The following is a 72089-nucleotide window of genomic DNA, read 5'->3' as shown; positions in this document are numbered from 1 at the left end:
GCTTTATCGTAATTATTACAAAATATTCTTTAATTACGTACTCCCCCCCAGTAGCAGAGCGATATATCTTCAGAGATACAACGATGTAAACCGGGTTTCGATTCCCGTGATGAGCAGATCACAGATAGCCTATAGTGTAGCTTTGTGCTTAAATACAAACAATTAGTTGCATACTTAAAAAATATTATGCATATGCAGTTTAAAACTTTAAACCATAATTGCCTGAGATTATGTTCCTTATTTTATGTCTGTTGAAACACTTCAAAATATGAGAATTATTCCGAATAATACCTGGAAATGTACTATATTTTATGATGTTACAGATTACTTAGAACCCGTTAACATTCATATTTATATGAGATAGATTGAAAGACGTCTCTATTGAAATCAAATTAAACTTTCTGTTTCATAAACCGAAAAAGTGTGATTTTTATTTTAAAATATAACAACGTAAACTTTTAAACTAACAAATTCTGATCTTATTCGTTATCGGATCATCTACAGGTAAAAGTTGCATTCACAAATGTTACTATGGTTCGAAACATTGAAATCTTTAAAACCTAGGTTTCCCTACAGTAAAAATTGTTATTATTGCATTTCTTAATTAGTCATTCAGTCCAGTACGTTTCGCATTAAACATTATTGACTGGTTTTGTCTTTTCAAAATATAATGTTTTTTTAGAGCAGAAATATATTAATTCGTTGTGTATTATAACACAGTCAGTTTTTTAGCTCCGATCAAACAGAACTTTTGTTTTACCATTGTACAAACTTAAACCGCTGATTGGTTTGGATTTTTATAACAACTCTTATGATTTGAACAAATGTGTAAAATACAACCACTTCTCCTGGAATATTCACATAATGTACATAACAGTTATCTACGTTCGCTGTCCCAATTACTATATATTCTTATATATACACACACAAGAGGTAAGGTAGGTATTGGTATTTTTAGAAAGTTTATCATTACTCTTATAACGCATTTACGGTTACAAAGTGTTAACGCAATTTTGCAGTAATGGGACGCGAACCATAGGTCGTTGAAGACCTTTAGATTCATTGTTTAGCTTGCTACTCACTAGACCGCGTCCGTCACGCAGCTCTTTGGAATGATACTACATAATACGTTGTGTTCATGATATGATTGATGTCATTCTCGTGAACATTCTTTACATTCCGCACACGCTCTCATCTTTCTTGCCTCATATTTATCAACGTTTTTAAAGTAGGAACATTTGTCTTGTCGCCAGCAGGGCAGTGGCAAGCGAGCAAAAGACATGCCGAACCAGAATTTTAGAAAACTCGATGGCAATCTGAGTGAAGTTCAGTCGTTCCATTTTCATTTATTTCGAGTTAATGCCAAGTAAGTGTGTGACATTAATCATAGTTAACATTCAAAACAATATATGTATATTTACGGCTGTAAGCTGTAAGACTCTTACAGGATATCTAATGACACATATCCTTTTCTCCATTATGGACTTGCTGTTTAAAAAAAAAGAAATACTGCCAGTTCTAAAACACCAATAACTAGTCAATTGAAGTGCCGATTAAATTACTGCTTCTAATGGACTCATGCCTCCCGAACCTTTGCTCATTATTCGAAAATAATCACTGCTTTCAACCCAACCCCACTAACTACTCACACTGATATTTTCAAAGTACATGAATAGGGACCAAACTTTCACGTCAAGTGCACGTGCAGCGCTTGGAGAAAATTATATTCAGACATTTCTCAAAGGGATTATGGATGCTGGGAAAAATCATTAGCAACGAAACCAGTTATACGAGCTAATTACAGAATGGTAATTATGGGATAAGGAAAGAAAGTTTCCCGTTGTAAGAAAGTAGCTCTCACTAATGTAGGCCGATCTCGATGATAATGCTAGCAAAGAATCATTTATTTTGAATTACTTAAAACTATCATCGAAACTGGCAAATGTTCTTCGGAAGAAAATAACTTCAATGTTCAAGAATTATAACATAAAACTATTTTTATGTATCCTAAGTTACCTTTTTCAACTTTCTAGAAAAGTGTACTCACTGGTGTTTTAATGGTACCCAGATTCAACCTGTATCACTAATTAAAGGAATATCACTGTCCCATTTTGTTCTTTAAGCTAAACGAGGATAATTCTCACATTACCATGTAAATTTTTACATTTTAAAATGTTCATACGAGTATGGTAGAAAAGAAGAGAAGTTAGAACCAAGAAATAATTCAAAAAATAATCATGTACACAGATCATGGTCCAAATAACTGAGAAGATACTTGAACTTAAACCTACTGGTCATCAGTTTTATTGGCCAATAACATCTTTATGCTGAATCAAATAGGAGGTCAAAAATATTTAAAACAGTGGATAGTCACCACCTATCGTTTTAGGTTTGGTTTGGTTTGTTTTGAATTTCGCGCAATGCTACACGAGGGCTATCTGCGCTAGCCGTCCCTAATTTAGCAGTGTAAGACTAGAGGTAAGGCAGCTAGTCATTACCACCCACCGCCAACTCTTAGTGTGGTTGACCGTAACATTATAACGCCCACACAGTTGAAAGGATGAGCATGTTTGTTGTGACGAAGATTCAAACACGCGACTCTTGGTTTACGAGTCAAGTGCCTTAACCACCTGGCCATGCCGAGCCTAGCGTTTTAGGACTGAAGTTTAAGTGAATACTCCCACAGGGCTTGTAGTTATTGTATGTAAAATACATACATATATTTATTTATATATATATTAAGCACTCAAGCTAACTCGAATGAATATTTAGCTGTGTTTTTTACAGACAAGCAACAACCTCGGTGTCAGGTTTATTTTCAGAAAGTATTATACACACGTTTCAACACTGCATTATTTATCTGAAAAAAATGAAATTTATAAACTTTAAGAAGTTTGAAGGAAAGTACGATTTATTTATAATGTTGCAAAATTCTAAGCTTTTACTTTGTTAGCACTACACTTTCAACACAAAAATAAAGATTGCAGTGAAAATTAGAACTTTCCCAAGATAACCTTTACTCAGTGATTGCTAAAATATATTTCATTCTTAACTTTAACTCTGAATAACATAGAAATAAGACTAGTCATGAACTTACGAGTTTATTTTCTCTTTATTCCAGCGTCACTTATGAAATGAAATAGATATGTATAATCTTGGAGGAAACTTCACTTGCCAACGATACATAATGATTCTAAACGTCTCCATTTTCAAATAAAGATACCATATGTTATTAAGTTGAACAAACTAAGACTCTGTCAACAACATCTAACTTTCGCAATATGAATAGTTATCCATTTTAATTTATTATAATTATTAATTTCTAACATAGTTGTAAAGCAAGGTATCAATAACTTATAATTTACTACATTAAATAAATCTGTCAACAAAATATTATTAATTTCAAACAATTACGTTTCAATTATATGTATTTTATTAGAGCTTTAAAAGTGGTTTAAATTCGTTTGTTTTTCCAAATAGCAATCCTTATACTCGACTTATAAGCCAAGGGTCGTGCGTTCGAATCCCCACAATTTTTCTTACTAGGTAAGTTAAGAAATACTAAATTGAGGAAACGTGACCTCCTTTTTTATTCCTACTGTTGATTGTTCCAGATTTAATGAACAAGTTGGAAAGATATTTTATTGTAACTAGAATGAATAACAGCATAAATGTAAAGAGGAGGCCAAGTGCCCTCAATTTTTTTGTTGTTTAACATACCAACTTTTTCATTACAACTTTTCAGGATTTGCCCTATTATATGACTTGGCTTTCTTTTATACGTCCCTCGGTTTGAAACCATTAAGTTTGCAGGCTTGCGATGCTAGAATCCGAAGCTCGATTCACCGCGGTGAACAAAGCAGAGAATCCAAAATGATATTTCTATAGAATAAACAAACAAACCTTTTGTTGCCACATCCTTATATGAATGTCCGCTTCATTCTAATACTTTGATAAAATGTTTTAACATTTTGTTTTGATTACTGTTTTTACAGACATGACTTCGAATAAAAGAAAACGTATTATTCGTTTTATACGTACACCCACCCACACACACACATCACAATTTGATTGTTTTCTATTCTTTTATGCCATGCGTTATATAATTTCAGAAAACTTTAAAATAACATATCGAAACTGGAGTGAGACTTGAGATCAAACAATCAAATGTCGCTGAAACATTGAAACATTTACACTGAATGTCCACTTTCTCACATTAGCCATTCCCTCTTTTATATTTTTTTATACATTTATTTGTGTCCATATGGGCTGTGGGATGCATTAACCATTAAAAAGATATGGTTTTGTTTCAAATATTAGCTACGCTACCAGTGTCAAACTGACTGCATTTCCTAATTCAATACTTCAATGTAACCCATTTTATCCAAAAGTCCAACAGTGCTTATCCAATTCTTCTAATAACTTTACTAGACTCGTTGACGTTCCTCGAGGTATCTTCTATCTATAAATTAACAAACTTTGTCCATTTATGAGTTCTATTAAGCAAACAATAGTGGTTTCTTGCCTGTTTAGAATGTTGTGTGATTTTCATTTTTCATACAGAATAACCATATTCCGTTATGGGTGTTCGTATTCCGTTATTACTATGTTTGTTTATTTAGTAATACTATTTTTAAACAGCATTATTTTTATTTTTATTAAAATCAAAACGTACTGCTTTAGTCGATTGTGCCTTTAACACTGGAATATAACAAGAAAATAAACGACAAATACAGTCATACATTTTACCATTTTTTCAAAGTTTATTTTTCTTACTTCATAACATGAATAAAACATTTTAAGTTGATAGCTTATATTAAGTACGATTTGAACCACTTATATCAGGGAAAATTTTCATTTAAGTACAACCTCTAAAATGTTTATGTCATTCAATCGTTTTAAATACACTTCTTGCCCATAAGACTTTGAATCATCAGATTTAATTTGTGGAAAGGAATTTACTATTACAATTATCAAACCATTTTCATAAAAATTATTCAAATATGTGTTACATTGTAGTTCAGATTAATTTTCTACTTGGATAATTTTGTTTCCTGCTAGTCCTCTTTTATCTATTATTTGTTTTGCCTTTTCAACAAGGAGTAAAAAACAATACTTATATGATTTTTTAACTATTTATTTATCTTTATTTTAAACAGATGTTAAACTGTTACTCTCAACAGAAGTTAAGATTGTTAGATATGCTAAGAAACAAAAATAATGGCGTTTCACAAGATCTTCATAGCGCATGAAGTACACGTACACACTACCCCCCCCCGAATCCTTGTAAAGACAGTGAAATAAATGTTGCGAGAATGCACGAATATATTTTCTAGTTTATTTAACTGTCAGCAATGTGTAGCTTTCCTACTATCAAAATGTTTAACTTATATTGGCTTTTATTTGCTAGTTAGACTTACACATTGTTAATCTTCTTGATACAATATTATTATTAAAATTACCTTGTGGTTTCGCATGGCCAAGTAGTTATGCTGTTCTGTGGATCAAAATGTTTATGGTTTGATCCTGTGATGTGTTGCTGAACACACTTTGCACTTTCAAGTGAGGGCATTTTATAAAAGTGACAATCAATCGTGTTATTTGGTTTAGACTCTAAACTTTAGAGTATTCATGCAGACGAGCGTATTGAACGTCAGAAGTTTCAGAACTAGACATTTTCTACGTGTTCCATAAGGTGCCGTTCAAGTTGAAACTGACAAATACCCAAAATATAAGTAAAATTAATAGGAAATAAAAAGACGGCATGTCTAATAGATGAATGATAATATAAGGATGGTTTCTGTGAAATAAAAAGTCCTATAAGCAGATAAATTTAATACACTTTATTTTCTGTGTATTAGTATTCTGAGAATTTTGCTAATAAATTGTTTGGTAAATTAGGATAAATATTTCAACGGAAAGAAACTTTTAAGTAATTGTATACGTGCAACCAGTCGGGTTATGTTTATCGACCTTCTGAGAACGATGCTCTTGCTCTTATCTTTCCTTTCCCTACCCCTCAGGTAGCTCACTGGTAAGTCTGGGGGTTTATTTTACTAAAACTCGATTTCGAATTTTCATACCCGTGGTGCGCCGAGCCCATATAGTCCAGTTATACTTAACTACCCTTAACAACAAATAAGCAGTTTCTTTTTACCAAACAAAAATCAGACAGGATGATTCATGTCGGAATGTAGATTCACCAACTTCGAATCCTTTACTCAAACATACTCATATTTTTATTTGCTTTTTTCTAGTTACGTGTCTTTGAGGTTTGAATAAAGATTGGCGAACCAAGGAGAGAAGTTAATTAATGGTTCATTTTACCATGTTTAGCGTGAAAACTATAACTTAGTTACGAACAGGTTGTTTTGAAGACGGAAGCTCACATATATTGTATCATATTTCAAAACGTGATATTATATTTGTCTCTCATTAGCGTGTAGACTGGCGAAACAAAATTTATACGTACGAACCAGCTATAAAAGCATGCTATTTCTTTACATATTTTAAACATAGCAGTTTTATTTTATATAATAACGTTCTGACATAAGTATTGTTATTTATACGTTCCACATTAAAAGCTATGTTGCAAGAGAGATTGTTTTGAGACAAGCAATCAGATTTTTGTATGTGTTCTAACTAGATAATACTGGTCTAATGTAAAGTGTAGTATCTTTTCTCTTTTAATTTTTGTTTCTGAGAAACGCGTTTTATTTCTAAATAGAGTTGGATAAAATTAAAACTGAAATTGGATAATCTACTATTATGTGAATAATTGTTTATAAAAAATAGTTCTGTTTCTTGTCATCCAATAGATGGAAGTTTTTATTAGTACTCAAGCTATTGAATGAAATTCCTAGGTTATGTATGTCACGATACTGGAGCTACCTCTGTATAAATGATATTCTTATGAGGTTGAAATATTCAACGTGTTTCAAAATTAAAACATTTCGCCTGTTAGTTTATACAAATACATTTCACATATTTTTTAATATTTCAAAATAAATAGTGCCCATGTGCACGTATAATTATTAAGTCAAACGAGTTAATAACATACAGGAATAACACCTTTCACTATCAGCGTCGGCTTGTTCAATTTCCACATTCCGTGCAAGAGAATTTACTTTGGATATATTGTTTCGTTACTAGTATAAAGAATAACATGTTCCCCCAGTGGCTCAGCGGTATGTCTGCGGACTTACAATGCTAAAAATCGGATTTCGATACCTGTGGTGGGCAGAGAACCCATTGTGTAGCTTTGTGCTTTATTCAAAACAACAACAATGGCATTAGTAGGCGTAATCTTTGGCGTGGGTGTGCAAATACTTAGTATTTTATTTTTAATATAAGTTCAATAATTTTTGACAAACTTGAAAGTTTAGTTTTTTTTCATTCTTTATTATGACTGTTTTCAAAGAAGTAACGGACATTTGAAGATTTCCAATTCGGTTGGTTAGCTAATCTCGTAGAGTGCTCTTTTTTTACTATCCCTGCCGAGCAAATTTCGTTGATAGGATAAATGTTTTCAGCTTTACAGCACTTACATTTTATTTCTAATCAAACCTTGTTTACCATCAGAGCAGATCCTGTTTGATTTATTGTATCACGCCCTTTGTTTTTTTCATTCCAGCATTAAATGGAAGGTTAGCTCAGAGAAGGCATTACTGTATAAAATAGTTAGAAGAAAATCAGAACTGGCCGAATGAGTTAACGTTAGAATATATCATTATCCACATCGACAAATAGAACTTTTCTTTCTCACATAAATCAGAAAGATTGATGGTTGCTTCTTTTTCTCTTGATTGGCAACAAATACCTTTGAACGATTTCTAAGGAAAAAGCTGAGTTTGAGAAATCACAAGTACAAGTGTCTAGAATTGTGAGAATACACTGTTGTTGGTTAGTTTGAAGAACCTAGTTTTGAAACATGGTAGAAGAATCATTGGAAGTCCTAGAAAAAATATAACTGTCACTTTGTTCAAATCTTGGTGTATTTTGCTTTATTTTTCTTAACATTTTCAATTGATGGCATTGAACGACTGTGCTATGATTTTCTATAAACTGAATTACCGTAATATAACGTTTAACGACGTTGTTTCTTCTTATTTAATAAACATTTAGGAGTTTCAAATAATTGTCTAAGATTAAAAATCTAATTCATATTCCACTTCTTTATTTGTTGTCAAGCCCAAAATTTCACAATGTATCGAAACTTAGTTCTGACGTATAAGCCCACAGTCCTCGGGACATTATGGTCAGATATTTTGCGATAAGAAATTTGGAAAAAAAATCATGTTGTGTGAATAGGAAAAGTAATGCAGAAAGTAATTGCCTCTCTTTTGAAACTTAAGATTTAACTGTTCGTGTTTTGACATCACGCATCTTGTAGAGAAAAACTGTCAATCTTATGAGACTTTCATATGTTGCATCTGGTGAATAATGAACTGTCCATTTTTTGAAATAGGCGGGGCGTAATCTTTTGATTAGTGTGCCGAACTTTAAATATGAGCTCCGTGGTTCGAATTCAGATGTCTCAAAAAACGCGCTCTGCATTTTGGTACAGTAAATGCATTATAAGAGTGAAGGTAAAATCAGAGAAGCCTAAGTATTGAAAGTGGGTGTTATGGGCTTACTGCCTTTCTTTAATCAATCAGCTCAAAATTAGGAGGGATAGGTATCTTATCTTACATTTTGGTAATGAAACGAAAAAATGAGTAAAATAAATCGATATTTCATTGAGAGTATCAGACTCAAGTGCAAAAGCTACTAAATTAATTGTCTGTTATGCAATTATGAATCTAATCCCAAGAGTACTGTATCCTCTTTTGTTCATAAAATACATATTTTTGTTAAACTAATAAAGAAGACACAGTTCATTTTTAAGAACTATAACCCACTAAAGTTTAATATTATGAAAGTCTGTTATAAACATACGTTGCTTTATAATACTTCAAGGGAGAAATTAATGAGTGAAACCAAATTACATGCGCAAATTACTGGAAATTTTAACTACAAGGCTATTATAGACATTGAAATCTTGCGTGATAACGACTCCGTTTTAAAACTCGAGAGTTATGTCTTCTTGAATAGAAAGTAAAAAATCGTAAAAATCTTGAACAACTTGTTAACTAATTTTAAAAGTATCGTGTTTATGAGTCCTTGTCAGACTTGATAAGGTTTCTATGTAAGTCAAAGTGGTATTACTGGTATTTACAAATATAGATACTAATGAAACCACACCAAACATCATCTCGTAAATATAACGAAGAAGTGCTAGCATTTCAAAAGGAATATAAACATTAAAACATTCCTGATTCCCATAAGTTGTTTTTCAAAGTACACAACTGGAAATGCAGCTGAGAACAGTAACTAGTAAAACTAGAAACAATATTAACTTATGACACTATCAACCTAATAACTGAAGACAATGATCGATAATGTGACTTAAATGTAAAACTTTAGAAATAAAAAAGAATCTTTATTAAGTGCATATGATGAAAATATGACCATCAGATATCAATGGTTATCATAACCATCTAAGTCTAATTATTAATTATCTAATATAATTTTAACCTACTGCACAAGGGTGTCTAAAATTGCTTCCAAAGAATCCATGTGCAATAAATTATATGAGTATGTTTCTCGTATTTAAGATAAAACAATCGTCTTAATCAGTAAACGTGGTTCTTATACATAGGATTTTTTTTAATACAAAGCTTAAATTTTTCTATTAAATTAGTGAGAGAGCATGAGGGAAAAATAACTGGTGTCTATGTATTTTGCAAGTAAAGAAATACCTCACCTTATTTAAGGTTAATTTCTCTAGTAGTACTGGTTATAATATACCTCTGATGATTATTATATACTGCTGCTTAGTATATAGGTTTATAAATCTCCTAAATGATGATACCTCGAGATATATAATTATGAAATTGATTTATAACGTCGTTCATACTGAAAGTACCTATCTGCTTATTCAAACACTACAGGTTTCAGTTTTCTTGTCTATTGATATGTATGTATTTTTAGTCTTCTTTAATTTATAAGTTAGGCTATAGTTCTGATCTACAACACTGACGTTTAATCAGACACAACTAATAATAAAGTTTACGTTTTGTTAAATGCTTTGTACAGGCATTACATACTATGATTTAATTTTTGTAACTGATACACCCTTTTTATGGTTTGTACGCCTTTTACAAGTCGGCAAAAAATTATTATAATTTAACTTCTCATAAGGTATTAATATTAGGCCTATTTCATTTAGTAAGTACTACATTCTTTTATCCAGTCTCTTATGGATTTTCAAGAATTAGAAAATGTATAATAAAAGTTTGTCGTATACCAGTCGTCCTGAAGAGCTCTGGAGTGAATAAAACTAACATATGTGTTTCTCAGAATGGCTGCAAACTGTCTTTGTTAACCTGAAGATGTTCAAGGAAGGCCGAAAGGTTGTTCTCTACTTATCAATAAAAGTGTTAATTCCCATACGAGACTTTCTGAGATACATTTTTATTTCAAATGTGTTTCTCGTCACCAAGAAAAACTGATATATGCTTTTGTTGTTATTATTGTTCATTTCTTTGTTGTTAAGTGTAAAAATAACCATTTAACTATCTGTGCTTATCCCCAATACCTAGATCCGGTTTTTAGTTTTATAAGACCTCAGACTTACCGTTCAGCCACGAGGGGATCCTGATTAATACAGTTTTCCAGTCGCACATGTCATGGCTGTTCGAAAGTCCTTTAAACCCTGTTCTAAGTTCAAGATTTTATTTAATTCAGATTTTTTTAGGTATTGATTTTAATATAAAACACATAACCCTAAAATTATAATATTGCAACTATTCTTGCATCAGGTCTCCTGATAATTCTAGTTTAATTTTTTTTTAAAAGATGGAGATTAAACATTAAGTTAATTAATAATGTAATATTTTCTGATGCATTACCTGAAACTATGTTAATATGTAATTAAGTTTCAAGGTTGCAAAAATTGATTTATCAGGAAATAACTTGCATAATGTCATTTTTAATTTTTTTCTATAGAAATAGAGCATGAGATCGAGCAAAAAAGCAATAAGTTCTCGTTCCATGAACATGTTATCTTGAACATCTTTCAACATAAATTTCCCATAACCTAAAAGTTATGGTATTTTAATTTATATAGTCGATTATTACGAAGTGTTGGATAGACATCATTATAAACATTCAATTCTTGGAACAGTAAAACAGCTTAAGGTTCGTTATTTATTATAACGCATAAATTTGACAATGAAAAGTATCGTGCTTGCTTATACTTACGACAGTTCTAAGTTATTAAAATCCTGACAAGCTGCTGTAATACGTTTTCAACAGTTTATGGTATTAATTTACTTTATCTTGTTGTTATAACTTGATTAACTTTAGTTTTGTTTTTCTGTGTACTTTTGTTTAAGGCTGCATGGAAAATAAAACTAAATACTGCTGTTTTATTATTCTTAGAAAGTAACTAACAAGAAATAAAACTAAGCTAAAATGTCTAGACTAGGACTACTTTTTAAAAGTAATCTTATTCCTGATAAGATGAAAAAACTGTATATTGCAGCTGTTTTAACCCATTTGTCCACGAAACTTTCATAAGGATAGGTAGCCTTATATTTTTGAAGTGATTCAAGTGTTATTTCACATCAACGTCTTGATGACGTAAGTAGAAACTGTCTGAAAGTGTGTCCAATTGCATGTAGAAAGGCTTCAATTTCTATGAAAGATTCAAACGGCATAGACGTGCTTATTCATCATATATTGCTTTTGACGACTATTTCCTATTATCGATGAAGAACGAAGCTGATATACATCAGTGCTTAAGGAACGTAGACAAAAAAACACTCACTCTATGTGAGATGTTCATTATAGTTGATATTTTTTGCACTTTCACATTATACATCAGTCTTTTCACAGTAAATTTTACTGATGTTGATTGTGACTTCTAAGTTTTTTTCTTACATCCAGCAGCTAGGTAATTACTATTTACGAGTCATAAACTAATATTGAATTCAAATGCTCAGCAGAATAGTCAGTTCTCAAAATACAGTTTGTTTTGAAAATAGGTATTTATGCACATAGTATATACTTATACCGTATTTATAATTTTACCAGTTATTCTAAGTAGAATGGTATTATTGACTCACGGCTGTAGAGAGCTTGTATGTAGTGAATCAGTGAACGTGACAAAATATACATTTTCTTACTACTTAGCTCATTCATAATGCAAAATTACACAGTATTAAAAATTCTGTGTAAATTAATTATTCTAGACTTCTAAAGTTTTACGTTTGGCTTAAGAAGAGTGTGGAAAGTTATAGCAAAACTCCAATGAGGAAGGAACGTCTGTTGTGTTTAGTAGCAACGCAAGTGCAGTCAGTTAGATAGAAATCATTATAAGTGGAATAGGCTTGAATTCAAATGAGCATTATCCAGATATTATTCCAACCCACTTCCAGCAGCTGTTACATAAGAGAACGTAAGTTGGGAGTAAACGGGAATTAATGTAAAACTACTTCTCTAAAATATTTATTGAAGATTTACGTTCACACTGCCTGGCGATTAGAGCGCTCGACTCGCATGCTCACCTTTCCATCCTTAGCGAACGGTATAATATGAAGGTCAATCCCATTCTTTGTCGGTAAAAGGATAGACCAAGAGATGGCTGTGGGTGATGATGACTAGCTATCTTATCTCTGGTCCTTCACTGCTAAATTAGGGATAGCTAGCGCAGATAGCCCTCTTGTAGCTTTGCCCAAAATTCAAAACAAACCGAACGAACTGTTTGTACTGAAGATGCCTATTGGTTAGGAAGTTAAGTATTTGTTCCAAAATCACACAAAATCATTGCTGAATATACAAGACTGTTCAGTTTAAAAGTTGTTTCATTTCATTAGTAATTGTATATCTAATTATTATTTAAATTTCGTAACAAGAGTGTTAAAAGTTAATTTTGAAAACAATAGTCGTGATAAGTTTTATTAGGCAACCCAGTACGAGTCATGTATTGTATATGTAGTTTGTTGTACCAGGGTTTCGTAATATTGTTGACATCATCTTACTCGAGCTTTAAGTTTTGTCGTCGTGTGTAATATTACTGTCATTAGGTGGCTAGCTATTTCTATTTTTTTTCTTTCGCGTATTATAAATACATTCAGATTCAAGATGGTGAAAAAAAACGCAAAATTAAGTTAGTGAAAAGTTTTGCGTGATTGTTAGTTTAGCCTTAACGGGTAACATCTAAAATGAGTTCACAGTTTAAAAGAGATAAAGGAAAATCATTTGTCTGGTCAAAAAGTGTTCTGAAGTAATTAAACCCACTTGTGAAGACTTTGATAAACATGAGATAATTGTTTAAAATTCTGGATACAACTATGGTAATCCACAGGATAACGTAAATGAATTTACTACAAATTCTATAGCAAGAAACAGAATAGAGAAAAATAATTCGTCTTTTCAATTGAGCCAGTCTGTGTGACTTTGACAAGAAAATTTAATTATTAAAAGTTCTAGATATCACTGTGATATCCTATAGTGTAAATAATTTTTGCACATACGCTTGATTTGTTTTGAATATAATATTTTAAAATAAGTGGATTGTGTGCTGTCACTTTATTGTCCGAATTTATCGCCAACAAGTCACAGTTAGCGACTAAAAACATTTCGGTCCCATAAGCTTTAACAGTTATGGAATGTATTTGCAGTTATTTGCGTAGCATAAACAAAGTGGACTGCAATCAAAGACGTTCAGGTTACATGTCAAGCAGGATCGCAGCGGAGAAACATTACAGAGTTTGATCATCATGCTCTTAACAAGTGATATAAAAAGGCTGATACTTTTTTATGATGATTATGTATTCATTACCACCATGTATTGTACTGGACAAAAATACATTTGCATAAAAACCAGCGAAAATGGTTCTCCTGAGAAAAAAATATAAAATGCTTTGATAAAAAAAGCACATACGAAATTTATATTTTAACACTAACAAATACTAACTTAATTTTTTTTTTGTTCGTTAATATATCAGCAATGACTTTCAGCAAAATATTCGCAATCTATTTACTCCATTTTACAAATTCAGCTGTATTTATAAAGATATTTTCTATTTTAATTTAGATTGTCTGATTTTTACGACATAACTAAACTGTTCATTATTTTGTCTCAAAAAAGCATTCAAATAATTGGCTGTGACTGCCCTCTCTCTAATGTATATCATTCCAAAATTTGGATAATTAAATTCAAAAACTTTTCTGAGTCACTATTATAAAAAGAGATCAAAGCAACTTATTTTATCTGTTTTGATATCTCCGAAACTTTCCTTGTAATCCAAACGTGTAAGTTGTGGAAAACTTATAACTATGAATTCTAATCCTGCTAATTGTTCGTTTTGTTTTTTAATTTCGCGCAAAGCTACTCGAGAGCTATCTGCGCTAGCCGTCCCTAATTTAATCTAAAGGTCGAGGGTTATAATCCCCGTCGCTCCAAACATGCTCGCTCTTCCAGCCGTAGGGACGTTATAATGTACCATCAATCCCATTATTCGTTGGTAAAAGAGCAGCTCAAGAGTTGATGGTGGGTGGTGATGACTAGTTGCCTTCTCTCTAGTCTTACACTACTAAATTAGGGACGGCTAGCGCAGATAGCTCTCGTGCAGCTTTGCGCGAAATTCAAAAACAAACAACACTGGATGGTAATTTCCCACCCCATTACTTAACAACAAAATACTTTCAAATATAATATCAATGACCACAATTACTGAAAGTAAAAACATTATCTTAGCACTGAGTAAACCTATAATCTTTGATAAATTAATACTAATTACTGAGATCTTAAACATATAATTATTTACGATATTCATTTGTGTGTGTGTGTGTGAAGATGTACACAATTCTAAAAACGCTTCAGAAGTTGATGAAATAATTTTAACTTGATTTTTTTACCATATTCTTCTTAATTATTTCAAATGAACTGCATGCAAAAAACACATCTTATATCTATCTTTTATGTGCTTCAAATCACCGCCCAAGGAACCCTCGTTTAACACCAGCACTCATTAACTCCGTTGGACCTGTTACAGCCAAAACATCCATTCTAAACGATATTGCGTATTTTATATTTTACTCTTCAATTCTGTAATTGTTTGTTTTGAATTTCGCACAAAGCTACTCGAGGGCTATCTGCGCTAATTTAGCAGTGTAAGACTAGAGGGAAGGCAGCTAGTCATCACCACCCACCGCTAACTCTTGGGCTACTCTTTTACCAACGAATAATGGGATTGACAGTCACATTATAACGCCCCCACGGCTGAAAGGGCGAGCATGTTTGGTGCGACCGGGATTCGAACCCGCGACCCTCGGATTACAAGTCGAACGCTTTAACATGCTTGGCCATGCCCTAATCCTGCTAATCATTTAAGAGTAGTCAAGTAAATGATGAATTCTTCTGACTGTTTGCATTCTCTCTGATTGAGGATAGCTATACATAAACCTTGAGGTGTCTTAGGTGGATGCTAAATGTGGTTTGTTTTGAATTTCACGAAAAGCTACACGAGGGTTATCTGCGCTACCTGTCTCTCATTTAACAGTGAGATACTTGATGGAAGGCAGGTAGGTATCACCACCCATCACCAACTCTTGGACTATTCTTTCACCAACGAAATGGAAATGACCAAAATATTATAACGACCCCCACGGCTAAGAAAGCGTGCAAGTTTGCTAGGAAGGGGATTCGAGCCTTTGACCCTCAGATTTCTATGCTGAGTTAAGCCATTAAGTATCACATAAATGATGTTCTGGTCGGAAAATAAACACTAATAACAAAATGTTATATTTCTGAGATTGAAACGATTAAGTATGACACTATTGAACACACCTCTGAAAGAAATACTGTCACATCATAAAAATAATAATTAAATATAATTGAAGTGAAATTAAAAAAATAAATAAAACATATTTTCTGAACTGTTGAAGTGACGACAACAGATTTAATGTTTAACTTGTTTTACTCTTTAAAATAAGTTTTCTTACAGTGTTAAATAACTCACTCATCGAAACATCACTGTGGTAGGAAACAAAAAAATAATTTTACAATAAAAATTATTTTGCAAGGGTTAAATCAATATAACTATACATATATGATTCGGAGCATGTTTTTTGTTCTTTTGATTTTCAGAAGAAAACAAACAGGACAACAGCAGAAAAACAATAAAACAAGTTATGTCAACTACAGCAATAAAATTCTTTAGTTTTACATCCCTTAGGGAAAACATGACCAGTATGTGCTAACTGATAGTTTCTACGAGGTAAATTTGTTAACTTTTGTTAAATACAACAGAATTATAACTATTTTGTTAAGTTTCCATTGGCAAACATTTTATTGTTCTACACAAATTATTCTACCTGCTATAGATGATAATAAAGTATTTTGCCTTAAGCTTCAACAGTGTGTGAAGATAAGAGTGAAACATGAACTGTTGTTGCTTTCTAAGCTTAAGCCGAACTCAGTGGGGTGTCTGTGCTTTGTCCACCAAAGGAATCAAAGATCCAACTGTAACGTTATAAGTTCTTAAGCTCACCGCTAACTCGCAGTGGGATTAGTAGACAAATATATACAAATTCTTAATATTATAGAACTATCTTTATAATAAGCAGAATTATTATTTTTTCCTATTGTAAATTATCCATTGATGGCAATCTCTTATTAAGAAATAGAATCGGCCGTAGCCTGGTAGATACAGTTCCAGGTTTCGGACTATAGGTTCAAACTTTGTATAATAATGCTGCTGAACATACTTCTAACTTTCAGGTGTAGGTATATTAACAGAGCGATAATATCCTATAGTATTGTTCAAAGCCGGACAACGCCCACGTGGCTGCAAATACTGCAGATCACCTGCCTTTTCTGGGGTATTAGTTCAAAATGAGGGTTAGCTATACCTGAACATTAAATAATTCTGACCTGGTAGTTCAGTCCATGTACTCATAATCCGACGTTCAGATTGAAAATCACGAAGCTAAAATCAGTTTTTTCATGATGCCATTTTAATTATGAACAAGATTCGTCACGTGAGGTACTAGCCTTCCGTTGAATTTAATGATTATTTTTATACCATTATCGTAGTAATTAATTCTAGTTGTTTTTCCCAATCTAATTGTAGTAGCCAGTAAAAGTTATTTTGTTCTATATAATAATCCTTTTACTGTATTATATTATACATTAAATATGGTTGTTCCACTCAAAGAAACAATTTTTATATCAGCCATTAAAAGATAGCAGTTTAACTCAATAAAATAAATCATTGTTTTGGGGTTGTTTTTTTCTATAAAAGTCCCTCGAGGTTTAACGGTAAGTTTCCGTACGTACAATGATGAAGTCTGTGGTTTGATTCCGCATGGTATATAGATCGAAGCTTTGCGCTAAAAGTAATATACAACAGTTACAACTTCCTCTATGAGAGAAATTAAAAATGACAGCTAGTCTTTACAAATAGTCATTTCTTTCAATCAAAATATGTTTTCCCAAAGATATTATCTAGTCTATAAGAATTGTAGTTTCATAGAATAGAATGACGCATTGTATCAGCTATTAAAGACAGTCACTCCATTAAGTAAAATATTTATTACTCCTTACAGTATAGTATCCATGGAAGGAGAAATCTGTTAGAAATGATAAATTCATACTATAGAATGATTCTTCTTCAAGAAGTTTATTAATCACCAACAATGGTAAAGTCAAGCAAATGGAATGGTTCTTTGTAATAAGGTACGCTAACCATTAAAGAAGTATTTCTACTTAACTGAATAATTCCTCTTTTCTATTAAACATCATCCATAACTATTGGAGACAATTATATCAATCAAAAACGATTATTTTTATACAGTATGTCACATACTAAAAATGGTACAAGCCACTGTAAATATTAGTTGTTGTTTTTTTCTAACTGATTGTTAACTAACTGTTAAGGATAGTTGCTTCAATCATTTGAATTATTTTCTGTTTCTTAAGGTAAATTTAATCATTGAAGATGTTCGTTTCTCAAAAATGGATAACTATTTTTTCCATTGTCTCTAAGGAGTCTGTTCCATCTAATAAAGAAATTATTTTCCTACAGTTAATTTGCTTTTAAAGATGGTCACTAGTTCGCCAGCCATTAAGAACAGCTGTTTCAATCAACTGGATTATTCTATTTTCCTATAGCATACCAGACCTTAAAAATGATTAGCAATCACTGAAAGCAATTTTTTCTATTCAATAAGCCCTTTATTTGTTTCTCTACAAAATTACACAATGAGCTATGTTCTCTGTATTTGTCGTAAAGACAGAGCCCCAGACGTTAACATTATAAGTGCTGAATCTTACTTCTGGGCTATTGGTTGACTTTCAGTATACCAATCACTGAAGATTATCACAATCGTTTAAAGATAACGACTTAAGTTAATGTAGTAGTACTTTACCCCACTTTGTTCCATCCATTAAATGTAATCACTGATCATTGTACATGATAAAGTGATTATTCTATTTATATTTTACCAGCAATTAATGATAATCAGTATACCCAATATTTTTGCCTGCATACTAACTATTAAAGACATTAATTTCAACCAAACATTATTTTTCTTACTAAATACCAACCATTGAAGATGGTAGTTAACCGTCAAAGGATGCCATTTCAATCAGCATAATTATTCTTGTCAGTACAATATAGAAGACGTTAATAAATGAAATTCTTCAACAGAATAAATGTTCTCTCCTGAAATGCTTATTCAACCATTTAAAACAGCAGTTATCTGTAAAGAGTGACAGATTTAATACAAATAATGATAATTTTTCCTAGCTGCATTAGCCATTAAAACTGGGCATTTTACTTTAAGAATAGTTGTTCCTCTGAACAAAATAATTATGCTTCCCCTCACTATCCTAACCATTAAGAATGATCCCTTCACTCAATATTTTTATTCTGCAGCATTCGAGACATTAAGACAGTCGCTAGTCATTTAGACAACTATAGTTACTTGATTTTGCGACATCATATTAATCATTAAATGTGATCGTTAACTTTTAAGGACAGTAGTCTTAACAAACTGAATCATGCAGTTAAGTTTCTACGGTACACGAATCATTAAAATAAGGAGTTCATTTACCAGAAAGTGTATTTAGATTCAAGTATGCCAACTGTTGATCACACACTTTTCAGCCAATGGTATTATGATTTTTTCTTCACTATAACAACCTGTAAATATGGTATTTTTTTAAATAGAATAATTATTTTTACTGCAGTATCTTACACACTTAACATGTTCATTAGTTATAAAAGATGGTTATTTTTATCACTGTCTGAATGTTTCTTCCTACAGTACACCAAAATATAGAACAGGCGTTTTACCGAAAAGAATATATTTTCTCCTAACAGGATAATGTTGCTTAAAATTAATCGCTTCATTCAATAAAATTATTATTTTATCCCTCAATTTACTAACCATTACGGAAATTCAGTACAAATCAAGTATGGTTATTTGAATCAGTATTTTAACTCTTCTTGCCTAAAGATGGATGATTTATTCAATAGAATTAATCTGTTTCTTACAGTATTCTAGATGTTAAAGATGTTCCTAACAATTGACAAAGATTGAAAAAGGTTGTTAAAATTTATGGAAAATGTTTTAACAGATAGAATAATAATGATTTTTAATTTTTTATATACTAGACATTTATAATGATCATTTGATATTGAAAACAGTCGTTTTGTTCGTTAATTTTTACACTATATTAATTATTATAAATGATTATTTTATTTAATAAAACTTTAGTTTTCTTATAAATATTAACTTCTGAAAAAGGTTCCGTCGTTTCAGCCAATTAAAGTTTTCTTGTAGTACGTTGACTATTAGAGATAATGATTTTGCTTCGTAAAATGTTTAATTTTTATATTCTTCCTATTAAGGATCAGGATTGTCGTTTCGGTTATTGGTATCCTATTTCGCAGCAGAATACGGACTATTGCCGTTTCAGGCGTTAAATTAGATCCCCAAAATTTTCTTCTCTGTGTTTTAGAATAACAAAGAGCAATGAAGTGTGATAGAATACTGTCTGAAAACAATACTGGACAACGAAAACGTGTTCTTTATCTAATCAGCATTCATTAAAATGTGTTCTTGATATTCATATTTTTTAATATGTGAAAATATACATGGGAAGTTAATCCACTGCCACTTGTTACATTTTATTTCTTTTAAATGAAAATCGTAAGGAAAACACTCACAAAATACATTTTTGATGCAAAATGTATTGTAGTAACATAACATCTTTCTACCAATGATATTTTACAGATTTTGCCTAGTAATGACTATTACTACAGTTGAAGAATATTTTCCGTCATTCCCACTTTATGTCTTTACAGTATCACAATTATAGACATTGTCTAACTATGAAGTACCTGGTCAATGTGTCACAAACTTTGAATTATTAAAATCCTTCTGTCCGCTTACAACGTGAACCCTTGAAAAATTCATATATTGAAGATTATAGTTTCGATATAAAATTTTATAATTTAGAACTGTATTAAAGTCCTTGCGTTGCTTTAATTCTCCTTTATGCAATACAATCTTTAAAAAAAAAAACTGAAAATATTTCTAGAACATTTTTAAAATTATTGATGAAATAAACAAATGTGCTTCTTCAGGTTAGTACGGTAAATTTGAAATCCAATAAAAACTGAATTTTTGCCTCGAACAAAATAGAATAACTTGAAATAATGAACAGCTTAAGTTTTACTGAAGAGATACCATTTTAATTTTTGTGAGCTTAACAAAACTTTTAAACCACACTCTTCGTAGAACATTTATAACTATGTAAGAGCATCGATGTAAAATTAGCATAAATACAGAACTTGCTGAACTTTTTCATAAATGGATCTTTCAAGATGCTTGAAATCTTGATTATCTCTTCAAATTAAAGCTATGATCGTAGCTTGAAGAACCAATATTCGTAAACAAAGTGCTTTTTATATTCGTAGACACTTTTTACTTTCTTAATTTTTCTCCCCGTTTTAATGAATTTCGAAAGTTGAAGGTTTTTCTTTTGTCGTTTACCCATATCGTTTTCGAAAGATGAGACAACTGTTATCGTAACTGATGCTACATCACTCTCTTCCGAAATGAAACATGAGATGAAATCACTTTGTCTTATATAAATAGAAGTTTCATATTTCGAAAAAACTAAAATATGATTTCTATCAGCGTGCACTTGTATAGATTAGCGTAAAGATTGTGTCGTATTGAAGTTCACTGTTAAACGCTACACTGTTATCAAATTTACTATACCGTTCATGAGAAGAATAGTTAAACACAGAAATAGTCGAAATAATGGAAATATTGACAAACAAAGAGATAAGTATATAATAAAATTGTGAAATTTCGAACCTACCTTTAAAAAATAGAAATTCTTACTCTGCTATCTCAGATACGTAAATTTATCAATGAGCATTTTTAACTTTAATTATGAAATTTGTTCATAAATAAAGAAATTCCTCATTTTATACCACGATCCTAAATTATAGCTTCAAAGAAATAAAAACCTAATTTTCAAGCTGTAACTACAACATTTTTAGTTTCTTATGACGCATTTTTAAAACGTAATTCTGTTTTTCAAACTATAGTTTGTTTTAAAACTTGTTCAATAAATGAACAGATTTTTTTATTTTCAAGTTGCCGTCATCAACTTCGTATTCAAATGAATGAAGTATTTTTCTTCATCGTATAATCTTAGCCTTCGTTTCTAATTGGGTAGGTTGCTGTTTTCAAGTAGTAATCCTAAAGATTGACTCTTTCAACACATGTTTATAGACTGCTTCGAAACTATTCCCTACCCTAAACTTTGTCCCCAACTAGAAAGATTCAATAATCCCTATCTTTGCTCTCACTGCAAATAAAAGTGATTCGTTGTTCAAGCCGTGCATGATTAAAAGTTACTAAATCTTCTACAGTGAATAAATTAACTGGTATATAATTGTAGTTGAATTAATTTCAAGAAAACATGTTTTTTCTACATGTACCGAAAGTATCCCAAATTCATTTTTATCAAACACATTTTCTTATGTCCACCAAGGACCTAGTACCATTTACCTGGAAGAGCTATGTACCAAGTGCCTGATGAAATAACATAATTAAGTTTTAAGTTATTTATTCGCCTATAGAATCTTTTCAATAACTGTGAGTACTTTGTCTGGATGTTTGAGATGCCATAAACTGTTTACAGTTATTTTCATCGAATGGTCACGATGAACCTGATGCAGCTTAGATATTCGATTTTATGATAACAAAACATATTTAGTAATGTATTTTATTATTGTTGTCTTAATGTTTTAACTGGCTTGGAAAACTAAGCATAAAGTGTGGTTAGAAGTAACAATAAAATAAACATCTTTAAAAATAAGTTTTCATACGAAAATAAAGAACTATATAGAAAGTACTAAATCTTTAAAACATTACTATGATGAATAATGAACACAGAGGAAAAGTTATGTAAATACATTTAATCATATTCTAGACAACTGTTCCACATATTTATTAAAAATACGAACACTCAATTCAAACAACGTAGCGCTTCCTTACTGAGTTTTAAATAATTAATACAAATCATTATTTAACTTAAGTGGCTTACAAAAAGGAAAAACAAATGGTGTTCATCAGCTGAGCCTTTCAAAAAAATAAGAGTAATATTCTATAGAAAAGCAATAAGAAAAACTTTGTTTTATTTGAAACTTAATTAAATACGCGTTGTCTTGAAAGAGAATTAATGGAATGTATTTTTAATAAGTGGATATGTACTTTCAAAAAAAGCTGCAATCATTTTTTTCAACGTATTGGAAAATTAACGTTCATCCATACTTTAACTGACTAAACTCTCATATTTTCATATCTTATTTTAGGATTTATTTACTCTTTCTTTCATTAAGCCATGTAAATTTATCATCCAAATGAAGACCAGATTTACTTATTCTAATTTACAAATACAATATATTTATATATTCCTTTAGTCCATGAACTGTCGCTTAAGCCATGAAGTATTCTTCTTTAATCTGCTGTTATATTTCTTCGTTGATGAAAAATAACCTTCCTCTTGGCATTCACCGCGTGCCTTATGATATGACAAACACATCGAGGCAGACGATGAACACGGAGAGTCAGACAAGTATTCCAGTGATGATAACTTATCAGAGGGACGCTTAAGAAGATGATGATTGGACATGCCTAGCAAGGTGTCATCTCATGACTCCAGCATTTGTAATTACCTGACGGCATAAAATAATACATTTCAGAAACGGCAAGCAAAGTTATGACGTATCAAAAATTTAAAACAAATGCACATGCTTGTATTGCCTTGATAAGAAATTTCAAGAAGCCAAACAGCAATAAAAACTGACCAACTAGAAACTGCTGATGATATTTTAGCATAAAGAAATTTAAATAAAAGAGTAGATAAAACAAATACAGAAACACCAACATGAGGAAAGGAAGTTTACCACAACGAGCTTGACAAGGTTAGATAGTTTGTTTATTACAAGAATTAAATAAAAAAGGGGAAAAATGTATACTAAATTGTCCTTTCAAGCTCAATAAACTTTTAATATATTTTCCTTTAAATTTATTTTTCTAACCTTAAAATAAAATTACTGGTGAGGTGTTTTATTTTACTATTTCGATCTCTGCCTTTTTAAATATTCTTAAATCAAATTCCTCTATATTCCTAGAGATCGCAAAATCTTGTTACCTTTAGTTATGCATCTCATTAAAAATTAATGTATTCAAAAAAAAATCTGCAGAGCACTATTCTGGGTTAGAAGCTAGCTCCTGTTAGATACATACTGTAGCCATAACGTAAATAGCACATTGTATAATTTTGAGCTTAAACAGAATCAAAAGTTAAGATATCTGGCTTATCCTTGTCTAAGAAGCAACTTTTATTGTCGTGTGTGAAGCCAGGTATTTGTGCCACATCCATTTCAAGCCAGATAAACTCGAGTCAGTTTAATATATTTTGTAACAAGCATGAAAATTCATTGCCTCTTTTGAAAATTTTCAAAGTGATCTAAAGTTTGTAATTGCAAAAGGAAAAAGAAGAAAATAACTTGCATTTCCACGTCACTCATGTATTTTATAAAATCAAAAAATGCTTAATACATTCACCTAATTATTGCTTTGTGCTATTAATTGGCATACGGACAATTTAAACAGCAAACATGTAATATATTTTTAGAAAATACAACAATTATGCTTTTGAAGTTAAAGCATACAGTATGAATCTCCCCACATACAAAGCAAGAGCAATTATAAACAGCGTGAATAACGTGAACATAAAACATCATTCTAAGGGCAGTTAATCAAAGAAGGAGTTGTAGCTGAACCAACGTTTTGAATATGCATTTAGGTACTTCCATTAGAGAAAAAAACCCTCAAAGTATATAACCAATTTATAAGTTGTTATATCCATAGAACTGAAACTGACATCAGTCCTTCACATTAAATTGCACTTCTAGGTAAGGAATAACATGTTTTAAAATTTGTTAACCATGTAAAATGTAAGCGTTAGAATGTTAAAAAGTATCCAAGACATCTCGAGAAATGAATAAGAAGAAATATTTAAACATGGTTAATACTCCAAAATTATGTATTAATGTTCCAAACAAACATATTTTAAAACAACAGCAACTTAGTCCTGACTCAATTGGAAACAGTTTAAAATTTGGTATAACACATTTTAGGTCTTCAGACTAGCAGCTCCCTGCTTGGACGGCGGTAAGTCTTCAGATTTACAACGCTAATGTAAGAGAACTGATTCCTCTCGGTGGACACAGCAGACAGCCCGATGTGACTTTTCCATAAGAAAACACATATACGACCCGGCATGGTCAGATGGTTAAGGCACTCGACTCGTAATCCGAGGGTCGCGGGTTCGAATCCCCGTCACACCAAATATATTCGCCCTTTCAGCCGTGGGGGAGTTATGAAGTGACGGTCATTCCCATTATTTGTTTGTAAAAGAGTAGCCCAAGAATAGGCGGTGGGTAGTGATGACTAGGCGCCTTCCCTCTTGTCTTACACTGCTAAATTAGGGACGGCTAGCGCAGATAGCCCTCGTGTATCTTTGTGCGAAATTCAAAAAACAAACTAAACACATATACACCCAGACTAGAAGATTATACACAGTTACCTAATTAGGTTTTGTTAAATGCATAAGACATAGCACACGGTCAGTTAATTAGGCTAAATTATATGATATATATAAAATTTCTTTTACGGAAATTAATAGATATTCGTATATGTTATTTAAGTATATGTTACAAACTGCCATATGTATATGAATGACTCTAGAACACTTCATGTATTTCGGTTTCTTTTTTTGCAGAAATCGCTTTTCAATTCTTCACAAACAGGGGACTCAGCAGATAGCCAATGTGATTTTGCTATAAAACACACACACACACTTCCCAGAGAAAATAACGTAACTTTTATCTCAAACGTTATGCCCGTTGTTTCCGTGTTTTTTTTGTAACATTCACTAATTTTATATACGCCGTAAAACTCGTGTATAATAGCTTGTTTTGAGATCAGTACAGCGTGCATTCTGCAGAAATCAAGCCGAGTAGCTTAATGGCTGAAGTGAAAAACAACAAATGCAGAGCTAATTAAAAAGCATAACGCAATCGTTTTGGTTGGTGCACAGTTTTTATGTTGAATTCTATACAACTTGCATACCTATACTACGTAGCACAACCATTCATTTAAATAGGTTTGTTTGATTTGTTGGTTTGTTTTGAATTTCGCGAAAGCTACACGAGGGCTATCTGCGCTAGCCGTCCCTAATTTAGCAGTGTAAGACTACAGGAAAGGCAGCTAGTCATCACCACCCACCAACAACTCTTGGGCTACTATTTTACCAACGAATAGTGGGATTAACCGTCACATTATAACGCCCCCACGGCTGAAAGGGCGAGCAATGATGGTGTAACGGTGATTCGAACCCGCGTCCCTCGGATTACGAGTCGAGTGCCTTAAACACCTTACAATGTCGGGACATATTTAAATCGGCACTATTTTGAAAAAATAACAAAAAACACATGTATATAGCTACAAAAATTTATAGTTTTACAGTTCAGACATCTTTATATTTGGGGAGAATAAATTATGCTATTTTGAAGTAACACAGCGTTTGTGTTTATTTACAAAACTACCTATTAAAGAGTATTTATATATATAACTAATCTTTAAATAGGTGTCTTCAATATTGTAATGGTTATATGTTCACAACATATTACAACCTTCGAGTTTTATTTCAGTTTATTTCATTTAAAATCTATGAAACACACCAAGTGTATTTGATTTTTAAACTTTGTTACTTTAATAACTTTTCAAATTTATTTTAATGTACCTGAAAAAAAATAATGCTCTTGTCCTTTCTTGATTTCTTCAATGTGACAAATATTTTGATTTAGATGCTGTTTGATAAACATTTGTTTTTACTATTCTTTTACCTTCATAAATATCTGTTGTTTCACAAATAATGTAAACAGGAATTACAGAAAAAAGAACGTTTGCACTTTTATGAGCACTCATTCCTTTAGAGACCTTCTTAATGTTCGAAAGCCACTATAATAGAAAAGAAATATTTCAAGAGTAAGAATCAGCCAATATCTGATAAAACTGTATTTTCTTATCTAAAGTACCAAGATAATCCTGTTATAATATCTATCAACATAGTTTGATAAATATATAAATTTAGATAGCAAAAGGGGGAAACAGTAGGTTAATATTTAGTACTTTTATTGTTGTCGGTTTTTTTTTTCATTTCTTTCCGTCATAGGTTCCGGATTTGATCACTTTTGAGGATAGTATTTAGGTTGGGGCTGGAAGGAAGTGAGGAAGTTAACTACATCAGTCAAATATCAGTTCTTAATGCAGATGAGACAAACTTAAAATAAATTCATTTTCTGCTTTTAGAAAAATAAAAAATGATGGTCACTTATGCAATGTTCACTATAAAGAAATTTTGTTCAACGTATTCCACCAAATTTGTACTTAGTTTTGGCTGTATATTAAAATTATCTATATGTATAATCTTCACTAGTTCTACAAAACTGTCTTAATTACATTATCATGATTTTTACCTTTTTAATACATATTGACAATATATATATATGTTCCTAATTGTTTTTAAATCTGTTGAGGAGAGAAGCTAATTTCTAAAAATATTCTCTCGTAAACCTCTGATTACCCTTTTGTAAAAGTAATCGCTGATCTTTGTTTTCAGTCAAACATAATATGGAGAAACAACAATTAATTAAATCATTTTGATATTTCTGCTACTAATAAACATTACGAGTGTTTCTTACTTATTATTATGTATTAATCATTTCAACAAGTTCGCAAAAAAAATACTTTACAAGAGTAACTCATACAAAACATGAAACACTAACAGTATAATTATTTCGTTGTTTTGTTCATTCGGATTTTAGTAGTCACGAATTACTATTAATTTAGAGAAAGCATGCACTACAGACACGAGAAAAAAAATTAGCAAGAACTAACTAAACCCAAAGCAACGTTAAATTACAGTTTTGAGGTACGGATAGGTGAAAAAATACTGCTGGTTAAAACACTGATAATCAGGCTGTTTAGAATCACGAATAAACAGAAATATCGTGATTCTTTAATACTTACTTCTGTTATCTGAACAACAGCGTTCTTACACGAGATTCGTTGAAGAGCAAGTCGTTGGACGAGATGCACGCATACGTAAACGCGTTCAGCTTAGCAAGATGAAAGTCCACAAGCGTCGGATGACGGAAAGATACTGTCGGCAGAGATGGAGCTTTAGTCATTGTTGAACACAGAAATACATGCGCAGTGGCAGTAAAGTGGGACAAAAAAAAGGAAACGAAAGGTCCGAAGGAGGAAGCGAACAATAACTAATAGTAGGGGAGAGACTGGGACGCCAACTTTGAGAGGTGGGGTGATAAGGGGAGTTAAAACTGGATCAACACCCTACCAGTAACTTCCCAAGGGAACCTACGTCATGGTTTTTTGGTCACGACCTTCTGATGCATTGTTATCTACACAAGATATGACTGCCCTTTATCACTGGGGCACGCGCCCTGTGATTAAGACGTGCGCGCACCACGAGCTTTGTTGTGTTATTTTCCGAGGACCGACCACACTCTCACATCCCCCAAGCAAAAGAAAAGTAATAGCGTATGGTCGACGCGTGCGGTAAGAGGGAAAAAAAAAATTACACCACATCAGCACTGACCTGAATTTATAAACGTTTTCAAGTTTAGCAAACAAAAAATAAACAACATAATGCGAAAACCTTGATGTCCCAATAGTAGAATATAAAGAACCGGAAGGAACTCTTCAGATATAGATTAAAAAAGAGTTGTTCAGTAAAAGTAAAATAAACTCAAAATAATTAGAATTCTCTATTCTTGCTTCTACGCTGTAACCAACAGATGCTTTCAGTCCCGGCAACATTTCTAACTCTTGGGATCGAATATAATTTTTTACCGTTAGATAAGCTACAAGCTGATTGTCTGTTTTAAATCATGGCTATGTGCATTGACCAAACACCGTATAAAAGGAACACGCTCGTTTTAAAGGCCCCACAGCCGTCGAGGTAACAATGTACCAGACAGCAGCTGCTAGACCTCTGCTGCTAAACACACGCGCAAGAGGTGTAGGAGGTATTATGTCGTATAAATGTGCGTTATGATATAGGTTCATAATAACAAACTAGGGTTCTAGACTTAGGCTCTGAAAGAGGCTTCCACTTCCAAGAGTGAAAACTCCACGATCCATTTTAAATTGGTAAAGTCCATATATACTCTTGGTCCATTTAAGTTTCTAATAGGTCTTCCTTGTCTTAACAATAGTTGGAATCCTAACACGTGAACAAACCGATATAGTCAAATAGACAGAACAGATGGTCACGAGCTGCACAGCTGCACAGGAATACGTGATGTCGCGCCTGACAACTGTAAGGCAAACAAAAATTAACTGGGTGTTAAGCAGCGGCCCCGCCATGGTCCTATAAAAGCATACGTTATAGATTGTTTTAATGGGTCATATAGAGTAATACGTGTTAAATACTTCTGTACTTAATAAAGTATATACTTTTATTATTCCAAAACTAAAAATAGTTATTAATAATAAACGGATATTCAAATTTTGGAAATACGGTCGTATACTGAGAGACTGAATTTATTTTAATATTACATTTATGCCCCTCGCTAGTACAGCGGTAAGTCTACTGACTTACAACGCTAAAATCAGGAGTTCTATTCCTCTCGGTGAGCTCAGCAGATAGTCCGATCTGCCTTTTCTATAATAAAAAACATACACAAACACACACATTATAATTATTTTGTACGTTTTTTCTTACAATTGGTATAGGGGGCATTCGCCTGACAATCTTTTATTTCTAATAATTAATGGTTTAAGAAAACATGGTTAGTTATTTCGAAGTAATACTCAGAAAGAAATGATCATGTTTATCATCAAATTTATGAGATGAAATTAGAGTATCATCATTCAACCGTTTTCTACCGTATAACATTTTACATAGTTGGATCCTTTAAAGTTGATTCATAATATACAACGCTAAAAACCTGGTTTCGATACCCGTGGTGGGAAGAGCACAAATAGCCCATTGTGTAGCTTTGTGTTTAATTTAAAACAACAACAACAAAGATTCATAATAAATTCACTAAATGTTTCAAAACAGTAAAAAAAAACAACCGACATAATAATAAATATTCAAGTCACCAGTTACGACTTTCAACTTATCCCAGTGCAACCTTCCTAAGCTTACCAACGCGGATGTAATTCAATGAATGAGATTTTCGGTTAAAATACAGTTTCGTAAAGGACAAAAATGTATTTGAATTTAAATGGAATACATGCAAATAATATTTGTATTTACCAAGACACTTTACGGACATTATTTCTCTTTAAAATTTTTAGTAGCAATTATTACAAATGTTCATAATAATACTAGATTCGAACTGAATCGTACACTGGGACAGTTGCGAGTGAAGCCCTTTTGATAGTCTGGATCCCGCCGTTGCTTCGTTTTTTAATATACTGAATAACTGCGTAGCTGTTATTATGTTTAATATACTAGTGATCTGGATTTCCATGTGAAGGAAGATTTTTAGCGAAATAATAATCCGTTACATCCAACTTAGGCCAAATGTTTAGTATGTTAGTATGAGCCTACTGTTATACCAGGTACGTGTCAATCTGTTTGTGTTTTATGAGACTCATGCTAAGCCAGTTGTTTTGATTGTTGGTAATCTAAATCTACCATTGTACTTACTAATCAATGTGTTGTTGTTTTGTAATATTTCTTCTAGACCGGGTGGTTATTCTAATGATGTTTATGTTAAGCTAGATGTATAATTACCGATAATTATTATTGTAAATATCGGTATCAGCTCAATAACGTTTTGTTTCGATGCTCTAACAACAATTTTTAACTTTTTTTAAATACACTAAATTCTGTTACAAACAATTTTTGTGAAAATTACGAATTTCAGCAATCTATTTGAAATTAGTGGACAAATTTGATTTTGTGAAGTTACCACAAGGTTATGGTCATATTTAGGCTACACTTCAGGACATTTATAGAAAACATAATTTGTATCAGCTGTTCAAAACACTTCAACACCGTGTTGGTAATGTTACATTTACATCTTCATGAATTTTTAGAAGTGACCTGTTAAATTCAAGTTACTTGAGAAAATATGCTTATATCACAGAAGATAAACATGACAACCTAAAATACCAGAATTAATTAAAGTTTATAACGTGTTATATCACTTTAAAAGTTATATGTACTTAAGAAAAACTTTAACATATACCTAGAATATTGTGCATGTTTATGTTATCTACAGATACATCACATGTACATCTAAACCCTAAATATAACATCTTGAATATCTTAACCAAGCATAAACATGTAAAGGAATCATGAGGATGTTGTGGTAAACGATAAAGTTACAAAAAAGTTTTAACGTGTTTGCTTCTTTAAAATTTCATTAATTTTATCGCACAATTTTAGAATTTATTCACACATTTAGAGTGTTATCATTTTATCGAAAGTATGGTGTTTAGAGCTTTGATACCGATTTTTGTTGATTCTTCTGAAGGTTTATGAACCAGTTCGAGAAAAATGCTTTGCGACTGGAACGAATTCTTGCAGTCAGCCATACATTTTGTGTTACATAGAGATAAGTTTTTTTACCGAAAGCAAGTTGTTCAGCTTTTTACCAAGGATTAGGCCGAAGGGAAACACCAGGAAACGGTTCAAGTCTAGGAGACAGAAGAGGGGAGGGGAACAGGGAGCAGGTGTGACGCACTTCCGTTTGTCTGGCTGATATAAAGCAAAGGGTTAAAAGCCTTTCAGTTAGGATATTCATGAGTGAACCGGGACTTTCATTGAAACGATTCCTTTCTTTTTCACGCCAGCTACACACTCCCAATTTTAAATGTAGATCAGACGCAATGAAGTGTAACCGCACGTGTATGGTAGGACTGAAGACAATCCCTACCTTCTGGCACCCTAATCTTCTCTGCTGCTTGTTCGTTTAAAAATTGGGAAATTAACACCCCAATAGTAACATCTGTTTTGAACTGATATTTCTCTCTTATTGATAATGTTGTGTAGTATTCGCTTTCGAATTCGCAATTTATTTTGCAAAACACTATTCCTAATATATCTATTAAGAAACGTATTCAAAAATTTCCATTCAGCAAAGCTGAAATGGATGTTTTCTACAAGCTTCCAATTAAACTTTGTTCATTAGTATATTTGTACTTTATAGAACCCAAATATGACAGCATAGTTAGATTAAATAAAAACACTTAGATTTAATTCTAATCTTTTTTTTTTCTTTTTTTTCTGATGGATCTTAGTGACTTATAAATGTAGTAACAGCAGTGACATAAATGTATTCTTTTGTATTAAACATTAAAAGTACAGCTTGAGCATAGCTGCACAAATTACTTCTTACTACAAATTTATTTTATTGAATCTATATTCTGAAGTTCTACAAACGATCAACTATATATTATTTTTCTATGATTTTATTTAACTTTTACCTAGTCATGAGAGTTGCTTCGAAACTGTTTTTCCTTGCTCTGTGAACACCGGTTATCCGTTTCATTACGAGCTTCACAGACGAATTTGCAAAACGCTTGTCTGTCCGCATATGCAAAATAACACCATGTTTTGTGTCAATTGTCTTCTTTTCTTACATCTAAGACAGAGCTGAGAGAAATAATATTTCCAACCTTCAAAGAAACATGATAGTCGGCCCCCATCTGTCCGGAAGCTCACAGATGTTTCTTGGAAGGGCTTTTTAAAGACATCTGTTATCACAGTATTTCAATATTGGCAATCAGAATGGAACACAAAATGTGGCTACCTACCTCTAGTCTGAGGAAACATCATTAGATAAGCTTTGAAATCAACTTAAGTGAAACTGCATCCCAGTTGATAAATTTCTTCAACGTTGATTAGGTTAGGTTTCATCTACCTCCAAACTTGAAGTGCGGGGATGTTTATAAAAAGTGTCACATGAAATAAAAAAAAAACTAAAAACTATTGTTTCACGCGAAAAGTAATTACTGCAGTGTTTAAGTGTTAAGTACGGGAAGGTTAATGACTTGATAACTATGAAGAGTTCCGAAGTTTAGAAACACAACTGCCTTGAATATCAAACTAAACTTGCCCTTCGCAAATCATACGGTTTTGAGGCTCATTTCAATGGATTGTGAACGCGATACTTAGGACAAATATCTAAATAAAATAGCACGGAATGATTATGAGACAATACAAAATTAATTTCAGTTATAATATGTTATGACAGGTATGTAGCAAAATGCGAGATCTTCTTCAGTATTCATATTATTTTTCAACACGTTGGAAATGCTTCTCACTTGAACTCTAGTTAATTAGAAATGGTTTCCGAGAAAGCTGCTCTAAAATAAAATACCGTCCATAGATAATCAATATGAAATGTTCAACTAGATCAATATCAATAATTAGATACATCTTTTGAAGAAAGAAAATTTGAAGGTTGAATCATTTCGAAGATTTCACTTTTTAATCAAGCTTAAATATATATCACAAACTTTCATTTCCGGTTAATATAAATTTTAATAGTAACCGTAATTCGATTTCATTAATGATTAGGTGTTAAGTATTTTTCATAAATAATATTGATTTCTCCCACGATTTCGAGAACTTAGTTGGAACAGAACAACGTTACATTAATGTTTTTAAGAATTCAAAACAAAAAACGTGATACTAATCAAGAAAAAGACAAGGGAGTTACTGCAACTTTAAACAACTAGGATAAGAAAAGGGATAATTTTACACGTAAAAAACATAATATTTTCAACATTATCGGTGCACACAAAACAACCACGACACAGACCTTTCGGTTTCAAGTGTGGGGAAAGCATCCAATCAGCAGCTTCCAGCGTCACAAGGGCTTTTTTGTTCGACTTTGAATCGGATAACGGTATTGAGTGTCAACCTCATAATGCACTGCGGCTGAAAATGTGGATCGTGTTCAGAGAAATCACGTCGCGAACCTCGGACCTTCGGACCAAAAAACTGGCACGCTAATCAGTAGATTACGCTTACAATCTTCGACTGTAAAACTCTCACAGCAGTGTGGATACTTTAGAACTTTCTTGAGCTTCAACTTCCTTTTTCAATTATTATAGTCATTATTATGTTATAAAATAATCAACCATACCAAATCTGGTATGAAATTATTTTATCGATGCATTTTCTTGAAACAATAGAAAATTCATAAATGTGTCAATCATATCTTTTACTTTATATTTTGCTCAGTGAAGCAAGAAATAAGAGCAGCATTGTATTAAAATCCACCCAGTGAGTGACAAGAAATAACAACTATCAAAATCATTCAATATTGTTCCTTCTTTATTGTGCATATGGTCTAAAGGTCCATTTTATGCTTTTCAGTTATGTTTTGTAGTTTCATTTTGGTTTTTCTAGTACTTCAGTGAAAGCTCTAAACCAACAGGGGTATACAGCCCAAATTCAAGCACCCAAATATAACGCGAAAAATAAAACTATAAGATATTACTAAAGAAATTCATAGTGACTCAAATTAACAACAAAAAGTTGCTAATGTTGTTTTCTTATTGCAGAGATACTCAATGAACTATCAATGATCAATCCACAGTGGATAATTCAACTCTAGATTTAAGTGTTGCATGTCCGTAAACTTACCGCTTATCAGTCGGAGGACACAAAGAACAATCCTAACAGCTAAGATTGAAAAAATGCAAATTTACTGCTAAATTAGAAAGTAGTTGATATTCCAAAGAGAACTTTTTTAAATATATATTTCCGATTAACAACGTTCCGGCAATTAAAATCATCAAATAAATTCAAGCAGCTGACGTTATTGCTACAAAGTCTAGTAGCTGCGATTAATGAAAATATTTCGAGCAATTACACAAGATTTCGAGAAGGTAAAATTATGAAAGGAAATTCAAGTAACTTCAACTAACAACAAAAAATTAAGCAGTTGAAATTAACGACAAAAATCAAGCCGTTGAAAGTAATAATAAAAATTGAAACAGCAAATAACAACAAAATTTCAAACAGTTAAATTTAGCAAGAAAAACTAAAGTAGTTAGAGTTAACAAAACTTCAAAGAGTTTAGATATTTTTGAGTGAAAGCTGGTAGTAATAACGTAACTTAAATTGGTTAGTTCACCGAAAGAATTGCAAATGCTTTGAAGTCAGCAATGACAAAAGCCATAGTAACTAAATCTGGCCAGTCTAGCAGCTGAGACTGAAGAGACAAAATTCCAAATGGTAAGATTAACAACCCTGTGCTTATGTAATTGAAGATTACCAGAAGGTACATTAAACTAAAGAAAGAAAAATATTTCTTGAAGCTGAAAGTAACAAACGTCTAGCGCCTGACATTGATATAGTAGAGTCAAACAGCTCAGGTTAGCACCTAAAGTTTAAGCAAATGATATGCACGAAATATTTTTATGGCACTTGACAAAAAACAAATTCCTATTTTCTCGTGTATACTAAGCTAAGTATACTTTTAATTTTCAAACCAGTATACATTTAGTTGAATAAGTACATACATTTATGCAGAACAAATTTTATATTTATAATTATTACGCATGTATGTCTTGCGCTTTGTCTTTTTTTTTTTTAGTATAACGTTAATTAGTAATCACCGCACTTAAAATATTACGGTATTGAGTGAAAGGTTGTTTCGTATACTAACTATTTTTAAGTATCTCTCATTTTGAATTAGAAATTGGCAACTTAAAAGGAATGTAAAATATAAAAAGAACATGAAGTGTCGTTGTTTTCATCATAAATTTAAGACCTGTCAATTTCTAATGCTTCTTCGGCTTTAGGCGTTTAAACCGTAACATTAATTAGTGTTTTGGACTAACTCTTCACCTGATTAACGTAAAATACAGAAAATACACTGCAGTAACATGTGGACTAGGTTTAATGAAAATGTTTTGTTTTTGGTGAATTTACTCGAGAGCTATCTGTGCTAGCCGTCCCTAATTTTAAAATGATAGACTTGAAAAAAAGAAGCAAGTCAACTTCACTTATCGTCAACTCTTGGGCTACTCTTTACCAATGAATAGTAGGCTTGATCTTTACATTATAACACCCAGCGGCTGAAAAGACGAGAACGTATAGTGATGGGATTCGTTCCCACCACCCGCAGATTGCGTCATCAGACCGTGCTATGTTCCTTTTAATAAAGAAGAAAAACATCTTTCTTGACCCCTCACGAAAACATAAAAATTACCAAGATACATTATAATCCTATTAGTGAAGTTCTGCTATTCATGTTTGCAAAGAAACATTTCCATTATATGCAACAATAATTATACAAACTCTATATTACTTACTTAAATTTCCACATGACACAAACATTACGAAAATCCATGAACTTATGAATGCTGGCAACCTATCTCGAAAGTTACTTAAGTCTTGTTAAGTTTCTCGAGATACGCATGACATCACGACGCTCTTTCATGAATGTGATGTAGAAATGTGCAAATAAACATTACATTTCTATTTTACACGTGAAACTAGGTTGTAAAGAAAATAATAGTATCGCTAACCACTGCACGACGACGTATAAAATAATTCTAAAAATTCGATTGTACGACAATTTTTAATTATTATTTTATTGTCTTAGTAATTGCAAAACAAATTTCAAGACCTTTACGTCTACCAACTGCTAAATAATTACCTATATTAAACAATATTGTTTTATATTAATACTACTGCAGTAACTGGGAGGGTTGGTTTAACATTACTGTGCATGTGTTGGCATTTAAATTAAGATATATATATATTTTAGGATATAGTTGTAGATACATTATAGTTTTAATATATCAAACCTAAAAAAACACACCTGCAAAATAGTTTTTGGTTATCACATATTTCTAGTAAAATATTTTATCCACATGTTAAATGTGACAATGTTGTACGTTTTTAGAAAGTTTTTAGGCTTCTAGACAATAATGACTTAAGTGTTATCACCAAGCCTTTGAAATTTCGACAAAATTCTATACAGTGGTCTTTCTGCCGTTATCAGCTGTGTTCTAATGTGTTTTTTCTGGTATATTCGTCCATTTTATTTCCTGTTTTTGTCATGTGTGGGAAATAATGTGTTTTTTTGTGCTAGAAAATCAGGGATTATATTCAAACTCCTAAACTTCTGTGATAAGTGGGTCCATTATACTTTCAATTCTATATTGTACATAACGAAATTCTTCCAATGGTTTGTGATGACGAGAAACCCACTTGAAGTAAAAATGTATCTTAAGACGGCTGGTGTGGGTGTTAAAACTTTTATTAAATTCAAGTAGAGAACAACGCTTCGACCTTCTTAGGTCATCTTCAGGCTAACAAAGAGAGATTGCAACAACTGTAAACTCTCTTTGTTAACCTGAAGATGACCTAAGAAGGTCGAAGTGTTGTTTTCTACTTTATTAGTAAAAGTGTTAATATTCATACCATTCTGCATCTTTGCGTTTAACCACAACAAAATTATGTTTACTTACTTCGTTTTTCAAAATGAGTTTTACCAACTTGTCTCTGTTTTTGTGATTTTGTTTGTCTTATTCAAAGAAGTATAACATTTGTATGAACTCATAACTGAAAGCATTTTGTTCACATAAGTTTGATACGTACAACATTGTATTATCAAAGATTTAATTAAATGCACTTACCTCATTAGTACTCGTGCGTTCTCCGTTTCGGTATTTGAGAAGGTAAATGAAAAAGAACAACAAACATAAGTAGAATCTGACGTCTGACGCATTTCGTATAAAAAACGAATTTTCTCAGATTTTCTTCTCTAAGCGTTATTCATTTCATCACTTTATAAACATTCTTTCAGCTTAATGTTGATAAAGGCTTGATGCTGAAACAGGACATCTTAATTTTCATGTACAAAATTGTAGAAGACATATCTAACATGTCCTACTCTCCATTACATATGTGTGTTTTTCTTATAGCAAAGCCGCATCGGGCTATCTGCTGAGCCCACCGAGAGGAATCGAATCCCTGATTTTACTAGCGGGGAGCTGTATTACGTGAAAAGTGAACAAATCTAAACAATGTCTATCAGAATCGTTAAAAAGGAAGATTTTTTCTTTAGATTTTAACCCTAACAATTTTATTGCACTCGTTAAACATACTACCAAACAAGTCAAAAACTTATTTGACTGATACTGATATGAGTTAGTCGACAAACATAAAATAGTTTAACAAGTATCACTAAATTTATTCATAATACCGGAGTGCACTGGAGGTTTACTACTCTCATAATACTAGTAATAGTGTAATTCTTGATACAAACAGTAGTTAATAAAACACCTTGAAATCTACATCAGAAGAAATTTAATAAGTGACTAATATAAAAAGGCATCATTAATTTCAATATATATATATATAATATAATACATCTATTAGACGTACATGTGATGACTGAACACATGTTCAACACCAGTTGAGGAAGTGTCCCAAAAGAAAAATTGTTGTTTTACGATTTGTTTAATAATATTGTGTATTGTTTTTACGCAATCATAGTGGTCATTATATTGTCCCTAATTTATTCCGTAAAACTAGAGGGAAAGCATCTAATCATCACCACCCACCGCCAACTCTTGGACTACTCTTTTACCAATTAACAGTGGGATTGATTGTTATAATATGACGCCCCACTGTTGAAAGGGCGAGCATGTTTGATGTGACGGGGATTCAAACCTGCGACCCTCAAATAACTAGTCAAGCGCCCTAACCATCTGGCCATGCCAGGTCACATTTATATATGAAAAACTACAAATTTCATCGTTATAAAAAGAAACTTTGCGATTGTTTAACCTATTCCTTAATTTTTATATCTTTGTCACCTATGCGGTTAATTCTATGCTTGTTGGGGATTTTAATACAAACATTCTGATTACGATAAAAACTTATAATATGCAACGACCTTTATGTAACCGTAAAATATGAAAACGTATTTCACTTATGCTTGGTACAACTAAGCGTTAAATATGGAGGAATAGCAAGAAGAAAAACGTATAAATTAGTACTTTTTCAAGATAACTCCTGAAGACAAAGCAGAGGATGTCGAAATATTGTATATACAGTGTGTTTTTAAAGTAGAAGCCGTTGAAGGCTTCAATTAAATTTTTAAAGTTGTTTGAATATGAAACGTTGATTTCAGTTATTCATCAAATTTTACAAATAAGCATTGTTTCTAGAACAAATAAACAAGGAAATAAATATGAGTAAATAGGAGCTACCAAACCATAGTTTTGTTCAAAATGGTGTATATGTTTTAATATTCAGATTTCCCCCAAATATAGCTTATTTCCTGTAATAAAACGCTTGTCACAATCATAGCTTTATTCAACTGGTATCACTTTATACGTTTACATTATACAGTATGTTTCAACCACTGTTCTTGAATTTTACTTCAGGGATAACAAATGCTCCCCCATATCGTTCATCCCAGCTAACTTCGCTTCATATTAATGTTACATTCACACACACATGTATAAAGGTACAGTAGTTTCTCACCACCATCAGTCTTTCTCTACAACTGTTCAAAATGTGCGTCATTCAAATTAAGAAACATCCCCAATTATTGTAGCAGCAGGAAAAAAAGAGATATGCAGTGAAATAGAAGTATGAGTTAGCAAAAATCATAGTTAAGATGGACCTTCAAAGTACCATATTCGTGTACAACCTATGGATTTTTTATATATTAATGAGCCTTTGCATACCATTTAATGAAATTAATATTTATAATAATTTTGACACTTTGTTGAAATTGGACCTTAAGTGTAGATATACAACAACCGTATTGATACATCCAAGTATCCCATCTGGCTATGGCTGTGACAGATGTAGCGTGGCTGGCATTTAAAATATGTTTTTGCTTTCACTCATAAATTCCTAATCAGTTGATGTGGCAGCATTCTCAAATCCATCAATGAAAGTAAATAATACATTAACCTCAGTCAATTTTCAAGTTGTGTTAGCAATTTATTATACACCTTAAACTTAAAGACAAGTGTAGCTTAATGGGTCTGTTTCGCATTTTTGAAATGTATAGGTGTCTTAAATAGTACCAGATTATTTCTTTGTTTAAATTTCTTTAGAAATACATGCAATTTTTATCTGGTACACCCAACTGTCACACAAACTAATCTGATGACACAAAATATGTATATAATATACACATACAAAAATAAAATGTTGTGTCATTTTTAACAAGATTCAAAGAGTTCGAAAGTCACTCTATTTAAATAGGTTTAATATCAGCAATTGTTAATTTATTATTAACATGTAACATTTCAAGACCATTTACTGACGTATACGATAGTTAACTTTCTTTTTCATAATAATTTCAAATTTTTATCCAAGAAAGTAAAAAAATGAAGTTATTTTATAAAGACAACCTGCATATCATGTAATCTGTGGGTCTCTTTTTCTTTCCTCTACAAAGATTCACAATTTCTTAAAAGTCGAAAGATAACCGAAATAACAACTAGGTTTCGTTTAAGTGTAATCTCAAAAATTAAAACTCCACTAACTTCAAACAACGCAGAACTAGCTGCTTTACAGCCTTTAAATGTTATATCTTTGCCAACTTGACACATAGCTTTGTTACATAGTGAAATAAATTATTGTCGACAGAAGCCTACAACAGCCAGAAGTGCGTTATGAATGCTTGTTTTACTTATTTTTACTGAAAATCCAGTTAAGAATGTATTATTTAACAACACTTGTAATTCCATTGCAACTTGCTATCGCATTTGTTACCTAAATACAATTATATTCGTTAACTTTAACTTTATACAGAATGCACAACTTTATTATTAAATAGCCTGCTAAGTTTCAAAAATTACGTAGAACTGTTAGGAATTGTAAAAAGATGCATGCTAAATTTTGCTATAAATTCATTACAAAGAAAACTTGTATTTAATTTTCTTTTTAAATTATAAGTTATTTCTAATCTTTGTTTTTGTCTATATATTTAAACAAGCATTCAAATGTCATAGTTATAAATTTCCGTCTTTCAATTAAACATCTTGTGCAAACGTCCTACGAATTGTTTGTTTGTTTGTTTGTTTGTTTTTGGAATTTCGCACAAAGCTACTCGAGGGCTATCTGTGCTAGCCGTCCCTAATTTAGCAGTGTAAGACTAGAGGGAAGGCAGCCAGTCATCACCACACACCGCCAACTCTTGGGCTACTCTTTTACAAAGAATAGTGGGATTGACCGTCACATTACAACGCCCCCACGGCTGGGAGGGCGAGCATGTTTGGCGCGACTCGGGCGCGAACCCGCGACCCTCAGATTACGAAGTGCACGCCTTAACGCGCTAGGCCATGCCGGGCCCCACGTCCTACGAAAAGGTAACGAGCACGAAGTGCGTTATTTGCCGTAGTTCATTCATTTCTAATACTTAAATACTACCGTATTTCTCCGAAAATAAGACAGGGCTTATATTAATTTTCACTCCAAAATATGACACTAGGGCTTATTTTCGGGGGATGTCTTATTTTGATATATTAAAAAAATGAAGTTACAAAGTAAAACTATTAAACTAACCATTTAAAATAAACTATTATTAAACTATTAAACTAACTGATTAATACTTAAACAAACTAATTAACTAACTATTAAACTAATTAATAAATTATTTTTTTTATTTCTTTCCTCTTCCCGCCACTCTTAACTAGGGCTTATTTTAAGGGTAGGGCTTATATTAAAACTATCCCCAAAAATCACACTAGATCTTATTTTATGGGTAGGTCTTATTATCGGAGAAACACGGTATATATTAAATGTTACAATCCAGAAACTGTTTGCACATTCTGAAGGGAGCGAGGAATAAGCCTTGGGGAACGTACGTGTGACAATCGGGGCAATCCATGAATAAGCGATATTCGCTTATTCATGAGATTTTCAGCCAACACGGAAAAGTGTGTGCGATAGAAATGCAAAATAGGTTTCAAAGCAAAACGATAGAAGTAAGGATGGAATGATTATATTTGATATCACCCACCTTCCGAATGTGCAGGAAATGTAATTCACGGAACCTTATGGTATGGAGAGATAATTTAGTAAGTATTGAAAATAAATGCATTTTAGGAAGTAGATCTCGATGTTAATTATACAGATTTATTTTTACTGTGAAATAATTTCGATTTTATTATACGCAAAATCCCAGATTATAATAACTGAGAACCAAAACCTAATTTAACTATCTTCAGTGAAAGTCTGTGTAAACCTTCGATAACGAGAATCGTAATTTCTTTAATAAATTTCTAATCTATAGCAACAGCTTTATATGAAACGTTGCTTTATATATTCTCACAACAATGTAGTAACGGTTCATCTACTTGTTATAATGTATACTCCAAATAGATGAATCTCGTATCGTATAATAAATTGCATTATTTCAAATATTATAAATCACATCCCAACCAAACACCAAATTACAGATAATCTCATTAGAAAGACGGAAATTGCATGATGCATTTAGGATGTTACAGAAGAGAACGTGGTCTCTTGAAATCCCACACAAAGGCATCTCCATATATAACTATATATTGCAAATAACTGTCGCCACAATAGTTACCCTAATTGCTTCATATCACTGTTATTTTGTCAATGGTCGCAATACAGTCTGCCTAATGGAGTGGAAATATTTTTCGTATTTTTTAGACTGCTGTGTCTTGTAGGATAATTCGGTATAACACACCATCGTGCGTGGTTACTTGTAATAATGTTCATTGCCCTCATTAGTAATTTGTCGCACCCCAGTGGCACAGTGGTATGTTTGCGGACTTATACTGCTAAAAACTGGGTTTCGATACCCATGGTGAGCAGAGAACAGATAGCCTTTTGTGTAGCTTTGTGCTTAATAACAAATAACATTCATTGATAATTTTATGTCATTGTAATATAATTCGTCTTCCAATCTGATTGTATAAAAGCGTTTAGTGCTTCAACAAAGACTTAATAGAGTAATATGACTTACAAGCATTACGCTGTAAAAAAAATGTTAAACGTTGTCTTGTCTAGTTCCATCTATAATTACTTAAACAGCACCTTGTTGTTACAAGCATTATTTATTATGTAGTAACGTAAGTCTTGTATAGTTATACATATTATTGCTACAGTAGGATATTTTCAACTTTTGCATCATTTCCTAATTAATAGCATGAATCTTAACAGTGTGTTTCAATACATTATATCATCTTTTTTCTATCCATATGACTAGCTTCTTAAACGAACCAATAAAAATGTTGTTGAGGTATTAATGTTTGTTTTGTTGTTAAGCACAAAACTACACAATGGGCAATCTCTCCTATGCAACTTTCAGGTATCAAAACCATGTTTTTAGTGTTATAAGCCAACAGACTTACCTCAACAGTACTGATGACAAGAAGAGAGCTCAGAAAGAGGCCCCTTTTCCTTTCTCTTTCCTACCAGACCAACAACCCGCGGGTTCGAATCTCTATCACACTAATCATGTTCGTACTTTCAGCAGTTGGAGCGTTATAATTTTACGATCCCTTCCACTATTAGTTGGTAAAAGAGTAGCCTAAGAGTCGGCGGTGGAGGGTGATGACTAACTGCCTTCCCTCTAGTCTTACACTGCTAGCGCAGATAGCCCTCGTGTAGCTTTAAACGAAATTCAAAAACAAACAATTCAACACACCACAGACGCACATAACCCTATTTATTTTGTGTTTGTGACAGTAATTGTGATTCTATTTCTTTTGTAGTACAAGTGAAGAGTATTCATTTTCTGTAATTTGACTCTTTCCATCTGAAGTAATCAGTTGTAGATTGGTGAGATAAACAGACACACACCCCGTAACACGCTATTTTCTAACGTCCAGTTAGATTATTCTAACTCACTGATCTGAAGAAAATCCGCAAACTGGAAAATTGGGTACCTTATAATAGACTTTTTATACATTTATTAAAAAAAAACGTTCCGAAACGTACAGCGAGATCCTAATAAAATATAATAGCAACTATTCATTTGATTAACAAGTACATAAATTACATTGTGTAAATCAGACCGGTTACATCTTCTTATTTATACTTATTTTCTTATCATTGAATATGTGTGTATAAAATGCTCTTACCTTAATTTACAGGAAATTAACGTTATAGCTTTTAACAATAGAAAGAATGCACGATTTGGAAGAACTATCTATGAATAAATTCACGTAATGCCTTTAAAACATTCAGCAAAATAGCGCAAAATATTCCCTTTACAATAATATTCAATCTTTAATGTATTACAGTTAAATTATTGTGTAATAAATAAATTAGAATGACGCAAAATTACGTGGATTATTGGTATGTCAAAAAGATCATAGGAGGAAAGATTAATTTAAGGTTTAAGTTCTCACAACTCAGACGTCAGGCTTTTTCCACTTGAACAGATTCAAATTTCAAGACTGATCCCGTTGAAGAGAATGACATTTTAAATTCGATCTATTTGAAGGTATTTAAAGTTAACCTTGATATAGGTGAAGAGATTCAAATTTTATTTAAACTGAAGAAAATCAAACTTCAATTTTCGCTAAGTCACCAAGTTGAAAGTTGAAAATTCAAACCAATAGTTTGGTTCACTTAAAGAAATTAAAGAACTACTTCTGTTCAGTTGAAGAAATGCAGGTTCACCAGTTTCAGTTCATTTAAAGGAATACAGATTCACCGGTTTGCTCATTTCAAGCAATTCACGCTTACGAGTTTGTTCATTTACTGGCATTCAAGATTATAACCTCTCGTAGCTTAAATATTGAAACGTAAAGTTTCATTTAGTTGCAGAGAGGTTCAAGTCTAGTGCTCGGATCCGTCAAAGAAATTCAGATTTTAAGGCCTCAATTTTTATTTAAAAAAAATTAATAAAATAGGCAATCAAATTCATATATTTAATATCTTAGATTTCTGTTTCGAGCAATATCAGCGATCAATAGTGCAACTACACTAATAGTAATGAACCTCGTGCTATGGAACGTTTTATGAATATAGATGAGAAAAATTCGTCTATACATGAACTTGCATGTTTCTCTTACTTCTACTCAGACATCAATGAAAATATTGAGTAACTTCACGCACACCACGAGCTATGTTATCACTAGAAATGCATCTGATCGTTACCTTTCTTTATAGTAGATTAAGAAATTACTTTCGTTTTAGCGATAAAATATATTCGAAGCATTCCAACTAGTACACACAAAACAGTTGCTTCTACATATTTTATACAAAACGAACTTGTTGTGCTGTTAGAAACGAACATATTATAAACTCAAATGTTATCATCTCCAACATTTTATGAAAATCTGAGACAATATAACGAACCTTTTACAGCTTAAACATTCAAATGACAAATATTACAAAGACATTTTGATCTTTTGCATTAAACAGTTACCGTTAACTAATCATAAAAACTTATATTCTGATTTCAAATCATACAACTGAAAACGACTGTCATTTTACTTAAATTCAAGTTATCAGAAGTAGAAACTAAGTCTATTGAAACACTAAATTTTTAGTCTTTCAAGGATGCATGGCTTATCTTCTCATGTATATATAAAACAAGAGAGATAGAATAAGTAAGTAACTGGGAAAAAAATTAATAATGTTGTCAAACAGGAAGTATCCGAACAAACATTTAGTGACGCAAAACTAAGTAAGAACTCTGACATGCATTTCACACATCCTATATTTTAATTTACATAATTCTATCTTCTGGTGCCAGAATGCATTAATCCAGCAGGAACACAACTTCATTATGTTTAGAAAGCAGAATTCTGGAATAACACGTAATAACTGGTAACTTATGAATAAGTAACGAAGCATAGTAACAACATGATTAACATACGTGATCAAAATGAGGTGAATTTCGCATAGAGGTGTTTCATAAGCATGTTATATTACCTCATTAGTTATTTTTTCATGAGGTACAAAAGCACTATTATAACTCGTGAAAGAGATAAAAATGTTTATTAAAAATATATATTTTGTACTCTTAATAGATGGCAGATAGTTAAACGTAATAAACACACTACAAAATATTCCTAGCTAATGCGGCTTATGTTACTATTTCAAAAACGACAAATGCTAAAACAGAACAAAATGTATGAGCACTCATTGATCAAAACAATTCAAATGTTTACATGCCTTTGTCCACTAAACATTGAGTAAGGAACCCATTATTCCATTCTTAAAACAAACTATATTTACAATTTCACACTTAGCTCCTGATTTTAATAAGTCTCCAAATCAAAGTTATCTCAGGAAAACAGATGTGACTCGTAGCCACTGACACACGTACAAACAGAGTAGTTGTACAGCTATATCGATTTGTAGCTTATTACTTACTATTTCCAAGACTATTTCTTATAAAGAAGTGCTTCATGCATGCAAATATTAGACGACGTTATTGAATTACCGTATGTTTCTAATGAATTATTCATTTTTACTCAAGTCACTATCAATAAAAATGATTTCGTTAATAAAATTTATGTTTAATATTTTTTTATTATAACCAAATCACCAGTTTAACCCGCACACTGCAGCTGTCACGTAGATTCGATGTTTCTCTTCGATAAACTACGGCTTTGCACATAGGTTTATAATGATATTTTATTTTTACATTTCTCGACGATTATTTTATGACAGTTGAGACAGTTTCCATGTACCCAAGCATTGTTACCGAACAGTAGCTCCATCATTTGTTCTTATCTTTTCTCATCAGTATCCCTCACGATGTCAACGAAATCCTATGTACGGCATAGCCGCATTGTACGGAACAAAAATATTCGATCCGTATACGTGACAGCTGCAATGAATGTGTTAATTCCGACAAACAGGACTGCAGCAAACTGTGGTGTCTCCCCTGCGTTATTTTATTCCTAAGAAGAAGACCTTTTTACAGGGGCGTTGTATTCTTAGGCAATTGTTTGTGCGACACGTTACTTTAACTTTCTATACAGGTTCGTGTAAGTGAGGAATATTATCTTTATTAAACTTAAAATATCTATGCGGATACTAATTTAGATTTTACTGTCTCTATGGAGATTGTTATTTTGGGTTTTAAATAATTTTAATTCAGGTAGGCCTGAAAACTTTCCTGTATATGACATTCTTTAACTTCCCAACAAAATAATAATTAGCTAAAATATGATTAAATTTAACTATCTACTAAAACATTTTGTATTGAATATTTTGTTTATTTATCTTTAGTCCTTCGAATAACTAGCGCAATATTATTTGTATCATAATGTCTAAATCGCCTGACATTGGTTTGTTTTTCTAGCTGTGTTTATTTGTTGTACTGTTCTCATTAACTTATTGCAATACTAGTTATTTAGCCAATGCAGAACATTTAAAGATATTGTATCTCGCCTTTGAATTTTTTACCAAAAAATTCAAACTTACAAACTGCTTAAAAATTGATAACACCCCTTTCATATCTGTTTAACAATCTGTATTAGTATTTCGAATAAAAAAGTTTTCCTTCCATTTACTCCAGCTATTGATTTACTATCTTTACATAATACGTTACTTTTATTATATTTATAAATCGCCTTTAAACTCCTTACCCGAAAACAGAAATTCTTTCTAACATGAATAGAATTTAATAAAATTCATAGCACTTGTTTCTTTTAGACATTCGCACAACGATACTCAGGGACTACCTGCACTAACCGTCACGAATTTTGAATTGATAGACTATAATAAAAACAACAAGTGAACAGCAGTTATCGCTAACGTTTGGGTTAATCTAATTAGAGAAGTAGCATTGAACCTTTACTGTTACAGTGCAGCAACTGTTCCAAAGTACGAAACGCAATTTTGCTGAAAAGAGACGCGAACAATGAACTTTCAAATTTTCAGACCGGTAGGCTAACCAGCAAGACGTATTCAGTTTAAAATACATGCTGAAGCAGTTATTGTTAATAATAAAATAATGCAGATGTTTATTGACAATATGAAGACAGATGTCCGTTGACTTTGAAAAGATATTCAACATTACTGCACCATCTATTTCAGCATCAGTTGCACCATAAAATACGTAAACTATAACATGAAAAGAAAACCTAATAAAACAGACATATTATTTTAATTAGACATGCATGAATATTTCCACCATACGATAGTTAAATCAACATTTCATAATTATACTTTTAGATAATTTTTCAGCACAAAGACGAATACACCGTTGAAATAACTGGAAATACATTAAAATCAAATTTAGCTGATTTTGACTTCTAGATTAACAAAGTTTCTTACGCTGAGTTGATAGTGACTAATAATAAACATTTGATAAATGAATAACTGCGCCAAAACTGAAAAGAAGTACAGTTATTAATTAACGTCGACCTATATTCAACCATAAATATATTTTTTGTTAATTAAAGACATTGTAAAGAATTACAGATATTACTATGAATTAAAACTTTGCAAAAGTTAACTTTTTCAAACAAAATTCAAGGTGGAAGAAGCTTAAATACTTTTAATTCTAAAGTATTCGAGCATGGTTCAGTACTTACCCTCTGACATTAAGAAACTTGGCTGCGTTCTCTAAGAAACTGTAAGAAGACTCAACTATAAAAAATAATCAATAATAATAACAGCACTTCAGTTTATACATGAATTATGCCAACATACAATTCAAGATTTCACTATATTGCTTATTTCTATCTATGCATACAATTAAAATAGTCACCCAACAAACAAAAGTAATAAAGTCAAACCTTCAAATCAATCTTAAATATAAATATATAAAGCAAATAGTTTAATGAAAAGGACTCATAAAAATCTTTTCTTTCACAAATAAACGTTTGAGTTTAATAGATTTTCTCAGCTCTACAAAAATAATTAAATGTTTTAAGTATTCATTAAAATATTACTATTAATTTAAAGTTTAAGATTCTTGAAGTAAAATTAAACATTTATCGCATACACCAGAAGAACTTAAGTTACAGATTACAAATGTTTTATTCATGTGTTCTTTTAAAGTTTCAGCTTCTTACTAAGACATGCTCATAAAACGTTTTACAAAAGCATCATACTTTAAAGGAAGATTAACCTAAAAGATTTATCGCAGTTTTCTTTAAAGTTGTAAAAATATTTTGAAGCTGCATATATACGTTCCTCGGTAAATTGTTCAAAATTTTTATTTTTCCGCCCAATTTAATATTGTAACAAATATATATTTTAGAACGAAAAGAAAAATTTATAAAATCTGATATTGTAAAAACACACCCTCCTACTCTGCAGTAGGGCTACATGCAGTGAAGTTATAGGCACCCATTTTACAGTAGGGTTGCATGTGGCCCACATTTCATGAAATAATTTTATTTTGTGAAGTTGCATACACCTTCATTACGTCAGGATTACACATTGCAAAGCTCAAAGCACCCACTGTAGGTGACTACATGAGGTAAAGCTGTAGATACCTAGTTTAGCCTGGCATGGCCAAGTGGTGAGCGCGCTTGACTCGTAATCTGAGGTTCGCTAGTTCAAATCCCCCTTATACTAAAGATGCTCTCAGTTTCCCCCTATGGGCGTTGTAATGTTATGATGAATCCAAATATTCGTTAGTAAAAAAAAAAAAGCCCAAGCGTAAATAACCCTCGTGTAGCTTTGTGCAAAATTAAGAAAAGAGATTGTACCCACATTATCGCAATATTATATGTTGTAAAGATGCAGACACCCAATTAATCATAGTATTAAATGTGATAAGAGTAGCTTTGTGCGAAATTCAAAAACAAATGTGATAAAGTCACATGCCTCACTTTATGGCAAGATTACACGCCGTAAAGCTGCCCTCACCCACTCTGCAGTTTGTTTGAAGTCCGCACAAAGTTACACGAGAACTGTCTGCGCTAGCTATCCTTAATTTATAAGTGTAAGATTAGAGGGTAAACAGTTAATTATTAACTCCTGGGCTACGTTTTTGTCAACGAATAGTGGGATTGACGGTAACTTTATAATATCCCATAGCTGAAAGAACGAGCATCTTTAGTGCGACGGAGATTCGAACCCACGACCCTCAAAATACGAGTCTAGTGCCCTAACCAACTGGTCATGGTGTACTAAAGTGGTAGGAAGGTAGCACTGGTAACATCATCAAAATATTACAGCAGCGAAGTCTGTTATAATGTTAACGGAACAAAAATATGATATTTACATCTTCACGTGGAAAGGTAGAGCAGCCTTTAAAACCTGTACATACATCAGAATATTATTATAACATCACAACAGTTGGATCTGTAAAACAGAATACATTTCACTGTCTCAGAAGACTAAGCCATTAAACTCTATACACAGAAGTACATTATATTAGTATATGTACAAGAAGCCACACCATGCTTAAACTATGACCTAAAATTCGTGCGAGTTATAAGTAATGCCACGCCTGAGCTGTAACATTACAAGAAATCACATAGCGTACAGTCATCCATTAACTAACTATAAGGCAGCAAACGACCGCGATGTATTCAGTGTCATGAATTTACTATAAAATAATAAGTAATCGTGTCGTGACATGAATTAACTTTCTTCTATTGAGCAACAAACATTATATTCATTAGAAGTTACTATTTTTAACATGATAACAATCAGAACACCACTCGTAGTCACAAAGTGAAAAGACTGTGACAACACTAAAACATGTCTTCATTGCACTAAAAGACATGTTAATAAATTAATGAAATATTCTACTATGTTTTCAGCTTTTAACAGACACACAATGCACATATACAAATTTTGACATGGACTAAAACACACAGTAAGTTCACCGAATCGGATATTTATTAAGTCTCTTATTTTATCACATTTTGCCCTAATTTTCGATGAATGCTCCCTATATTTTATTCACGGTTGTCGGCAGAAAACTGTGTGGTAAATAAAATGTTCAGATTCGTCCCAATAATTTCAGTCAGATTGGAATACAAAACCTACGTACTGTATATTCAGGTAAGAACTACAAGAAAGGACTTGATAGACAATAACGTTCGATTACAACGTGAATGTTATTCAATCTAATAAAGGAATAAAAACACCCAACCCCTGCACAAGGACCCGCCATGTTATTACGGCTTCTCTAACAGCATACAAAATCAGAATAACATAAGCAGAGTCAAGTGACTCATTTGTAACAGTTGCGTCGGTACAGCAAAGGGTAAAAAATGACTCATCAGTCAGACCACATCTTACTCTCTGAGTCATAAAAGGATTTTTGTTGTAATTGTTTTTGTACTACTTTATAACATTTTCAATGTTCTTTCAATGGCATAACTATATCATTAGTTGCATCTTAACCGCTGTTGTTAATAATTGGTCACTTGGAGAAAAATCTAGTGTGTCCTAAATATTTTACAAGCCTGTCTTATCATCTTTTCTCCTTGACTCTTCTCCACCTGTTTGCGGCCACAATTTATCCCAGTTACTAGTGAATTTCCTTTCGATTTACCAGCGTTATTACTATCTGACAACAGATGTATTTAAACAGCTGGTATGAAAACAGTCTTCGCTAAACACATGTGTTTCACCGACACAAATTGCCATACTCCTTTAAAAGTTAAGAGTGCAGTGGTTTCAAGGCTAACCCAATAATATAGTTAGTTGCATCTCTTTCTTTTTAAATCTTAAGCAATCATCTCATTCATCATATAATCGATCTACAGAAATATGTTATTGGTCAATAAACAATAATGAAAAACACTTTTGTCTTAAAACACAAAATGCCTATTTTCCCGTATTTAGTAACCTACCTGAATTCCAGGAAGTACAATAATATGTCTGTTAGTCATATAGTAAAGGAATCGTTGATCGAAATGTTTTCAACTGTTGTAGAGTAATTGAGTTAGAACATGTTTTGTTAGATGAACATTAACGATTACTAACTATTTAGAATTATTGTCAGTCCAAAATGATTAAACTAATGAGCAGAAACGCTTACTGGAAATATATCGGAGAAAAATAGTTTGTTCATAAATAACAAAATAAGAATCTCATACAAATCGTTTTAACTAATCATGTATAAATACTGTAACTTGTTAAAATTCTAGCCAAAGCTAAAATGTACTGCTCACAGATAAGCAATTCAATCTATTTAAACACTATAAAAACATTTTTTCTGTCAGTTAAATAATAATTTAGCATCCTAAAGAATATAATAATACGTTTGCGATAGTTTTAAATACGTAATTTAACTTCAGTGATTCGTCAACAGAAACATAAATTTCCATTCCTAAATATTTGTTTTAAGATACCGAGATATGTATAAAAGTATGGTTTTATAACAATACTAAATGGGGAAGTTAGCTTGCTAAAACACTAATAAAATGATATTTTACAATTTAGAATACAGAGTTTAATTCAATAGTACATAAAATATACATTCTTTACTGTTCATGGATCATTTCAAAAGCATGTGTCTGTTGCTCATAAGTATGTAGTTTAAATTATTAAAGTATCATTAAACGCAAATATTAATAGCAATACTACAATCAGTTTTATAGGAACAACTAACAAGAAACTGGACTTTCTGTATATGTCTAATTACTTTAAAACACACAGCTTTAAGACATATTTTTAACGTAATCGAATCTCTCGAATTAATTATTTTCACTAATAGCTGGTTTGCCACTTTAACTTCAAATTATATCGTGAATCCTGAAGACAGCTATAGAAATATTACTCTGAAGTTCATTGTTCTGATTGTGAAACGTATTTCAATCCTTATATTTATTATATCTGAGATGCAACACAAACGAGCTGTACACACTAATTTAATGTTTCGAACATGCTACTGACATGTGCTTCGTTTTTTTCCACGTGCATGAAAGAGCTTCAATAAACAAGCAGTTCGTGGATGATCATAACTTGTGTTGCGTACGGAAAAAACGAAGCGCATGTTACAACAAAGTAAAATACTTGAACATTTACCTGTCTATCCACTGTCATATTATTACGGACATAATTTGACAATTAAACATTCATCATGCACGATATTCTTTAATGTTTATGTTTAGCTTACCCACTGCTAAGTTCTGATATTGATCCAACGCTTTCGTCAATGGCTGCATATAGCATACAAGGTGTATCTGAAACGCTATTATATACATTCTTCTTACTCAAAATCCATACTGATAAAAGCGATACAGCATAAATAACTGTCTTTCATACCTCGTACTCATTACTAATATTACTCAGTGTCATGATGCATAAACTCTACCCTAACATAAAAAAAAAACTTTTAGAAACAAAATCCGTACTAATAATAATAACATAAAGTTTGCAAATAAGTTTCCTTGTTTGCTTGGTTTTTGATTTTGAATTTCGCGCAAAGGTACAGAGGGCTATCTGCGCTGGCCGTCCCTAATTTTGCAGTGTAAGACTAGAAGGAAGGCAGCTAGTCATCATCACCCACCGCCAACTCTTGGACTACTCTTTTACCAACGAATATTGAGATTGACCGTCAAATTTTAACGTCCCCACAAATGAAAGGACAAGCATATTTGGAAGGACGGGGATTTGAATCCACGACTCTTATACTGTGAGTCGAGTGCCCTAATCACCTGGCCTCGCCGAGCCATTGCAAGTGATAAAAGTATCGACAATTAAAAGCGATAGCTTCCTTGATTACCAAGCAATTTTGGGGGAAAACCTTACACTAATGTGGTTACTTTCAAAACCTAATTTGGTCTCAAGAATTTCTATGAAAGCTACAATGGTAATATGTATTATTTTTAAAAACATTAAAAAACAACAAAGCCATATTGGGCTATCTGCTTTGTACACCGAAGGGTATCAACCCCCTAATTTTAGCGTCGTGAGTCCGTAGAGTTACCGCTGCCCCACAAGGGTATGTATGCGATGATAAAGCGCAATAAAAAAAAATAAAACCTCAGGGTCGTCGTTACTACTTTCAGCTGCTTCACCAGAAGTATATAGTACGGCTACGATAACTTCCACTGCTGTTATCTTCTTTAACACATCCAATATCTAGGCCAAGCAGATAGCCAGAATTATATATACTTACAAACACTACGTTATTAACTATCTTAAACAATATAAAATTTTGATTTTTCAAAGAACATAGACAAATAGTTACACAAATGTTTAGCGTTCACGTAATCGGGGATGAAACGTTGTAAAATAACTACTGTCAAAAACAAACTAGCGATGAGAAATAAAACAGCAGTCCAAAAACCAATTTAAGGGGCATAGGGACAATCAAAAATTAATTATTAATAAATTACATACCCGAAAACTTCTCTAGTTGATTTTCTTTTCCAAGTCGTCTGTAGAGAAAAGGAAATGATCCAGCTATTGAGATCTATCTGAGGTTAAGGTTCAACGTACCATGTTCTAAAAGGAAAGAAAATATTAAATCATAACTGTACCTTTTAGATTTTTTGAGATAAAATTGGGTAAAAGTAACTAATCGACTGAACTGTCGTTCTATTTTACACCAGATTGTTTTTTTCTTTATCAAGTCGTTTTATAATTAGTGTTTAGTTTTACTTATAACAAAGCTACATTGGGCTATCTACTGTGTTCACCGAGGACAATCGAACCTCTGATTCTAGCGTTGTAAATCTGATGACTTGCCGATGTCCCACAGGGACACATTTGTAATATATATTTATTGTGTGCAATATAAAAAGAAGTTTAATCAACATGGCGATTCAGTACCGAAGTTACAGAACTGGTCAAAGTGATGCTAATATGAACCTACATGGAATTTCTCTTGATAAAATGATATTAACGTGCTAATTGTAACGTACATTGTTCATTGTCTCATTAGCAAAACAACTTTTAAGCTTAACATTTGCGTATTTTAACTGTTTACGCACTTCTCCATAAACTGACAGTCACAGCTCGGAATGTCGATCTATGAACCTACAATATCCAAATTTGTAATTATCATCTAAGCCTTCAAAGTTTATGTTAGCATAGAACTCAATAAAACAAACCTAAACAACTAATACTTCTGGAATTGTAGTTGTTGTTGTTTTGAATTAAGCACAAAGATACAAAATGGGCTATCTGTGCTCTGCACACCCCGTGTCTCGAAACCCGGTTTTTAGCGTTGTAAGTCCGCAGACATACCGCTGAGTCACTGGGGGACCCTGAAATTGTAACTTTCTCACTTCAGTTAAGCCTATTTTCAAAGTTATACCCAAGCATTAATGTAATATGATCCACATACAATTTGATTGACAAACAGTTTGAGAGTTCACAGCTAATGCCAATGTTTGCATTAAACATTTGTGAGATATGTTCAGTGGTCAATAAATGAAATTCTAAAGTTTTATTTCTAACTATTTAAAACTACACTTCAAATGCTGTGATGAACCTTCAAGACTTCATTAGATGCCGATAAGTATACAAAAGACTCCCAGATCGTATTATATTTTGTATTGCTTTCTGAAGCTTTTATTATTCTGCTCGATCAACGATACTGAATTTTATCCAAATTATAATTACCTTGTTTCAGGTTTGTGAAAAGGATTTAATGTATTTTGTTTATGTATATATCTCTGTTTATTTTCACAGCAAAATCTAATATTAAATTAGTTGAAAAACTAAATAATCCCAAACCTCTTTCACTGTCTACCTAAGTAGGATCTTGTGGTTCTATTTATTTGTGTAATGTAATTTTTTTTTCACCGATAGAATGCTCGTCGTTTGATTTTATAATTATCAGATTAATTTTTATATAGACCATTCTGAAAAATATCATATCATATTTGTCTGTTTCAGTGTTTGCAAGTTTACCACGCTAAAAATCGGTTTTGATACTATTGGTAGTACATAGATGGCTCATTCTACAATCTGGTGCTTACTAAAAACGAAGCCAAGCTTTCCAAGGTTTTTGTTGTAAATTGCGTGATTGGTTGCTATACTACAACACGTCATAATAATTTTCACGGTTAGTTAGTTTTAGATTTTTGCCAAATGCAGTTACGACATTAACAGATATTATAGCTATGTTCCTATCAGTTTACAACTAGGTTCACAGAGTAATAAAAGACAGTAGGACTCATAACATTCTGGTTTCGCCACAACTAAAACCTAATACATGTTCATCAGTACCTGATAGATGCTGAGAAGACAGGATTTCCATTAAGTGTCGTTTGTCTCTGTTGTCAATGTTCTCTATCTTTGAGATTTTATTTTATTTTTCCAGTGAGGCTGCAACCGATATAATTAAAATTAGTATTTCTCACTCAATATCTTTGGTTTATATATATAAATTGAGCATGGTTAGAATACTTCTCCATAACGGTGCATGTAATATCAGTCAAAATCTTGCAATAACCAGTTAGCTACCATTTCAACAGCCTAAAAACAAATCATTCATCACTAGATTTTTCTACTTTGATACGATTGACCATAACATTATAACGCCTCCTAGGTTTGGAAGGCGGTGGTGTTCGGTGACGAGTTTCGATCCCATTACCTGCAGTTTACAAGACGAGTGCCCTAACCACCACGACATTCAATGCTCACAGCCTAACGTAAAGCCAAATATAACCTCCCCCTTGCACACACACCCTACAGTACAGATCGTCGCAATAGTCACAAATCATTTTAGTCACGGATTGCTGCTTATTTTCTTTTACGCTAATATACTGTTTGTGCCCGGCATGGCCGAGCGCGTTAGGCGTGCGACTCGTAATCCGAGGATCGCGGGTTCGCATCCTAGTCGCGCTAAACATGCTCGCTCTATCAGCCGTGGCGGCGTTATAATGTGACGATCAATCCCACTATTCGTTGGTACAAGAGTAGCCCAAGAGTTGGCGGTGAGTGGTAATGACTAGCTGCCTTCCCTCTAGTCTTACACTGCAAAATTAGGGACGGCTCAGGTTTCTCCTCCTGGTTGGGGGTTGTACAGTAGGCTAACAATCCGCTCACTTAAAGAACCAGCCTGTTAATGAATCCGCAAGCGATTGCAGCCCTATGTTCCTTCATGGAATCGAGTGGCATAATAATAATAATATACTGTTTAGAGCGAAAATGAAGAGCTCACACTTAAAGAATAAACATATTAGTATAAAAAGCTTAGATTTTCTTCTACTGTATGTTATTAGCTTTATAGGCTCTAATAAGAATACAGTACTTATACAAACTGTCTAAAATAAATATTAGATCACAGAAACTGTATTGCACTGTAGGAGACCAAGTAATTTTACTGTTTATAAAAACGTCATGACGAATTGAGTGGCTAATTTATTACTTTTTTATCCTCTCCGTTATAATAGTCCTCAGCTAATCCTTACGTTTAGCATCTTATTAGTAGCAGTTTACTAGTATAACTTTACTAGTTTAGACTGGTGTAAACGTACCACAAGTATATGATCGAGGTCCAACCAATATACAGTTCCACCCTTTATAATGAGTCCATTCTCTCTGGGTTAGTGGAATGGTCTGGATTTAAAAAAAAATGGTTTTATTTTAGGGATTGTCATTAAGACCTTCAGTTCAGACTTCTTGGAAATCCAATTGAAAGCATCAATATTATTTACCAAAATCATGATCTGGAAACAGTAACATCATGTTTATTCTCAACAGACCCGACGAAATTTATAAATTATTTCTAATAAATTTGATAAATTCACATAACAGATTAGTTGGGTTAAATTAGTGGTTGCGAAATGGTAAATAAATTTAATATTAAAAAAAGACATATATTTTATTAATCAATATAATATAATCATTACACCCATGAAGTATAAAACGGGACAAAAACTCTTTATTTAAAAGCTAACCTTTTTTTTTTTTTCATTATCTAAATGTACGGTAAATTACATATTTTACAGCTCCGCGTTATAAGAATAAACATAACAGCTCAACCCGTAATACATTTATCTGACTAGGCTAAAGCGAGAACAACTGGGTCAAACCAACCTAGCTGCTTAGATCGGTATAATTAGTTCAATGAGTGACGTAACATTGCCAAGAGAAGCCACTCACGGAAACAGTAAAGCGCTAGGATTATCACGCGATAAGCTCATAGCCTACGCCCGACTAAAGCACAACCAGACAAAATGACGCTTATTGAGAAATCAAATTATTAGCGTCAGTGCTACAGTTTGAAAAATACGCGTACCTATCAGATGATAAAAAAGGTTTATTCATTATATTTTTCTTATAACAAAAAAGGTCATTATTATGCTCTAATATAAACATTCTATAGCTACTTAGCTTCATAAAACATTGATTAAATAATAAGACTCTACTTCCATCATAAATATTTTTTTCTAAATTTCACTATGAGTTCTGTACCCTTTTTCTATAGTCCGTATCTCAGACAATGTTCTTTCCAACGGACCTAAACTTGATTTTAATAAATTCCAACACATTTGTTAGAAGCTTACACGGTGGGTGGAGTAAGGGGTACAATATTGAAAATCATTCATAAGTAGATCAGCTTCAAGTCTTTCACAATTATCAATATTACATCAAGTACAAAAGTAGGGAAGACAGTAATAAGTCCCTTACTTTGTGAGCCTGGGCCAAAACTTTTTCTTCACCTATTATAATGACGAAAATTTTGTATTATTTCTTAACCAAATCGAATAACCTTCACTAGGCTTGCATCTGTATTAAAATAGAACACCATGTTTTAAGTTAGACCACCTCAGAGTCTTTAACAAAATAAGTTTTAATTTCATTTCCAAGTTACTTACCACCACCACAGCCACCCCGAGGACACAGTGGTATATCTGCAGATTATAACGCCAACGCTAGAAAGCGGGTTTAGATACCCGTGGTGGGCAGAGCACAGAGAGTCCTTTGTTTAGCTTATTGCTTAAGTACAAAACAAACAAATCAACTTACTTCTTAATTTTACAATACAAAAATTGTTGTTGTGATTTGGGGTATTTTTTTTTCTATATATCAGTAGTATCACCAAATAATTACAAATAATTCTTCTTTCGTTCTCGCAATGTTTTACAAATCATACACGCGTTAATCTTTTTGCTCCATTTTAGCTCCTTAAGTGAAACTATCAGAGCAGTTTGGTACAACTAACGCATGAGAATTTTAATCGAGCAGAAGGCAAGAATTTGAACCTGTTCCAATGACAGGCCCTCTGGTGAACCAATGAAAAGAAGAAAAGATCAATTACCGCTATAAATCATGAACTGACAAGTCTCAGCTAAAATACCTACCTACGACCAGCTGGTAGAAGTTCCATTTTTCAACACTACTTCACTGGAGCATGAATGGCTAGGAAAGCTTAAGAAAAAAAAAATGCTGATTTCAAATCAGTTACAGGAAGGCCCCAGGCTCCAAACTTTCATGTTCCCCTTCTGTCAGCTGGTGTGCGGTTGGGCACTGGGTTGCAACGGCCGACCCTAGTCCTCTGTCTAATTGGCATAACTGGCTCCGCCAACGCATTATGCAGCGTTCGCGTGAGTCTAACTGGGCATGCGTTAAGTACATCCCTCGAACAACATTTCACGAGCTTGCGCATTCGTATGTAACACTCAATAGGAAATGACGATCAATTATCGATCTCTCTGGAAGTAAACTACCATATATTCTAACACGAAAGTTCCTATTGCTCAAACAGAAATATTTTGGAAGTGATCTACTAAATAAACAAGCTATTTTCTCTTTCTGTCCTTCCAATGAATTAAATAGTTTCTAAATATGTGTATCGAAAAAAATACAAAAAACCCGCAAATATTCACCCCGTCTCTTGATTTATACTTAAGTTGCTTAAAACTAAATATTTGAAAAACGAATTTCAATCGATTCTCAAATGAAAGTGTTTAATCCATTATCTCTTATCTGTAGGAACATTTTACGTACACAAAAACAAGAATCGATTAAAACATAATCCCCTCTGCATAAAAGGTACAACATTTCTCTTATTTATATAATACGGCAAGATTTATTATCTTGGTTAACCAAGAATATAAAAAAGTTATGGCCTTCGTTACAGAAAAAAAAAAAAACAACTGGAAAGTTTGATTTCAAATAAACGCCAGCAAAGAGCGTCTGGTTGTTACTTTTAGGTAGGTCAATATGAAAGATGATTTCATTTCCTGAAACTACGAAATTAATTTTTAAGAAGACGAATTGGTTTTGCTTATTTTGAATTGCGCTGGCCATCCCTAATTTAAGAATGATAGACTAGAGGAAAGACATCAAGTCAGCACCACCTATCGACAACTCTTAGGCTACTCTTTTATCAACGAATAGTGGGATTGATCGTAACATTATGCAGCTGAAAGGGCGAGCATGTTTAGTAAAGGGAATTCGAACCCGCGACTATCAGCTTAAGAGTCAAGCGTTTCAACCACTAGGCCATGCATGTCTAGGAGATGATTGGAATATACAGAGCTAAAGCTCTCAGCTACACGTTATGAAACATTCGATATTTCTCGCTTTGTTATCATTATCATAAATTGCATATGAACACGTGTACGGTCTCTACTAATTTCAGATCTATATTTTGTTCTCTCACAGATTACTGTTTAAGCATTAGAAAAATTTAGATGAAATAATTATTGAGAATAACACAATATGTTGGAGATTTTATTAAAGTCTGAAATATAAAATGTAGATTAGGCAAATAAATAACTATACATGTTCACACTATAAAGTTTGTTTGCATACCTGTAATGTCCCACTGGTACAGCGGTAAGTCTACGGATTTACAACGCTAAAATCACGGGTTCGATTCCCCTCGGTGGGCTCAGTAGAGAGCCCGATGTGGCTGTGCTATAAGAATACACACACACACACACACATACATTTAATACAATCTATCTTTCTGACACAAACCTACATCTTAGCACACACACACATCATGCAAAAGCTCCTTGTGATTGTAGTGTTTCGCGTTTAGTTAATGTTAGAAAAAGACAACTTAATATTAACTTATATAGTCATTAATAAAATTAATAATTGGCTCTCAATATGTAAAAGTAAAATATATAATAATAAGTTAAACAGATTCGTAATAACAATGTATTTTGTTCTAGCTCAAAACTACACAATGAGCTATCTGTCTACCATAATAAATTCGAACCCAGGATTTTAGCGTTTAAATCCGTAAACGTACCTTTAACTTAATGATTATACCATTCTGACAAAACGTACAAATGTGCATGTACATAAGCATGTGATTGTTGTGTTTTAGTGGCTATTATTTATACGTAGGTCAGATAAGTTTGTAATTATGATATAATCTGAACCAGCAAGTACTTTTTGTTTCTTTTTAACCAAACAAGATCAGAATACTGAAATCGAACGTGTTTATGTTTTTCGGTTTTGGTTTTCAGTCGATTAACAATTTTGGCAGTTAAGTTACTAGTTCCTCATATCTTTCGTTGCTTTTCCAACTCAGTTGGCGAAAATAAGGTAGTCCAAACAAGATGAAAAAAATATATTATATTATATTATTAATATGAATTCACTAAGTATGTTTGTTTAAAATATGGTGAAGTAAGATTATTTGTTTTGTTTTAAGTAGATTTTATGGTTTAAATGTATATTCGTTCATTTGTTATCTATTAGTTACCAAACAATAAAAGGGTACCTTCTGGCTTGCTGGCGGTATTATATTTTCTGAACGAGAAAGTGCTTAGTCGCTAGTTAAGTTGGAGCATATCGTACAGTAGAAATGAAAAAGAAATTAGTAAAAACAAATGGTACAAAATATTTCTAAAACCCATATTTTTATAGTGATAATTAATAGAGTTTTAATTATTAAAGTTGGAAAAGACAGAGAGTTTTTTTTTAATTATTTGGCTTACCTTACACAGAAATTGAATAATTATATAGAGTTTTATTAATATGTTTAATAGGTTTTTTAGTTTAAGATAATGTTGTTTTGTTGGTATTAAGATTCAAATGTAGCCCTTAACAACTTAAGACAATGTTAAAATTAACAAGACGGTAGATAAACGGTAAGTATGCAAGCCTACGACGGTAAAACTGGGTAGCCCATTGTGTAAGATGCGCTTAACAATAACCAAACCTAGATTATTTTTAAAACGTTTATCATTTAAACAATATTCACTGTGTTATATACGCTTAGATTTAATTATTACTACAAACGTCAAGGAAAACTGTAATTGTAGCATAAAAGGACGCAAGTTTCCCTCCTTCCCGTTGATGCAAAAACGTTTTCCGTACTTTGGGGTCATGGGTGCGCAACAAAACTGATAGTCAAAATACGGTATTTGGTTAGAAATTAGTAGTCGAATAGTTCGCGGTGGGTGTTGATGATTAGTTGTCTTCCCTTCTATCTGTCACTTCAATACTAGGAACCGCTTTGTTCTTCAGATAGTGCTCGTACAGCTCTGAATGAAAATTCTATTGAACTGAAAAAAAAACAAATTGAAATCTGATATGATTCACGACAGGATTTATTAGTGTAAGTGTACAGCAGTTGTCACCAGGAGATAACGATTTATTTGAAACTAAAATATACAATAAAAAAAAACATTACAACTGAATAACTTAATCAACAAAACTAGACAAAACTAATCAGTACAATGATATGCCAAGAATTTACTAATATTAGACTTTTACAGTTTCTTTTTCTGTTTTTCTTTTGAGGGTGGGATATTCCGTGAATAATCGCTTGATCTCTTATTTAGTTCGTTAATATTACTTATGAAAGAAGCTTAACTGCGAAGCACTGTACTGGGAGAAAAAGAAATTAAAATTTGTGCATGTGTCGCCGATGATCTAATTTTGTAGTTGATCACATAAACAGTATATTAAAAATTCAAGAGTATCCGTACATCGTTACAAAAATAGTTAATCCATCTTAGTCATACTTAAATAATTAAATTGTATAAAATGAATGCGCCTGCGTTGAACAAAATTCATTTCGTTTTGGAAAAAAAAAATTGTTTCAGATATATTTTTATAATTATTATTTCCTGTATTCATAAAGTTGACAAATTTCATATTTCTTACAATATAGTTTTAATAAAAAGTCATTAGCAGTCTTTCTTGTAAGCAACTTGCACGATCAAGAACGTGTATAATCTGCATAAATAAAACGAACAAGCGAATTTAATAACAAAACAATCTTATATGCTTAAAGTTCATATAGATTCTAAAAACTCATGAGAAAAACAAAGAAGAAAAGGAGAATTGTACCAAAGACATTTCATGGTTTTTATCATTAAAAATTTCTCTTGATAAAAAATCTAAACATCAATTGGTAACTTACATTGTTTGATGAGATATTAAAAATGTCCTTAATTTCGATGATTGATTGTTGTTCTCTGAAAGGTTCTCGTATACATGACAAATCACAAACATCAGATGCTTTGTTGTTTGTTTAAGCAACCACCAGGGAGTAGCAGCAAATGAAAAATACTCAAAGAACAGAAACCAACTTTAAAATATAACTGAATGTGGTTGGATGTCAAAAGTAATAGAATCGAGCGTCAGTAGAAAAACAAGTGCACAATGCACCATAGAAATGGACATAAAATGGATGAGTTTCATTTAATCCAAAATATGATAGGCAAGTACAAGATATTAAGTATATTTCTATATTTATTTTCTTGCTTTTAAGCACAAAGGTAAACAATGAATTATGTGTGTTCTACCCACCATGGGTATTAAAACCCGATTTGTTACGTGGAGTTACTAGAGTACATTTAAAGGTGTAAATGGTCTTTACTGGAACTGCGAGTTGCAACTGATCTAACAGTACCACTAAATATATAAATTTATGAAAGTATTAACGTTAAGTTCTAGTAAATGGAATCACACTGCACTGTTATTCTTATGTGTTGCATCAAAACATGGTCTTACTAATATATCCTTATTTCGAAGTGTGAGCAGTGTAACTACCAGATGAACCAAATCCAGTAACATTTCAATAAGTGTTCAATCGCGTTTAATTAATTTTAGTAAATCGCAACGCCTTAAACATTTGCTGTAGTTTTCATGCACTTCTCTTGAATTTTCTTTATTATATAATTTTCACGAACGCCATTCAAACTACAGTTTCTTTCAGGCAATGTGTGTGAGATCGATAAATCCTCATCTATTTGGAAAAGAAAATTCTGTGCGACCAAACAAACAAACTCACGCAGATGCAATTTTCTTTAATAACACTATGCTTAAAAAACAACAACAGAGTATAGTACTGATATTTACAATAGTCTACAGAGTATGAAAGAGTTTTTGGCATTCATTGTACAACACAGTTTTACGTGTTGAAACAAAGAAAAAGAAACTTACAAAAACGACGAATAAAACCCGTAGTAAAAAAAAGTAACTAAAACGTGTTTTTAGCAGTCTGTGAAACGAACGGAAGTTAAATTGTTACGAAGTTAAAAAAAAATGTGAAATTGTAATGCAGAAACGTTTGAATGCGTGTTCGCAACGTGAAAAGAAAATAGTTTTGAATAAACTGTTCATGCGTATTATAGACAAAAATAAGTCGACAAAGCCAATAGAAATTGCATTTAGTATAATGTTTAGTTTTTAGGAAATTACACGCATGTAAAGGTTTAATTTTGTGAAATACTTTGTTTTTTTTTAACAGCACTAGCCGTCCCTAATTTAGCGGAGAAAGACTAGAGGGAAGGCAACTTGTCATCACCACCCACCGTCATCTCTTGGGCTACTATTATACTAACAAATAATGGGATTGATCGTCACATTATAATGCCCCCACGGCTAAAAGGACGAACAATGTGACGGTTATTTGAACCGCGACCCTCGATTACGAGTCGAGCTCTCTAACCACCTGGCTATGCCGGATTCCTTCTTCCAGGCCCGGCATGGCCAGGTGGGTTAAGGCATTCAACTCGTAATCCGAGAGCCGTGGATTCGAATCTCCGTTGTACCAAACATGCTTGCCTTTTCAGCCGTGTGGGAGTTATAATGTGACGGTCAATCCCACTATTCGTTGGTAAAAGAGTAACCCAAGAGTTGGCAGTGGGTGGTGATGACTAGCTGCCTTCCCTCTAGTCTTACACTGCTAAATTAGGGACGGTTATCGTAGATAGCTCTCGTGCAGCTTTGCGCGAAATTCAAAAACAAACGAACAAAAAAATCCTTCTTCTGACAGGGAAAAAACAGTCGAAGTGAAACCAGTCGTCACATGATGACAACGACTTGTACCATTAGTTAGCATGCTGGTTGAATTAAAAATATCGACTAAGGAAAAACAGACCAAATAATTCTGAGTAGAAAAGCCAATATTCAATTCGTACTTCAGATTTGTGGCATTTGCTCGAGATATTTGGAAGAAAAGTTCCGGACAGACAAACAACAAGCGCATTATTTATAGAGATTTGATGTGTATTAGATCATTTAACGAAATATTTTCACAGCGTATTAGATGAAAAGAAATGTGAAATGTACTAGTAATTTTTTGTATATTAATTTAATGAGCAATGTTAAATTCAGGTTATTTTTAAACGAATCCATAAAAATTTTCTAAATATGAATGTTTCTAACCTTTATTATTTTTTTCTAGTTTTACCGAAACATTATAATGCCAAATTATTTTCAGATATTGAATGATCGAATTAATTACAGCGAGTTTTGAGACTGACTTACACATGTTTAAAGTTCTTAGAGTTTGATGAAGTAAATTAATTCACTGCTGGAAGCGTTAGACACCGACTAATTAAATAAATAAATTATTGGAATATTTGGGGACGAATTAATTACAATAATTAATTATTGGAGCGTTAGAGACTAGTTGATTTTTTAATACTCGGTTAGTTCTGCAAGATATAGTTCATAAAAATTAACTGGTAATTAAACTTTCAAATTTCCTAGTGCATTTAATATTTTATAAAAGTACCGAAATAACATTTTCAGTATAGGACAGGTTTAAGGTGCACGTGAAAAATATTTCAAGTGTTTGAATTTTATTGAGGTATATTTTTCTTTCCTTATTAAAAGTTTTCTTTAATTTGTTTGGTCTGTTCTATATTGTTAACATTAACACGCTATTAAAAAAATATAAAGTCCCTCAATAGTTCAGTCCTAAGTCGGAACGCTTATAACTCTAAGCTTCAGGTTTTGACGCTCGTGGTGGGTACAGCACAAACAGCGCTTCGTGCAGCTTAGTGCATATCAAAAGTATTTTGGAACAATATTTTAATTCTTAATAACATTTTATTTGCAAGAATTACTTTCTTTACGATTTCTCTTTCACCCTGGGGCGAAAAAGATGCTACATACTTTACCAAATGGTAGTCGTTCGATCCGAATATTCAAACATTGTTTGAGGTTCATAAAGCTAGTGATAATCAAAGGGCGTTTGTTTGTTTCTCCCTTAGAGCTCAAAACAGGGGTTCGATTCCCCTCGGTGGACTCAGCACATAGTCCTATATGGCTTTGCTATAATAAAACACACACACACCCCTTTCTTATTGACGATCTTGACCCAAATTCACCGCCAATTCCCTGGGGAACTAACCACTAAATAACTGTAGAAATGACTGACAAAAGATATTTTAGTCATCATTTAAAAACTAAATAGTGGAATTTTGTAATGATTATATGACACCTTTGTAAATTTATATGAAGTTTGTTGAGAATGAAATGTCAAGAAGTGCACAGACACTCAATAAAAATGTAAAAAAAGAGAACTTGTGAAACAAATACGTTACCTTATTCTAAAATAGTTTATATTAGTATTTATTTTCTCGTTTTCTTCTCTTTGTTCATTATTCTTTAGTCAGACATTAAGAGCTGCTACCACTGAATTTTTCTATTACCGTTAAGTCAATCTGGAATTCTTTATCATTCTGTCACGCCTCAATAACCGTAATATTCAAAGACACTTTAAAAGAGATGAAAGTAAAAAAATCGTTTCATACCAAAATGGCACAATTATTTCTTTCTAATAAGCCTTAATATTTTCTTTTTATTCAAGGCATTTACTTAATATATAGACATTCAAATCGGTTTAGATCAAGGACTGGTATTAAATAAGAACTACCTATTTAGTTTTCCGCTTCAAAAATTATCGCTAGTACAATGAGCTCCGTTAAGGTTCATTTTCCTAGCGATATTGTTTATCGTACATCTCAATCTTCTTACTGCTCTGCCATTTTAATGTTTTAAAAACCTGAGCTGATAATAATGGGAATGGGTGGACGAAAAAGATATCAGATTCTGGAAAAACCTAGTTAATGGTAGGTGCAAAGAACCGAGTTTTCTTCTTTTTTGAGAAGTTATTAAAATATAATCACACTTTATTGCTTTGAGAGATAGTAACCGAATCTATTAAGTTAAGATAAAGACGAGTGATGAAACCATTTAATGTTCCCCTATGACAGTTTTTTTCATATTTTTTTAAGAAAAACACGCCCAATGAGTTCATCTTAATCTTCAACGTTGTGGAAACTACGATACTCAAGTAGGGAATGTCAACATTTATTCCTTAAACGTGCAACGAGATTAAAGTTGTCATATGAGCTGTAAAAAATTGTTTAAATATACACAATTCAACGTTATCTTGGTTTCTTGGAAGCCTTTTGAAATTAAATTAAGAATTAAGGTTTTTACAGCTTTGTGTTCGTAACTGAGAAAGGTCAGACCAACAAAGAATGTAGCTCTCACATAATTTACTTTCAACTCAAAAATCTAATGTTCACTTCCCTGCATTCTCATATTTCAAATGAACTGGCTAGGTAAATGTACCTAAAAGGTGTGTTTTATTCTTTAAAAGTAAGATGAACGAATTAACCAACAAAGACATACAAAAACATTGTATCTCAGCAAAGTTTTACAAAATTCTCATTTATTCTTCGTAATTAAGTTTTGTAACTGATTTGACTTGAAAGATCACATAGTATTTTCACAATAAGGCTATTTTTGAATAATACAACAGCCCTTAAACAAGTAAATTTACAGCTGTTTCAAACCAACTGGTAGAAAATAACCCATTTTTATATTGCAAACCAATTATTTATTTTAAAGTAGCTTTTCGTGACATATCCCCTCTACTATCGTATACCTCAAGCAATTGAAGAAAGATACATGTATTCATGATATTTCATACAAAGCTATACCGGTCAAGTTGCTAGATGCAATATTTGTTTATTCGAAATGGGACTATTGAAGTTCGTGCTAAGAAACCCTCGTTCTCGTAAACTAGATGGGCTATGAAAACATAGAGAAGAGTGGTGGGATTTGTACGTGACAACCTTACGCTAACGACTTTTGTCATAAAAATACGTTTTAGGTGTAGTGTAGAAATGTACGATCGTCAGATAGAGAACATCACCAGGCGTGGCGACAAAGATTGTAGCCACCGTGATGAAGCTCCAAAATTATTTTAATATAATGTGCTGAACACCGTATATTTTATAAGATAAAAAGTCATACACATCTGAGTAAACGGGGAAAAATATTTTCCGGAATTCATTAATACAAGACAAAAATAATAAGTACACGTACATAGTCAGGTTTCTGTATTAAATGTTTTTCGTTAAGAGAGAGACCAGACTGATTGTAATAATTTTATTCCAATATGTTGGTGTAACGAACGTTGAGAAAAAATCATTTATTAGACGTTATCAATAGCAGTGAGCTCATGAGTTAGAAGCTTATTCATGTCACAATGAAAAACATATTAAAAAACATTGAACTTCGCACAGATCAACAACTTATATTCTCTACCCATTAAACACTGCTATCATTTTCCGCTGCTTAAATACAGTGTGAATCTCTTTGTATTACTAACTTGACTTCATAGGTATAGTGTTAACTTGAGATACGAGAACCTACTTTTTACTTTCAGTCATACAAAATGTGACTCGTTTTTGTTTCTTTCGGAAAAAAAAAACCTCGATAAGTTTGGGTGGTTTTATTAATTCGATGAAACTGTAAAATTATTTATTATAACAATTTTCTTTGAAGTTTCAGATATTTTGCTGCAGCAAAATTTTCGATTGTTGACTTCAATTCTTCTTTCCATTTGAGTTTTCAACTAAAAATGTCGTAGTGGTACAGCGTTTTATGTCATTAGTGTTTTTCTATTGAAGTAAAACTGATGACGTTAGGGGATAGAATCAATCTGTTACCTTGCTTAGCGGGTTTAGACAACTAAAATATCACACTCAGACAACCACACCTGTGAGTGTTTCCTTCGTCAGCTTTCTATGATGGAAACTGAGAAAACTTTGTTTGTTTATTTTTTATCTACGCGAATCTTCTTGTAAAGCCCTAAATACCTTTATTGCTTTTTCCTGTTTTCTTTAAAATGCCCATTTAATCTGATTTAACTCTAGAAATACTTAATATTAACACACTATTCTGTAATATATGAATTTCTCTGAAGAAAGATCAATTTGAAAAAACTCAATCTTGCTAAGCAAAACGTTTCAAATGCCACAAATCTCAGTTTTCGTTTTCTTGGCTTCAGGGAAAGAAGTTAGCAGGGATTTTGAGATACGTCAATTGTCTTTTAATGTTTAGAACTCGTTTAATAAGTTTTTGTTTTAATTGGAAGTGCCAACTTATGTTGTTTACCTGTTTACATACTGATGGTGTTACACCATCCTATAAGTTATATAAGTATCAGACTTTCATATCATAATTTCGCAAAAAAAAGGTTTTATTTATGGTTTCTTTGTTTTTGTTTTGTTTTATTAATTTCACGCGAAACTACACAAGGGCTATATGCGCTAGTAAAGTAAGTTTAGAGGGAGGACAGCTAGTTATCACCATCCACCGCCAACTATTTTACCAACGTCACGTTATAATGCCCCACGGTTGAAAGGGGGAGTACGTTTGATATAACGGGGATTCGAGCACGCGACCCTCATATTACAAGTCAAGACTCTAATCATCTGGCCGTGCCAGGCCATTTATGTATGGATAACTTCGAGATGAATTATTCACTCAGTTTTCAAAACTTGTTTAAGGACTTGATTTAGTAGTATCATTCCTTGAATATGAATCAGAATGCTTATATCCAATGTGCAAAAACGCGCTCCGCATTTTGGGCTATGAATACACTAATGGTTAAATTCTATTATTTTTTCAAACAAAAGCAGCCCAATAGCTATATAGTTGGTGCAGAATAGTTATATTCCCTCTAGTCTGTCAGAGTAACCTTGCATGAAAATTCTAAATACAATAACATTTTATTTCTCACCAGACACAATATAAAGTTCCCCGCTAGTACGGCGGTAAGTCTACGGATTTACGACGCTAAAATCGGGGGTTCGATTCCCCTCTGTGAACTCAACAGATAGGCCAATGTGACTTTGCTATAAGAAAACGCACACACACAATATAAAATATTTCATCCTTATAAGACCGCAGCTCTTTGTTAATTCGATTACTAACAATTGGTTAAGATAAAAATCGTGAAACCTTGAAGCACCATTCATGTACGGATACACATCTTAGAATACTTGTACATTCAAAACTCCATGTAATTTATTTTTCTCTTATTAACGCATATAGATTCAGAATATTTCAAAGTACTTTCGTTTGGTACGTTAAAGAGAAAGAAGGGCTTCAAAACAATTATCTATCACAAAATGTTTGAAGACTAAAGTTAAATACTAACTGACATGAAACTGAATATAAAACAAAAAATTACATTTCGAGAACTTCTATAACAAGTGTTTATACAATAAATAATTAAAATTAAAACAAAAGCATAGAGGTTAATCGATAACAGACAGAAATGAAACTAATTTGTAGTTTTGAAAAGATTAAGTTTCTAACTCCACATTGTCTGTGACATAGTTATTCTAAGAAAATCTCGTTGTTCATAGCATCAAAACTCCTAAAATTGGCGTAATGAAGTTTTACTAATTAGATAATGGAAGAATCTTAATGAAAAACTGTATTTAAACTTTAATAATGCAACTAGATTATGAAAGATATTAAAGCCCTGAATGAAGTTAATTTTGAGGAAAAGGTACGTAACTGCATTCCAAAACTAATTTGAAAATGGACGTCAGAACTCTTTAAATGTAATACTACCAGAATGTGTACTCTATTACTAATACATATTACTGCAAGCAAGTAACGTCACACTAGCCTGAAGTACTAGAGGTGAGACCCCAACATGGCCAGTTGATTGTAGCTCTTGACTCGTAATCTAAAAGTCACAGATTCAAATCTCCGTCACACCAAACATGCTTGTCGTTTTAGCCGTGGACGTTATATTAGACGGTAAATCCTACACGAGGGTTATATGCGCTAGCCGTTCCTAATTTAGCAGTGTAAGACTAGAGGGAATGCAGTTAGTCATTACCACCCACAGCCAACTCTTGGGCTACTGTTTTACCAACGAATAATGGGATTGACCGACACAGCATAACTTCCCCACGATTGAAAGGGCGAGCATGTTTGGCATGGCAAGGATTCAAACCCCGACCCTTGGATTACAAGTCGAGTGCATTAAGCACCTGGCTATACCGAGTTCAAATACCTAAGAAACTTTCAAAAGATTTTTCCCCAAAATGATTGTTTTGCTATTGAGGTAAGACTTTAATGATATATCTCAAGGAAGAAGATCGAGCACGAACAAAGGTACGTTTGTGGTAAAAAAAAAAAAAACATGCACAATCCTTTATGGTGTAAGAAAATTTTACGTCACAAATTTCCTCTGATGTGAAAATCGTAATGATAATAATACACAAAACCAGTGAACCTGACTAAGTCTTCTATATGCAGTACTTATTGTACAAGAACGAATGAACGTTTTATATAAAGTACTTATTTGATGGAAAAAGGGGAACCTGGACGTTCTATATTAGAAATTATTTCTCATGCATAGTATTTATTTCACGAGTTTAGTTACTATGAAGTGACTTACGTTAACTGGTTATTACTCGCATTTTACTTGATACTAAAACATATTATAACATTTTCATTCTAATTTTAGATCAAATATTAATTTTAAAAATGATTCGTTTTAGAAAATAAGACATGAAGAAAGTGAAATTACCAAAGCATAAACAGAAATAATTAAAAATCTGAAAAGAGACTCTGCATTCCATTAGCTCCATTGATACATCGCAGGTGCCGTGAGTTAATTGAAAAAGAAATCCATATTAGAAAAATGACCATAAAAATATTTTATATAGACATATATTAAAAGCACAGTCATCCAAACAATATTTACACGCTTGTACAACTCAAGCATACACGTATGCATGAACCAAGTACAGCAGACCAGTTCTATTTCACGATTTGAAACATAAAACTAAATTAAATTGCTGAAATGCACCCAATAAAAGAAGAAGAAAAATTTAATGCGATATATAATAAACTCCTTTGCAAACACACCATATTTTTAATACAAACAAAACAATATGATAACTAACTGCACATTTCTAATTTACACATTATATGGCAGACCGCTAAAACCTACAGCAGTTATATTTGCTGCATGTACCCATTA

The 72089-nt window shown here is 32.4% G+C and overlaps 1 long non-coding RNA gene across 1 annotated transcript; it reads right to left on the bottom strand.

Annotated features, from left to right (window-relative positions):
• Positions 1–26464: 26464 nt before the first annotated feature.
• On the bottom strand, positions 26465–59052 carry LOC143228077 (uncharacterized). Its single transcript, XR_013015176.1, has 5 exons — positions 58876–59052; positions 53957–54061; positions 48232–48286; positions 27742–27874; positions 26465–26670 (listed from the first exon to the last, which is right to left on the bottom strand). It is a non-coding gene; the product is annotated as an uncharacterized LOC143228077 (long non-coding RNA).
• Between the last annotated feature and the right edge of the window lie 13037 nt (positions 59053–72089).

This window comes from Tachypleus tridentatus, chromosome 10, assembly GCF_004210375.1.
Source record: "Tachypleus tridentatus isolate NWPU-2018 chromosome 10, ASM421037v1, whole genome shotgun sequence".
Lineage (NCBI taxonomy): Eukaryota > Metazoa > Arthropoda > Merostomata > Xiphosura > Limulidae > Tachypleus > Tachypleus tridentatus.
Note: the sequence above shows the minus strand (reverse complement) of the source record. Positions and strands in the feature narration are given on the sequence as shown.